Source organism: Muscardinus avellanarius, assembly GCF_963383645.1.
Source record: "Muscardinus avellanarius genome assembly, chromosome: 20".
NCBI classification, from domain to species: domain Eukaryota; kingdom Metazoa; phylum Chordata; class Mammalia; order Rodentia; family Gliridae; genus Muscardinus; species Muscardinus avellanarius.
The window spans coordinates 20,172,155-20,235,084 of NC_137806.1; the positions used below are offsets into that span (position 1 = coordinate 20,172,155).

General features: G+C 42.3%; 1 protein-coding gene across 3 annotated transcripts; it reads right to left on the bottom strand.

Moving 5' to 3' along the window:
* Positions 1-5,300: 5,300 nt before the first annotated feature.
* On the bottom strand, positions 5,301-60,560 carry CDC123 (cell division cycle 123; the record flags this gene model as incomplete). Of its 3 annotated transcripts, XM_080716996.1 has the most annotated exons (13): positions 5,301-5,327; positions 6,339-6,476; positions 8,512-8,640; positions 13,768-13,796; positions 16,054-16,176; positions 18,633-18,708; positions 22,999-23,047; positions 36,687-36,793; positions 41,459-41,554; positions 46,610-46,642; positions 46,894-46,951; positions 52,283-52,354; positions 60,487-60,560. In XM_080716996.1, the coding sequence occupies 13 exons, from the start codon at positions 60,558-60,560 to the stop codon at positions 5,301-5,303; spliced, it is 1,011 nt and encodes a 336-aa protein (XP_080573122.1). The 3 variants fall into 3 exon arrangements, with proteins under 3 accessions (XP_080573122.1, XP_080573123.1, XP_080573124.1); XM_080716997.1 differs by lacking the exon at positions 46,610-46,642; XM_080716998.1 differs by lacking the exon at positions 16,054-16,176.
* Between the last annotated feature and the right edge of the window lie 2,370 nt (positions 60,561-62,930).

Sequence of the window (62,930 nt, forward strand, 5' to 3'; positions counted from 1 at the left end):
ATGAAACATGAAGCCCTCACCAGATGTATAGAGCACACCTGGCGCTGAGCTCCCCGGGCCTCAGGGCCACGGGCCCAGGTTAACGCCTTTTCTTAGATATACTGCTCTCAGGTATTAACGCAACAGAAAACAGACTAAGACACATAGTGCAAAGGAAGAGGAGGAGTTGGGAGGAGCGTCGAGCTCTGGTTTGAACTCTTTGGTGGGTGTCAACCTTCTTATGAATGGGAAGGACATGAGGGACCAGTGAGGAGAGGGAGTCACGGCTGGTCTTGGACATGAAGCACTCGGGGTGTCGGTGACTGATGCAAAGATGTCAAGAGACTAGAGTTTTTTGTTGTTGTTTATGAGGTACTACTGGGTATCGAGCTCAGGGGCATCCTTCCTCCAAGTTACACCCTCAGCCCTATGTTGTTGTTTTTTTTTAATTCTTTATTTTGAAACAAGTTCTCACTAAATTGTGGAGGGCCTCACAAGTTGCTGAGGCTGGCCACAAATCTGGGATCCTCCTGTCTTAGCCTCCCAAGTACTGGGGTTACAAGCATGTGCCACCACGCCTGGCTCTGACAATAGTTTTAAAAGGTAATTTGGGCTGGAAATAAAAATTGAGAGAGAAATTGTATGTTAGTATTTAAAGTCACTGGACTGGATGGCATTACCTAGCAAAAAAAGAGCTTTTCCAATAATTAAAAGTTGGGTAGAGGCGGGCGTGGTGGCGCACGCTTGTAATCCCAGTGCTTGGGAGGCAGAGACAGGAGGATTGCACAGGTTCGAAGCCAGCCGCGCTGGCTTAAGAAACCCTGTTTCCAAATAAGAAGCATAAAAATAGGTCTGGGAGTATAGCTCAGAGGTAGAAGGGTTTCCAGGAACCCCAGTACCACACACACACACACACACACACAAATGGGTAGAATAGTACTAGGTTTAAAAGGTATAGCAGATTGGGACAGGAAACCAGAAGATGGCTTTATATTCAACAAAAATGTTCTACTGGCCAGGCGTGATGACACACATTTGGAATCCTAGGACTTGGGAGGCTGAGACAGGAGGATCGCAGATTTGCAGACAGCCTTAGCAATTTAGTGAGGCTCTCAGCAACCTAGTGAGACCCCGCTGCCAAATAAATAAAATTAGTCTGGGGCATAGTTCAAAGGTGGAATGCCTCTGAGTTCAATTTCCAGTAACACTCACACACACACACACACACACGCAGTTTGAGTGAGTTGCTGGGCAGATGTCCTTACAGCAGTATTCTCTGTGTACAGTTGCATGGTCTTTGATTCTAGCCGTCTTTGTTATTCTCTGTGTACAGTTGCATGGTCTGTGTGATTCTAGCCGTCTTTGTTATTCTCTGTGTACATGGTCTGTGTGATTCTAGCCGTCTTTGTTATTCTCTGTACAGTTGCATGGTCTGTGATTCTAGCCGTCTTTGTGACTGCAGTCCCTCCTTCAAACTCCCAGCTTTTTGTTGTTGTTGTAGTTAAGATTAACACAAGTGACTCCATTTTATTTACTTACTTAGGTAGTGGTGCTGGGGATTAAACCCAGGAGCATTCTACCTCTGAATTACACCTCCAGCCTATTTTATTTTTATTTTGAAACAGTCTCGCTAGATTGGTGAGTGTCTGTCCTTGAACCTGCAATTCTCCCAAGTACTAGATTACAGGCATGCACCACCATGCCCAGCAAATGACTCCATTTTGGTCCTGATAACCTTCCCATAATCAAGCAATCTCTCTCTCTCTCTCTCTCTCTCTCTCTCTCTCTCTCTCTCTCTCGTAATAGAAGTTGAACCCAGAAGCATTCTACCTCTAAGCTACACACCCAGCACTATTTTATTTTTTATTTGGAAACAGACGATGTCTCTAAGTGGCTAAGGGCCTAAGTTGCTGAGCCTGCCCGAAACTGGAAATCCTTCTGTCTCAGCCTTCCAAGTACTGGGATCCAGGTGTGTGCTATCATGCCTAGCCCATGATCCCTTATTTATTTATTTATTTATTTATTTATTGTACTGAGGGTGGAACCCAGGGGCTTTTATTTTCTACCTCCGGACTATACTCCCAGACCCATTTAATATTTTATGTGGAAACAGGGTCTCACTAAGTTGCTGAGAGCCTCACTAAGGAGCTGAGGCTGGCTTCGAACCTGTGCGATCCTCCTGTCTCAGTCTCCCAAGTGCAGGATTACAAGTGTGCACCACCACGCCCAACTTTTTATTCTTTACAGAGGGCCTCACTAAGGAGCTGAGGCTGGCTTTGAACCTGCAATCCTAATGTCTCAACCTCCCAAGTACCAGGATTACAATGGTGCGTCACCATGCCAAGCTCAAAATAAAAAAACTTAAAAAGACGTTGTGGGTGGAACTCAGAGATAGAATGCCCTGGGTTCAGTCCCCAGAATTCAAAATAGATATTTATAAAAGTATACATATAGAGCCCAGCGTGGTAGCACACGCTTATAATCCCAGCATTTGGGAGGCTGAGACAGGAGGATTGCAGTTCGCAGACAGACTCAGCCACTTAGGGCCCTTTGCAACTTAGTGAGACCCTGTTTCAAAATAAAGAAAAAAAAATAGGTCTGGGGGTGTATCTCAGAAGTAGAATGCCCCTGGGTTCCATCCCCAGCACTGCAAAAAAAAAAAAAAAAAAAAAAAAAAAAAAAAAAAAAAATTAGTCTAGAAACCCTTTAGAGACAAGCATTAGACCAGAAATTCTCTTCTGACTCCTGATTATGCTACAGTCAAGCTTTGAACAAGTCTTAACAACTCTGGGTAGCAGTTTTCTTATTTGTTAAGAAAAAAAAAAAAAAAGAAGCAAAGGAGGAAGAAAAAGAGGGATGGGAGGAGGAAGGAAAGAGATAGCTGAATGTTCTCTGAGGTCCCTTGGCCCTCAAAACTTTCTTAATTCTACTAAAAAGAACCTGTCCTTAGAGGTCTATGAAGCAGAACAATAAAGCTATCATTTGATGGGTGCTTACTATTGTGATGAATTCTTTCAAAAGCTTTACATGAGCCATCCCATTTAACAAAAGTACCACCTTCTGATGCTGTAATCCCAGCATTTGGGAGGCTGAGGCAGGAGGATCATGGTTCAAGGACAGCCTCAGCTACTTAGTGAGTCCCTTTGCAACTCAGTGAGACACTGTTTCAAAATAAAGAATAAAAAATAGGGCTGAGGGTGTATCTCGGAGGTAGACTGCCCCGGGTTCCATCCCCAGACCCACAAAAAGAAAAAGAAAAAAAAAAGATTTAAAGGTATTGTTTTCCCTTGAGAAGGCAGAATTTCTGGAATTGTATGTACATGTACTCATTTTTTATAGTCCAGCACAAACCTGACACTTCAAAGAGAGGACAGACAAAGCCACAGAATAATAGAATAATTCAAAACTAATCTTTAAGCAGGCAGAAACAATATCAGAATTTAGGAAAATATTTCCTGCACATTATCTTATATTTAATAGTAACATAAGGATAATGAACTAAAATTAAATATGAGGAAATAATGTACTAAAACCACATTTTTTATTTACTTATTTATTTTTCAGGAATGGGGATTGAATTTAGGGGCATTCTAACTCTGTGCACTATGCCCGTAGCCCTATTTTATTTTGAAATAGGGTTTTACTAAGTTGCTGCTGAGGACCTCACTAAGTTCTCACTGGTATCAATTATGCTTACATGCTTTTTGTGTGTGTGTGTGTGGGTCTGGGGATGGAACCCAGGGGCATTCTACCTCCAAGCTACACCCCAGCCCTATTTTTTTAATCTTTATTTTGAAACAGGATCCTCCAGCTCTGTTTTTTATTCTTTATTTTGAAACAGGGTCTCACTAAGTTGCAAAGGACCTAAGTAGCTGAGGCTGTCCGCGAACCGTGATCCTCCGGTCTCAGCCTCCCAAATGCTGGGATTACAAGCGTGCGCCACCACGCCTGGCTGCTTACGTACTTTTCATATCTTGACAAAGCCACCTTCTAGAACTAAATTTATTTCCTTCTATTCATTCTTTAATTTTTAATTGGTGCATTGTAGTCATACATCTTAATGAGTACAAGATGGTGGACAGAATTAAATTTAAATCAACTAATGATACTAATTCCTCCTATAAGGGGTTAATAGATGTCCATGAGCAGTTAAAAAGAAAAAATTTTTCAGGCACTTATATCTCAAAATTGATTTCTGAAAGTATCCAATCTGCTGAGACAAAGATCAAAAGTTAAGAGCAAAAACAATAAGGTAAACAAAAAAGATTTTGTATCTTACAGCATTACGTATAATTTATCTTAAAAGCACAGGGAAACTTGCCCCACACTCCTCTTTCTAAGGCAGCACTCATGTCGCTTTCACTTGTTTGTTTTTCCGTTTTTCCAGTTTGGCACACGTCAGGCGAGTGGTCCGCATCCTGAGCCCATGTGTGTTAAGAAACACACCTATGTCCCTTGACATACATACAGAGGCACCCTGGGTAACTGCCATGTCTACAGCCTCCAAACCGCCCTGGCAGAGGGTAAGTTGTCATTAAATAAAAGATCACTGAGAGCATCGTTTAGGGCCCCGGAGAACAACTCCTAAAAAGCCAAATTATAATTATGTCTGTGATCATTTTACTGGTGTATATTAAGGCGGCTGTAACATAATAAAAATTTCATGGTTATCTGATAGTCTGAGAAGCCTCTATTCTTCTAGGCATACGCAAACTGAGTCTATAATCACAGGAAAATTGTATGAAAATCTTCAAGGTAGAAAAATATTATTTTTAATATAAGGTTCTATTTTTTAAAAGGAAAAATAATGCTTAATAAAGAATCCATTTCTGTATAATAAACATGGATATGCCCATCTTCCTGCCATGTATAAACAGTAGCTCAAGCCGGGGTACATTTCTGTAACCCCAGCTACCTGGGAGGCTTAAGCAGGAGGCTCCTGACTCCGAGGCTAGCCCAGGCTTACGCAGGAGGATCCTGAGTCTGAGGCTAGCCCAGGCAACAAAGCAAGACCCCATCTCCAAAAGAGAGGGCATAAGGTATATAGATAAATCTAAGTAGACTGAGGACTGTACCAGAAGAGCAAAATATTTCATAGAAAGTTACTTTATTATCAGAGCAGTATGGTTTCCTACATTCAAGATCTATTTATTATATTATTTTTACAAGTAGCAAAGTCCCTCCATTTTTTTTCCAAGCGAATATACATGAATATAAAAGAGCTGCTGCCTCCACACTGCCCGCCCAGGGTCACTAGGACGCTGCGGCCTCTGCGCAGCCTCGGCAGCGTGGCTCCTGTTGAGCTCGGTCTTGAACCAGCTTCAGTCGTCTTCTTGTTGGTTTCTTTTCTGTCAGAGGAAACCAAAGTACATTGAAACGGCATATTCCCATCGGGATATTTCCTCAGCCAAGGTTGGCGTTTCTGTTGTCAAGTGTAATTTTCTAGAGGCCCTGACAAAAGATGTACAATGATCGCCGGGCGTGGTGGCGCGCACTTGTAATCCCCGCGCTTGGGAGGCGGAGACAGGAGGATCGGGCAGGTTCGAAGCCAGCCGCGCTGGCTTAGGAGACCCTGTTTCCAAATACAAAGCATAAAAATAGGCCTGGGAGTGTAGCCCGGAGGTAGAAGGGCTTCCAGGAACCCCAGTACCACCAAAAAAAAGAAAAAAAAGAAAAAAGTAAAATTATCATGGAAAAACATACCTTAACGAATTCAGTAAGTTAGTTTCTCATCTGGCTCCTGAGTATGTTGCCCTCTTCTTTTTCTTCCATATTCCACACCCCCCACACACAGAAACACACATGAAATACAAATGTCCACATTCCCCCTTGAGTAACCACAGCCGAGACTTCTCAAGTGACAATCAGAGGTACTGTAAAGATTTTTCAAAAAGCATGTATACTGCAGGGTGTGAGGGCACATGCCAGTAATCCCAGTACTTGGGAGGCTGAGGCAGGAGGATCACAGGTTCAAGGCCAGCCTCAGCAACCTAGCAAGGCTCTCCGCAACCTAGCAAGACCCTTTTTCAAAACAAAAATTAAAAAGGGCTTGGGGTATAGCTCAGAGGTAGAATGCTTCTGGTGTTCAATCCCCAACATGACAAAAAAAAAAAAAAAAAAAAAAGGAATATATACCATAAAAACATTTTCTATCATTCTAACCAATACAGTGTTCCTTCAGCTCACATTTCATGTTTCACTATAAAAATGATCTAATTTAGTAATTCTGATCCTTCAATTTAATTCATAATCATCAAATAAAAGACTAGGTAGTGTAGGACTAAAGTGAAATATTACAAACCCCATTTGAAAATCAATGTAAAAAGATGCCCAGCATACTAAATAAAGATATGCCTTACCAGCTTCAGGAAATCTATCAGTTTATGAGCATCTTCCCCAGTAGAGAGGTCCACGAAGTCCTTGGGCAGCCGGTAGCTCAGATAGGGGCTGGGCTGTACGGTAACCTCACTGTTAGTGCAACGGAAGGCTGGAGAATCCTTCACAGAGGGGACGTGGGGGAGAAAAGTCAATGAGTAAGTTTTTTAAGTGTATTCCCCAAACTAAAAAAAGATTATAGCATATTTCAATCCCATGTTCTCTTCTAAACAAGGAAAAAAAAAAAAGATTCTAAAGTAGAAGGCACCAGTACTTTGAATTCTATATATTCACTACAAAATAAATGTACGGTATTCTCAGGACCCTACATGGGTCCGCTGTGGACCCATGGTCTCTTCCTACGCGCTACCGTTGTGTGCCGCAAGGAGGGTGAGGATCTCTGCAGCACCTGGGTGGGCTGGGCCTAAAGCCAGTCGCCTCTGGCCTCAAGCAATCTCACAGAAGCCATAACTTTCTAAATATTTTCTTGTGGGTACAGTGGTGCATGCCTATAATCCCAGGGAGGCTGAAATGGGAGGATAGCAAGTTCAAGGCCAACCTGGGCAACTTAGTGAGACTCTGTCTCAAAATAAAAAATTAAAGGGCTGGGGGCAAAGCTCAGAGGTAGATTGCCCCTGGATTCAATTCCCAATGCCAAAAAAAAAAAAAAAAAGATGGATGGATGGATGGATGGATGGATAGAGAAAGGGAGGAAAAAAGAAAGTTTGGCTATGAAAATGAGAGGAGAAAGCTGTTACTTTTTAAAAATGGGACATTTCTGAACATGGCTAGATCGTGATGGATAGGAGTCACTAGAAAGAAAGAGGAAAAACTGCACAAGGTATCTGGCAACTGGGGAGGCTAGGCTAAGCAGACAGAGATGCGCCGTGGCAGGGGCAGATGCGTTTGTAGGTTTCATTACAATTCAACCAAGGGGTTCTCACCGGCACATCTCCTCTCCTAGAAGGACGTGGCACGATCTGCTGGGCGGAAGGGAAGGAGTGCGGGCTGGAGGAGCCCGAGAGCCCTCTGTGGACCCAGGAGGAGGAGGAGGCTGGGAGGAAGGGAAGGAGCGCGGGCTGGAGGAGCCCGAGAGCCCTCTGTGGACCCAGGAGGAGGCGGCCGCCAGCCGGGGTGACTGTGGGAGGCGCTGCCCGTGCTCGTGGCCGTCCTGCTCATCCGCGGCCAGCAGCGGGGCTGGCCTGAGAACGAACAAAGGCGAAGCTTTTCTCATGTCTGCTCATTTATTTTTTCGTTTGGAATCTTTTAGGTTCAGCTGAAGCTTTTTAGAGATTCGTTTTGAGAGCTGAGACACAATACCCATACTGTAGGGACTGGAGACACCTTCACTTAACAGCTTCCTTTGTAGTGCGATTTCCCTTTGGGTGTATTTTGCTAAATGAAACTTGTTAAATTTTTTGTTAACTTCATTAAATTTTTGTTAAATTTAAAAATTTTGTTAAGCCGGGTGTGACGGTGCACGCTTGTAATCCCCGCGCTTGAGAGGCTGAGACAGGAGGATCACAGAAGTTTGAAGCCAGCCTCAGCAATTTAGTGAGACTCTGTTTCCAAATAAAATATAAAAAAAGAATGGGTCTGGGAGTATAGCCTGGAGGTAGAAAGCCCCTGGGTTCTACCCCTAGTACCACCAAAAAATAATGAATGAATGAATAAATAAATAAATAAATAAAAATTAAAAAAATTTTGTTAAATTCTTTAACTTTCATAATTTTTTGCTAAATTTTTTTCTTACAATATAGACTTTTTTACACACACACACACACAAAGAATGAACAAATGTGTTAAGTGATCCAGGTGAAGTCTCTCCCAGGGGAGTGTGACAACAGGCGCTAAGGAAAAGAAAAAGGCCTAGGAGACCTGTCAGGTGGTCCTTCCTTCCTCGAAGTTAAATGCTTAGGGGCTAAGGCCTCAGCAGAGCGCTTGCCTGGCATGCTGCTCCGTTCAAGCCCCAGGACTGCAAAAACAACAAAACAAAACAAAACAGAACGAAGCGGGCACACGAATGAATCCCGATGGACTCCCGTGGGCAGGCCCTTCCCAAGTCACTGGCGCACCCACGCGTCTACAGAACAAGACAGGGATTATTCAGTGGATCACAAAGGTCTCCCTCGTATCCTCTTTCCCCTTCAGTCTTACCTGCTCTTGAGAATCTCCTTCATTAAAATCGCCTGTTAAGTTTCTCCCAGATATCAGTTCTTCCCAGGTAAACAGCAGAGAGTCTGTGACCTCACCAAATGGATTAAAGTCAATCAGCCACACCTTCCCCTGAAATAAAGACAGAGAAATAACAGGTATAAAGTAAGACAGGCTCTACTCTATCTTGTTAGAAAGATATTCTTTTTATTTCCTCAAAGACAATCTTATAAACTTTATACCTTATCTGCTATACTTCCCCCAGGTCCCACTTGCGAAAGGGCTCCCTGTAAATCAAGGAGACGCAGATCTAAAGGGAAGTCACCTGTGAGCACAGGGAAGGCCAGGAAGGGCCCACAAGGCATCTCCCAACGCCTGCCTCAAAGCACATTAAGAATTTTAAGTAAAAAAGTAGGCCAGAGAAAGGAAGACCTCGCAGAAAGAGCCACTCGCCCATGGTGTGCACCAAACACTTGCCAGGGCGTCATAAAGCTACTCTGGGGACCAGCAGAGCAGGGCAGCTGGCGGCTGTCGGAGAGCACCTTCCGGCAGACTTAAAAGAACAAACTAAAGTTAAAGAGGTATGGAAATGCTGCTTTCCCTCAGTGATAACATGGCATTTGTTTTGTATGTAAGATAGAGCTTGATAACACAAGAAGCGGAGATGAAAAACACACGTCAACCTTTAAAGAAACGTCTTCTCTGAGAACGCAGGCTGCCATCTGGTGCCCAGTGCTCCCGGCTGTGGGTGCCGAGCCCAGCAGGTGCAGTGTGGTCGCCACTGGCCAGCAGGGGCAGGCGAGCTGGGGACCGCGCAGCCCTGCAGGAGAGCCGGCTCCCAGGGTCGGAGACACGCGGGGTGCGGCATTGACAGGTGTTTCCCTTGATCCTCCTGACTTTCCTACTGATAGTTTTATTATTAATTTTTTTCCTATAAAAGTGAAGCTGTCATGTCTTGATCAGATGTATTTGTGTAAAATTAGACCCGCCTAAGTAGCCGGATTGCTGAGCCAGCATTACTAACACCTAGCACTACTTCTCATCTGAGTTAAGGCAAATCGTACAGAATCTACAGAAATGAAAAAATATATATATCTGGTAAAACTGAAAACTAACTGGATAGAACAAACATCAGATTAGACAAAGCTGAAAGGAAACTGACAAAAGAAGGTATACCTGAGAAAAAATAAAACACAGGAGAGAGGAAGTAGAAAACAGAACCTTACGGGACAAAGTGAGGAGGAGCTCTAACGCCCCCAGGGACAGAAGAGGGGGAGAGGGCAACAGGGAAGAAAGAACTGCGCACGAGCCAGGAGGAGGAGGGGGGAGGGGGAGGGGGAGGAGGAGGAGGGAGGAGGAGGGGGAAGGAGGGGGAGGAGGAGGAGGGGGGAGGGGAGGAGGGGGAGGAGGAGGAGGGAGGGGAGGAGGAGGACGATGACGACGACGATGCACGACAACGAACCACCAAGGCGACCAACAGGTAGAAAGACAGGCAGATGGGAGGGAGGACGGAGGAAGGAAAAGGAGGAGCAAAGGATGGAAAAGGACCAAAACCCATGTAGTAATATTAATATAAGGCAAGATATACTTTAACACCAAACACATAAAAGCATTACTGGGGACAGGGCCCTGCCTAATGATAAAAATTCACTGGGAAGATGGAACCATCTAAACGAGCATTTGTCAAAGAACCGAACCTTAAAGTATATTACGTCAAAATTGATGAAATCAGAAAGCAGATTTTAGCATACCTGCTCAGTAAATAATAAATCAAGTAGACAAAAAATTTGAAAAGATATAGTTTTTCCATAATTTTTAAGTTGTCAGGTTTTTTTTGTTGTTGTTTTTGAGTTTTTTGTTGTTTGTTTGTTTTGGTGGTACTGGGGTTCCTGGAAACCCTTCTACCTCCGGGCTACACTCCCAGACCTATTTTATACTTTTTTATTTGGAAACAGGGTCTCCTAAAGCCAGTGTGGCTGGCTTTGAACCTGCGCGATCTTCTTGTCTCTGCCTCCCAAGCGCGGGGATTACAAGCGTGCGCCACCATGCCCAGCTAAAAACAATATTTCAAATGTGAAAAAGTTTTGGCTGAGAATGTAGCTCAGTGGTAGACCATGCGTGCGGCCCTAGGTTTATTGCCTAGCACACCCTCAAATAAAAGGTATGGAAAAATTTAGACATATATGAAAATAGTACAAAGCATCCCACTTCCTCCCACTGGTTTTCAACGTATCACTTCAGGGCTGATCTTGTTTTATCTATATTCCCAGTCACTTGCCCAGAATGTGCATTATTTTAAAAGAATCTTCAAATATCATTTCATCTGTAAGACACAGAAGATTTTCTTTAACCTTTTTTTTTTTTTTTTGTGGTACTGAGGGTGGAACCCAGGGGCATTCTACCTCTGAACTATTTTTTTTTTCTTTATTTTGAAACAGGGCCTCACTGAGTCGCAGAGGGCCTCACTAAGCTGAAGCTGTCCACGAATCTGTGATTCTCCTGTCTCAGTCTCCCGAATAGTAGGATTATAAGTGTGCACCACCACGCGCGGAAGATACTGAAGATTTTAACATTTACAAGCTTAACTTAAAGCCACTACAGAATGTTCCACAAATTAGCTGTACTTTTTTAAAAAAAATCATACATGGAACATTAACAAAAGAGTGACCAAGGTTTAAAGCCAATTTTGATAATACCAAGACTCAAGATTAGATACGTTCAGTCCATAAAGCAATGAAATTAAAAATTGGAGCTGGGCGTGGTGGCACAGGCTTGTAATCCTAGTACTTGGGAGGCTGAGACGGGGGAGTCACAGGTTTGCGGCCAGCGTCACTAAGCCTACTTAGTGAGGTCCTCTACAACTTAGTGAGACCCTTTTCAAAATAAAGGATAAAAAAATAGAGTGTAGCTCAGAGGTAGAATGCCCCTGAGTACTGCCAAAAAAAAAAAAAAAAAATGGTAACAATAGTCATAAGCCAGAAGAACGCACAGGAATCGAAGATAGTTACTCGAACGTCTAGCTGTGTATTACCGTCACTTAAATAGCTTTTTAAAATACATGCTCCAGTGTTTCATCCGAGACTCACTGAACAGGTGGGCCGCCAATGTGACCTCCACAGGATGGTTGGAAGCTATCAAAACACAGTCAACTCGCCCGACTCCAGTAAGTGCAGACACATCACTGTGCTGCCGAGTCCAAACACACCTCACTCACGCATGAAAGAGGCCACTTTTATAAAAGGGTTGGCTTTCTACAAGAATAGTCACAAAATAATATATTCAAGAAAGTGTCTAACAAACTCTGATCCAAGTGGCACTGAGTAAATGCAAATGAGTTTTACAATATGGTTTAAATCTCTTAGCAGAAGCTGTCAGGATGTTGATACTGGCGTGTTTCTCACTCTTAAAAATGTAACTAGTTTCAGTTCTGCGAGATCATGACAGTAATTACTTAAGTAGTGTCCAACTTCACTTTAAGATATTCCGTAATGCTTAAGGAGTCGAACATCTGCAGCGACCTGTTAGACCTGAACGACAGGAGACCAGGACACTTACCAGGGATACACTGAGACGCCTCGGCAAATTCCAACATTTTCAACTGCCAGTGTGTAAAATAACATTGCCTCGGTCTTAGTAGCTGCATGGTGTGGGCGGATAGTGCATCCTTACAGGATTACACAGACTAAGTGAGATACTGAATTAAATGAGAATCAAGCCCTTCTAGACAGGAGCTTCTTCAAGAAGGTGGGCTGGGCCTAGTCTTCCTCAGCCGTGATAGTGCTTGCTGGCAGGAATCTCCCTGGAGCCTCTACACGCCCTACCCCTCAATGGAGACAAGCTCCTCCCAGGCCAGAGGTTATCCTGTCTGCAGCGTCTGGGTAGAGGTTAGAAGCAGGGCACTGAGCCCATCACAGGCTCTGGTAAGTGCGGCTACGTCAGTGACGCAGACTGCCGGCGCCTGCAGTCAGGAGGGGTGGCTGTGGCCTTCTTTCTACCCAGCCCACCACCCCAGCTTCCCAGCCCCGGAAACTGCCAAGTAAATGCCTCTTTTTTTGTCTTTGCAAAAGACAGTGATGTCTTTTGATTGAATAGAGTTAAACAGCAGTTATTTTAGGACATGACCACGTGGGCTATACCCTCTTGTTCAAAAAGTGATTCAGCTGGTGTGGCGATGCATCCTGGTAACACCAATACTTGGAAGGCTGAGTCAGGCAGATTGCACGTTCGAGGCCAGCCTCAGCAACCTAGTGAGACCTTGTTTCAAAATAAAAAGGGCTGTGGAGTCAGCTCAAAGGTAGAATGCCCCTGGGCTTGCTTCCCAGCACCTCCCCCCAAAAAAGTGATTCGGAGGTATCACATGTATCACCGTCCTAAGGCTAATTGAACAGGGAAAGGGAGCAAAAGCGCCTGCCGGTGCGGCACAGCATGAAAACACACCTGCTGCCTTCTTGGCAGTGAGCCAACGTGAGTCACCTCAGGACAGCCCTCGTGACCCGACCCTCTCTGGAAGACGACAGGACGGCACGTCTTGGCAACACAATCACTGCTCTGGGAGTTTTTTCTTATTATGTCGGGCTTTTGTTTGCTTTTTCATCATAGAAGTTTAAACCACTTTTAAATTTAGATAATGTTGGACATTTTTCAAAAGAGGACATACAAGTACTGGGAATGCAAGCGTGTGCCACCACACCTGGCTTCAATTTCTGGCCTTATAAGTGAGCAAAATGAACTATTTTATTTTATTTATTATTTATTATTATTATTATTATTATTATTATTATTATTATTATTTGGCTGTACTGGGGTTCCTGGAAGCCCTTCTATCTCCGGGCTACACTCCCAGACCTATTTTATATTTTTTATTCTTAAGCCAGCGAGGCTGGCTCCGAACCAGCACAATCCTCCTGTCTCCGCCTCCCAAGTGCGGGGATTACAAGCGTGCCCACCGTGCCTGGCAAAATGAACTATTTTAAGTAGGCCCACTACTCTGATGAAACTGTCAAATAGGAGTGGGATGTAAGTGCGAAGTGGCCATTCACCCGCCTGTTCAAATCTAATCCCTAAATCTGCAGCCTATAATCTCTGTAGCCTATAATTAAGACACTGTATATACGCACAAGAGGTGTATTTTAAGGGGAGATTCTTCACCACAGTAAGTTTCACAAAGCTCATCTAGTTTGAGAACATACTGGCTGTGTGCTGTGTTTGCTTATAAGACCAGTCCTGATTCAAGGCATATTAAGAATAGTTTTTACTTACCCTACTGTCTCTGTATATATCAAATACAACTGTAAGGGAGAAAAAAACCTCAGTTATTGGTGAATTATTTTTGAAAATTAAAGTCACTTTATTATTAAGCACAGTGGACTATAATTGACCCTGAGTACTTAATGCTTTTAAACCTCAAAACTTCAAACAAAAAAAGGTACACTGCCCTGTTTTATTTATATAACTTTGCTTTCTTTCCTTCATTTCCAATTCTACCAATCGCTATATTTCAAAATTCAAACCAAACACCAATTATTACGTCCACCAGTTCACTACTATACACTGGTGATATAGAAAAGAAGGAAGCTGTCACTGAGGAAAGGCCTTATGGGAGGAGCACCTATCACTGAGGAAAGGCCTTATGGGAGGAGCACCTATCACTGAGGAAAGGCCTTATGGGAGGAGCACCTATCACTGAGGAAAGGCCTTATGGGAGGAGCACCTATCCCTGAGGAAAGGCCTTATGGGAGGAGCACCTATCACTGAGGAAAGGCCTTATGGGAGGAGCACCTATCACTGAGGAAAGGCCTTATGGGAGGAACACCTATCACTATTTGAGGAATGAAATGAGTAAAATCTATTGTAAGGAAGTATAACATCATGGGATATGGAGGCGACATCAAGTGATTTGTGCATGTGTGAATGTATCACTTTGGATCTCACTATGATGTGTAATCACCATGCACCAACAAATAATAAAAACCAGAAAGCAGCAGGTGCAGTGGTGCACACTTGTAATCCCAGACCCGGGTGGCTGAGACCAGAAGGATCTCAGCAGCTTATGGACGTTCTCAACAATTTACTGCGACCCTCAGCAACACAGTGAGAACTAGTTTCCAAATAAAATAGGATTGGAGGTATAACTCAGAACCAGAACACCCTCTAGGTTTAATTCCCAGTACAACAAAAAACAAGAAAGAAAGAAAGCATAACATCTAATTATGCTGTTGGCATGATTCAATTTTTAAAAATCAATTCTACTAGAGAACCCAGTCTTCACAAGTAGAAAAAAAGTAAAATGTGGCCAGGCATGGTGGCGCACGCTTGTAATTCCAGTGCATGGGAGGCTGAGACAGGAGGATCGCACAGGTTTGAAGCCAGCCTCAGCTACTTCGTGAGGCTCTCAGCAACTTAGTGAGACCCCGTTTCCAAATAAAGTATAAAATAAAATAGGGCTGGTAGTACAGCCAGGAGGTAGAAAAGCCCCTAGATTCCACCCCCTGCACCACACAAAAAAAAGTAAAAAGTAGCAGATATTATTTTTAAATGTATGAAAATTCTCTTATATATGATATACTTTCAATTCCAAAAACAACCCACAAATATTGACTTTGCAACTGTCTTTGATCATTTACTTTGGTACTGTCTTTGACTATTCAGACACAGAAGCCAAAAAGTGAGAAGTATTTCATCTTCTATATAGAAAGACCTATGACATATACAAACACTTAAAACGACAGGAAAGAACTACCTTGGTATTAAAAATGAAGGTGAAATTAACATGTAAACCATCAGAAATGACAATTGGTAACATAATAAAATTCTTAAACTATATTACTGAAAATCTAGGGTTTTTTTTGTTGTGGCAGGGTGTTTGGGGGTTTTCCTATTTACTTCTTTCGCAGTACTGGGGATCGAACCCACTGCTTCGAGCATGTAGAGCAAGCACTCTACCACTGAGCTACACTCCAGCCCTTAAATCCAGTTTTTTCTTTTCTTTTTTTCTTTCTTTTTTTTTTTTTTTGCAGTACTGGGGATGGAATCCAGGGGCATTTGACCTCCGAGGAACACCCCCAGCCCCATTTTTTATACTTTGTTTTGAAACAGGGTCTCACTGAGTTAAAAAGGGCCTCACTAAGGATCTGAGGCTGGCCCAGTACCTATGATCCTCCTGTCTCAGCCTCCCAAATGCTGGGATTACAAGCATGCGCCACCACGCCCAGCTTATATTCAGTTTTTAAAAGAGGCACATTTGAGCTGGGCGAGGTGGCGCAGACTTGTAATCGTAGCGCTTGGGAGGCTGAGACAGGGGGATCACAGAAGTTCGAAGCCAGCCTCAGCTATATAGTGAGGCTCTCAGCAACTTAGTGAGACCCTGTTTCCAAATAAAATAGAAAATAGGTCTGAGAGTACAGCCAGGAGGTAGAACAGCCCCTGGGTTCTACCCCCAGTACCACACACAAAAAAAATAATAAATTAAAAATAGGCACGTTGGTAAAAGAAGGCTCAGTAATATTATTATGTACTCATTTCATTGAATCAATAAAAAATACTCACAGTCTTCATCTAGGAATTTATATTGTATGTGTTTCTTGAAAAAGTCTTGTATGCATCTGCAAATTTCTTCCTTTTGTTTAGAAATGTGATCATAGTATTGTGTGTAGTCCCTCTGAGAAACACCTGACAAGAAAATATTTTACATTTTTATTACATAGTATTCTTTTTAAAGCACAACATGGGACTTAAACTTATTTTTTAGAAACCCTGAAGTGGGTCAGAAGACCAATGAGATGGACGCTACAGTACACATTATTCAACCCCAAAGATTACAGTGTAAGTGAATTCTAAAGTTCCCCAGGCATGCATACTTCCTTCTGGAAATAGCTACTTTTATTTAGCACAACGGAAACAATTCAGTCATAAAAAGGCTTGTTATGTAAAAAGCAAAAGTGGCAATTTTAAGCCTGCTCACACATAGTCAATTGCTGGTGTTGATTTTTCCAAGAAAGTCTCTACAAATTGGAATTCTCTTCCACTTTTGGGTGGGAAATTTTAAATATTCATCACCATATGTATGCCATATTCATATATTTTATTTCACAGATGCAGTCTATTTTTCTTGTTTATACATGCTACTCTGCCTTCACAAGCCTGTCTTTTCAGCCATGGAAGAGTAAATATTCCCTTTTTCAAAGTGACTTGCTGATATTATTCTAAATACACTTAAGGGACAACTGTATAGAATCTGCCGATACGCTCAAGCTCTACGTTTGAAAGGTCTTTGGTAGCCGGGCGTGCTGGTGCACACTTGTAATCCCCGTGCTTGGGAGGTAGAGACAGGAGGATCGCGCAGGTTCACAGTCAGCCTTGCTGGCTTAAGAGACCCTGTTTCCAAATAAATAAAAAATATATGTAAAATAGGTCTGGGAGTAGCCCGGAGGTAGAAGGGCTTCCAGGAACCCCAGTACCACCAAAAAAAAAAAAAAAAAAAAAAAAAAAAGAAAAAAAAAAAGGTCTCTGCTCTGAAGTGAGGGTTCTGGTTCCTCAATCACATCCCAGTGTGACTCTTTCTCTAACAGACCTACACTGTAGTTTTCCTAGTAATATGTAACAATATTATAAACTCAAGTGCCCAAGGTTTGATGTTAATAAACATTAATTTCATATTCAATGAGTCCTGTTTACTTAATTATAGCGCTCTTGGTTCACCTTAAGTTTTGCTTCATGGGAAAAATGCACAGACAAAATTTTTAAAAGAAAAATTATCTTCAATATTTAGCTTGAATAATTCATAGCACACAAAATGGTATAAAAAGAGGAAAGAAAATAGGTGACTTTTGGAGTGGTTTACTTGTTTTCCGCATATTTTCTTTTGCTGGAATAACAAATAGTGCCTTGGTAATAAAAATGAAGGTTCAAAAACTTGCCTTCTTATGATGCCTACAATAAGCCATTTATCGCTATGTTTCAACTAAGAAAGAAGGTAACAGTATACATATGCCAAATTGGGAATCTGAATTTCACCTACTTCCTTCTCTAGAATTCAGCCTTTAATTTCTGCAGAAACTGATTATGAGCTCAGGATCCTTCCCAGCCTAGCATACCAAAGAGTCAGTATCAATGAGGTAGAGGTGGCATCTGAGATTAAAACTGATAATCTTGTCTTAATTACTAGAAACTTACTTTCTTCAAAAATCTTGTCTTCTTTGGTTCTATTTTATTTTTAATTGAAGCAATTATAAGTATCTGTGGAGTACAATGTGATGCTTTGAAACATGTATACATAGTCTAGATCAGATTAGTATATTTACACAATGGAAACCTATTCGGCCATAATAAGAAATGAATCCTGACAGCTTATGGCAACATGGTTGTCATCTTTTAAAGATTACTTTCAGCTGGGGGTGGTGGCACATGCTTTTAATCTCAGTATGGGAAGGCTGAGACAGAAGGATTGTAGGTTCACGGCCAGCCTCAATAACTTAGAGGCCCTCTGGGACTTAGTGAGACCCTGTTTCAAAAAATAAAAACAGCTAGGCATGGTGGCGCACGCTTGTAATCCCAGCATTTGGGAGGCTGAGACGGAGGATCACGGTTCCCAGACAGTCTCAGCTACTTAGGCCCTCCGCAACTCAGTGAGACCCTGTTTCAAAATAAAGAATAAAAAATTGGGCAGAGTGGTGTAACTTGGAGGTCAAGTGCTTTTGAGTTCCATCCTCAGACCCCCCCACCACAAAATAATAAATAAATAAAATTAAATAACAAAGCCAGGCGTGGTAGCACACGCCTGTAATCCCAATATTTGGGAGGACTGCACAGGTTCGAAGCCAGCCTCAGCTACTTAGTGAGGCTCTCAGCAACTTAGTGAGACCCTGTTTCCAAATAAAATAGAAAATAGGTCTAGGAGTGTAGCCCAAAGGTAGAAAACCTCTGGGTTCCACCCCCAGGAACACAAAAATCAAAACAAAAAATAAAATAAAATAAAATAACATAGGGAGGGGTGTAGCTCGGAGGTGAGACACCCGAGTTCAATCCTCAGTACTGCACGCATGCACGCACACATGCGTACAATAATAATAATAATAATAATAATAATAATAATAATAATAATACTTTCAAGAGTAAAAATAACTCACCAATAAGCTTGTTTTCCTTGACAAAACATCGGAACTCAGCCCCTGGAATTAGTTCACACCATTTTCGAAGAACAAGCTGTAGGCACAAGAAAAAATGTTACACAACTAAACAAGAAGGTCTAGTAGACAATTTCATGCCAAGACTATCTCTCAACAACTGCCATTTAAAATTAGTTAAAAGAAACAATGCATCATAAAATAGGCTTAACATAAGGTTTGGGGAACAGAGCTGTGATCTGTTATTGTAGAAAGAAAGGGAAATTGTGCTAGGACAAAATGCATATTTATCAGTGAGAGATCTGACCGACGCCACACCAGGTGTGACTAAGCAGAGCTCACCTACTCGAACCTCAGGACTGAGAAGCGAAAGCAGGAGTGGCTTGCCGAACATGGGTGAGGACTGGGTCCAACACACAGAATGGGGGAAATAATGCCATCCCCCAAAGCAATATTTGGTAATCCTCACCAAATTATTATGAAAGATTACCACAATGACTCATAAATTTTTATTTATTTATTTATTTATTTATTTATTTATTTATTTGTACTAGGATAAAACCCAGGGGCATTCTACCTCCGAGCTACACCCCCCAGCCCTATTTTTTATTCTTTATTTTGAAAGAGCATCTGAGTTGCAAGGCCCTCACTAAGTAGCTGAGGCTGTCTGCGACCATGATCCTCCCGTCTCAGCCTCCCAAATTCTGGGATTACAAGTGTGTGCCACCACGCTCAACTTATATTTTATTCTTTATTTTGAGGGTCTCACTCAGTAGCTAAGGCTGGCCGCAAACCTGGGATCCTCCTGTCTCAGCCTCCCAAGAACTGAGATTACAAGTGTGTGCCACCATGCCCAGCTCGTTATTTTAAATTCTACCAGGGCTCAAATCATAAATGAGTCTTCTTCCCATAGTTAATAACTATTTAATAATATAAATTTTCATATACTATTGAATTGCAACAACCTCAGAAATAGTACAGTTGACAAATGGGTGTTTTTACTTCCGTCTCTGGAAACAAACAGCATTTACTGATAATAGTGGCTGGCTCTCCCTTTATCCTAGACACAGCTCCTTCCCACTGGACACCTGTGAGGTGGAAGCTGAATTCCAGCAGGGCTCAGTACCGCCCAGCGTTGCTCGTGCAGAGCCTATTCTACTGTAAGCTTTATCATGTTGCACTGGTTCAGTCTGATATACAGCCCTCTTCTCCATTAACTTCTAAGCTCTTTAAAGGCGGGGGCTGGGCTCTATTCATCTTTTTTTAATTATTATTTTTTATTTTTTTCGAAACAGGGTCTCACTGAGTTGCAAAAGGCCTCACTAAGTAGCTGAGGCTGTCTGCGAACTGCAGTCTCAGGTCTCAGCCTCCTGAATGCTGGGATTACAAGTGTGTGCCACCACGCCCAGCTTTCTTATTTAGTTTTTTGTTTTTGTAAATTTTTTATTCACCCATCATATTGGGGTAAAAAAACTTGTGTGGACATACATGCACATCACCTATTTAACCCCTACCCAGTTCCCGCCCCCTTCCCTCCCCATCCCTCTCTCCCTTGCTTGGCTCAGTGGTTGACTTCGATGTGTTTAGTACATTGCGTGTTTTACAGACTTTCCTTCGTCCCCCTCCCATCCCCTCATGGGTCGTCCTGTCTGCTCCTCTCTAGGGTTTCCTTTTTCATCTAGTCTATTCATCTTTCCATTACCAGCCCAAGTATGTAATACACAGCAGGTGCTTAAAAATGTTTGATAGTAAAACAATAACTATTTAAGATAAGTAGCCACTAAAAATTATTATAAAAAATCAATAACCTATGAAAATATTCACACTATTAAGTTAAAACAAACTTTAAAATATTATGCAAAGTATTTACAAAATGAGTGTATATTCTCTCTCTCTCTCTCTCTCTCTCTCTCTCTCTCAAGGAAGTTAAAGATCAAAATTTATTACTGAAGATCTACCTGATGATAGGTTCCTGACTTTTTTGTATTTTAAAATTTTTGAAGCTGGGCGTGGGGGCCCACCCTTTTAATCCTAGTACTTGGAAGGCTGATCACAGTGGAGCCAGCCTCAGCTACTTAGTGAGAGTAAGTAGTCTTAACACAACTTGGTAAGACTCTGTTTCAAAATAAAGAATAAAATAGGGCTGGGGTGTAGCTTGGAGGTAAAATGCCTCTGGGTTCAATCCCCAGTTCCACAAAAGAAAAAAAAATTTTGGTAATAGTTTCTCTTTTTAAAGAAAACTTTTTAGAATATGCCTTAGAAATTTACAATGTACTGATTTTATTTTTTATTATGGTGAGCTCTTGGCCAAGCTTTGCATAAGTCATATTTCTTAAAAGAATCTAATAAATGAAGAATCTCAAATTAAATACTACACAGCTCTTATCCATTAGAAACTGATACTGAAGTGTTAGTGTGGGTATATATAAGATAACTACAATAATTTTAGTTTAACAAAAAATTAACAAGCAATTGTGAAATTTGCATAATATTTACCAAAATAATGTTTTTACAGGTTAATACACACATGTAATTGTCTCATAAAAAACACAAAAGGGGAAGGTGGTCTGTTCTCCACCCAGTCGTTCTGCCTTTCACCTATGAATACCTGAGAATCTCTCCTGGGTATACTTAAGAAGTTCATAGACCACAGGTACACAGGATCCTGTTTGTGACTTTATTTTCATTTTAATAAATGGAGGACTATCACTCTCCTGGCTTTTAAAGCTAGGTTTCCAGTTCTATACAGTACCGTAATGATGGTGTTGTCTCAAAAAAGCACTAAAAGGACGAATCACTGGTAAATAAGTTGTGGGGATAAATGATGACTTCTCAACAAGACGATGCCCGGGAAAGGCTAAGGAGACAAGCTTTTCAATAGTGTATGTTCCTGGCACAAAGTAAAAAAAATAGCAGGTGCTTCACAGATTTTTGTTTAGTAAAACAACAGATTCAAATACATTATATACATATAAATAATGTTATAAAAGACTGTATTGACCTGGAAAAAATGCTCACAGTATGGTATTAAGTGAAAAAAACCTCACAAATAACAGAGAAAGGTCTCGATTACAAATGCTCTCAGATCTAGTAATTGTTTAGAAGCCTGGTAAATAGTAAATTAATGATTATATACACTTAACACACTAAAATTACTCAATACAGTGCATCAGTAGTAGACAAGTTTTTTTGTTTTGCTCTGTTTGTGGAGATGGGAATGGAGCCAAGGGCCTCTTACAAGCTAGGCAAGTGCTCTACCACTGAGCTGCATCTGTGTTCCAGGAGTCAGATTTGGAAAGCATATATATATGTAAGAAAGTGTCTACAAACAATGAAGAATTTTTAAAAAATCACTGTACTAATTCTAACTGGCACTTTTTTAAAGCCAAAGATTAAAATATTTTGCAATGACAAAGCAAAGGTGGCCATCCTACCTTCAGCAAGTTTTTAATTTAAGTATTTTGACAGGGAAAGTGCAAGAAAACCAGGAATGATGTAACTGAAATCTGGAAGCAGCACTTAAAAGTAACATAAGCTCCAGATTTACCTGTGATGGTTGAAGAGCGGTTAGCTGCATCCAAGAATAAAGCCCATTTCAAGGCGTTTGTGTGTGTGCATATACTGTTGTTTTATTTATCTATTTATTTTGTACTGGGGGTGGAACCCAGAGGCTTCCTACCTCTGGGCTACACTCCCAGACCTATTTTATTTGGAAACAGGGTCTAAGTTGCTGAGAGCCTCACTAAGTAGCTGAGGCTGGCTTCGAACCTGTCTCAGCCTCGTGCGTATACTGTTAGAGCCAGGAAAGGATGGAGTTAAAGTCTGGTGCCTGCTACGTCTGAAATCATTAAAGGGGGAAGCTCACCAGGCACTGTGTGCACGTTTGTCCATAACACTCAAACTACATAATGATGTGAGATTACGGTGTACCAATGAAAGTATTAAAATAATAATAATAAAACAAAATCATTAACATTTCTAATAAAGTCTTTTCATAATATCCTTTCATTCTTCTATGAACTGTAAGATGAATGATCGATATTCTAAAAGTGGTAACATGATAAAATTACTATTTTTTGGTATATCCAGTTGAAAACTTAATCAGGTTCATCTGGATGGAAAACATCAAGTGTTTAAGAATATGTACATTCCATAAGTATGGGTGTACTGTATATATTCACCATATCTGTTCTATAAATAATAGTCATATATATATATATTAAATTTCATGAATTTGACAATTCATTGCTTCTCAGTTCCCCAAAAAATTAATCCCAAAATGTTTTGTTTCTCTTAAGAATAAATAAAACTTCCCAGCACATCTTCATCTAGGGTAATCAATGCCATCAAGGGGGAAAATGCTTCTCACCTCATATTCCACACTAGGATCTGGAGAATCATCAGTGCAGTGAATAAATCTTTAGGAGAGAAAAGGCAATTAAAAAGTTTGTTTTTACCAGTGTCAGTTTATACATAAACTTACTAACATTTAATAGTCAGGTTTTACTAGGAGCATCCAGAAACAGGACACTAATTTGGACACAATGAACATTTATTAAGCATTATTCAATGCTGTGAATTTTCCTAAGCACCCTGAGATGCTATCTCATTTTAGCCTCAAAACAATCTTAGGAGCTCTAACAACCATAGTTATACCATAATCTCCATTTTTCTGTCAAAGGCAAAGAAACTAAGACCCCAGAAAGTCCAAATTTAGTGACTGAGCCAGGACTCCAACTCAAGCTGCTTAATTCTATCTCATTACAGGCAGATGGCTCTGCCACTTCACACAATCTGACTGTGTATCTTTTGGCGAGCCAGCAGGCAGTCTACTTCTCCATTAACTTTACCTCTAGCCGGGCGTGGTGGCACTCCCTTGTAATCCCCGCGCTTGGGAGGCGGAGACAGGAGGATCGGGCTGGTTTGAAGCCAGCCTCCCTGGCTTAAGAGACCCTGTTTCCAAATTAAGAAAAATATATAAAAATAGGTCTGGGAGTGTAACCCGGAGGTAGAAGGGTTTCCAGGAACCCCAGTACCACCAAAACAAAAACAAAAAACAAAACAAAAACAAAACACATTATCTCTAGCCAGGCACGGTGGCACATACCTGTAATCCTAGTACCTGGGAGACTGAGACAGGAGGATCACAAGTTTGAGGCCAGCCTCAGCAACTCAGCAAGACCTTATTTCAAAATAAAAAATAATAAGGGCTATGCGTGTAGCTCAGAGATAAAATGTCTCTGGGTCTAGTTCCCAGTACCAAAAACAGAACAAAATAACCCATTACTTCTGCCATGTGGAGTCACAAAAGGTGATCTGTTCTCCCACGTGCCATTTTAAAAAATACTGGACAGAACTACTCAGTCTTCTGTTTAGCACCCCCCACACACGAATCCTGGCTCTGTATTAAATGTCTACTGTGCTGATACTGAGCCAGGGCCCAGGAAGGCTAAGATGATTAGGGTACCCTTGTCCTTCAGAAGGTTAGTCTGCTGAACAAAGCTAGCAAGCAAAGAATTTCAAACACTGAGGAAAATAAAATGACATCCTCTGGCAGCAGAAAAAAACCCCAACTAACTGGCTGCGTGCTGTGTGACGGATGGCGAAGGAAGCTGGTCCGCATCTAAGGCAAAGAGAAACGTGCTAGGGCAGGAAGGGAAGTGAGGAGCGTGGAATCCAAAGAAAGTGGACAGCTGCCAGGGATAGGGCTGAAGAGGGATTCTGGACAGGACTGCCACGATTGTCCAATCACAAAGGGTCTTATGTGTAAATGTGACAATCTCCGTACTTTTTAGGAACTTTTATGGCTCCCCCTTGTTGCTTTGGTGCAAAGATACTGGATGGCTCCGGGAAAGTATGGCAGCGGGGCAGAAAGACCCCAGAGAAGACTCGTTGAGGGTGAGGGGCGAGGGCCGATGGAGGCAGTGCTGGAGTGTGGGGGGCAGGGAGGGGAACTATACAAGGATAGACGGAGGCCGCGTCAGTGTAAGTCAGACTGCCTGAGGGGGAGAGGCCGGGTGACGCTGGGTCGACTGTAAGCTCACGGCGATGCCGCCCATTAACAGAAAGAAAGCTGATGATGTGGGGCAGAAAAAAGGGGGACAGGACTCTATTGGGGTGTGCAGAATTGGAGACATCTGTGGGAAACCACACAGAGATGCTTAGGAAGCAGCTGGAAACAGGACAACTGAAAAGAGAATAACCACGCCCTGTAAAAACTAGATGAGGAAGGAGAAGCCATGGTACGTGACGGAATCCTGGGGAATACCAACAACTAAAGAAAAGAAGCCAAAGAAGGCTAAAATGAGGAAACGAGAAAAATGGCACACTCAAATTCAAAAGAAGAGGGCTTCAATCAGAAAGAGAACTCACTCCATTGCCACTGAACACCTAGACGCCCCGTGAGCTGGTGACTTCTACCATAGCCACGTCCGAGGACACTAAAAGGCTGGACACTAAACTGGGGAGAACCAAGGAATGAATGGGCGATGAAGAAACACGTCCTCTGGAGCAGCTTGGCTCGGAAAGGTCGACAGAAACAGGACATAGAGAGGGAAGGGCAGGTAATGCTGAGTGGTTGTCTTCAGTCTTTATGAATGAGCTGAATCAACACAGAGGGTGTGAAGAATGAGGGGAAAAAAGAAAGTGAGATGCGTATATGTATGTACACATATAGTACAGGGCTTGTAATATATAACACACATATCACTTGGCAATCAAGACATCTGTTAAAAAAAAATACACAAAGCCGGGCGTGGTGGCACACGTTTATGATCCCAGTAGTTGGGAGATTGAGAAAGAGGATCGCAGTTTTGCGGCCAGCCTCAGCTACTTAGTGAGGCACTGCGCAACCTAGTGAGACCCTGTTTCAAAATAAAGAATAAGCCGGGCGTGGTGGCGCACGCTTGTAATCCCCGCGCTTGGGAGGCAGAGACAGGAGGATCGGGCAGGATCAAAGCCAACCTTGCTGGCTTAAGAGACCCTGTTTCCAAATAAAAAAAATATGTAAATAGGTCTGGAAGTGTAGCCCGGAGGTAGAAGGATTTCCAGGAACCCCAGTATCACAAAAAAGAAAGAAGGAAAGAAAGAAAGAAAGAGAGAAAGAGAAAGGAAGAAAGAAAGGGAGAGAGGGAGGGAGGAGGGAGGGAGGAAGGGAAGGAAGGAAGGAAGGAAGGAAGGAAGGAAGGAAGGAAGGTAGGTCAGTCAATCCGGCTGGGGTGTAGCTGGGAAATAGAATGCCCCTAGGGTCAATCCCCGGTAACACACACACACACACACACACACACACACACACACACACATACACACACACTACACAAAGCAGAAAAAAATATATATATATAGTTTTAAAGATGCCTTAGTAATAGCTGGGTAAGATGACAAATTCCTGTAATCCCAGTAGCTGAGGCTGAGACAGGAGGATCACAGATTCAAAGCCAGGCTCAGCAACCTACTGAGAATCTCCTCAGCACCTCAGCGGCTTGATTTAAAAAACAAAATTTTTATAAAAAGGGCTGTGGGCATAGCACAGAGGTTGAATGCCCTAGATTCCATCCCTAGGACCAAAACATAATAATAAAAAGATGATGCATTAGTATTAAAGGGGAGAGAGAGGAACTGACTTACAAATAAAACCGGGTTTGAGGCAGGAACTGGGTAAGGGCTAATTGCGTGACGTGCGCACGTAAGCCTCTAGCACCTTGTACCCCACTAAGATGCAGGACTACAATACACCAAAAAAAAGTTTAAAAACCTGAGTTTCAAAACTTTTTAATTCCCTTGAATACATGTTTTAATTCTCTGTAATCATTTATGGTTTAGTTAGACTGGCTAAAATCTTGAGAACACAGAACACAAAACTTCTACTGTCACTGATAATTGGGTACTGATACAGTCTGCATTGCAAAGACAGGTAGACGCAGTGCGGTTTGTTAAAAAGGTTACTGATACAGGTTTTCCCTAGATGAGTGGGCTTTGAAAACTGAACACGTATTATGTGCCAGGCACCAAATGATGCCATTTCACGTGCCTTCTCAGTTAATCCTGGCAATATTCCATGATAAAGCATCGTTAATCCTGGCAATATTCTATGAGGAAGCATCGTTATGATTATCTACATTTATCACGTGATTATTTGTCATCATACAAGGATACCAAGGCTCTAGAAGGTGAAATACAAGTAGGGTAGAAGGTACTAAGCCACAGCCTGCATTGTTTTTCTCAAGGACAAAGGCTCCACAGCTGATATGAAAATTTTTAGATTAGCTGAGTATGGTGGCACATACATGTAATCCCAGTACTTGGGAGGCCAAGACAGGAGGATCACAGGTTCGAGGCCAGTCTCAGCAAGTAGTGAGATTCTCTGTTTCAAAATAAGAAAAAATTGTGAGGCCGAGACAGGAGGATTGTGCAGGTTTGAAGCCAGCCTCAGCTACTTAGTGAGGCTCTCAGCAACATGGTGATACCCTTTCAAAATAAAATATAGCCGGGCGTGGTAGCACACGCTTGTAATCCCTGCACTTGGGAGGTGGAGACAGGAGGATCGCGCTGGTTCGAAGCCAGCCGCGCTGGCTTAAGAGACCCTGTTTCCACATAAAAAAAAAATATAAAAATAGGTCTGGGAGTGTAGCCCGGAGGTAGAAGGGCTTCCAGGAACCCCAGTACCACCACCACAAAAAAAAAAAAAAAAAAAAAAAAAAAAAAAATATATATATATATATATATATAGGTTTGGGAGTGTAGCCTGGTGGTAGAAAGCCCCTGGTTTCCATCCCAGTACCATAAATAAATAAATAAAATAAGAATAAGAAATAAAAATCGGGTTGGAGAGGTAGTGTTACTTTTGGGTTCAATCTCCAGTACTAAAAATAAAAATAAAAATAAAATTCTTAGACTAAGTTTGAAAACAAAACAAAAACACAAATATCGAAGGGCTTGTTTTATACACTTAAGCACCTACTGGTGGTATTTAAGATCTTATTTTTCTCTGGAAAGTAAAAATTTCTTGCTTCAAATCAAACTAATTAAAAGGTATGATACTCAGAGGAATTATAATCTAAAACTAGAAAAGTAGTTTTCAATGCATTAAAATTTTTTAAATAAAAATTAATCTCACAGGTTGTTTTATGTTAATCAAAATTAAGGTCATAAGCTGTCAGGTTAATAAAAGTTAACACAATTACCTATTCTTTAAAAAATGACCCTTCCCTTCTTCCCCCTAGGATCAGTAGAGCGATTAGCATTAAGAATGTTTCTGGAAGGGAAAAGAGGGGTGGGGTGGGGCACCAAGTATAGTTTAAATGTATACCATTTATGTTCAATAAAAAATTTTAAAAAAGAATGTTTCTGGAGCTCTAGACTATAAAATTTCTATCATTTAAAAAAAATTAGGTTTGATACATAGGTACCAAGAAGACAAGTCAAATTTTCTGCATTAGATAATCTACATAATGGAGAAAAGGAGCTGGGTGTGGGGGGGCACACTTGTAATCCCAGCACTTGGGAGCCCAAGACAGGAGGATCGCGGGTTTATAGCCTCAGCTACAACTTAGTGAGATCAAAGAATAAAAAATAGGGTTGGGAGTGTAGCAAAGATGTAGAATGGCCTGGGCTTCAATCCTCACTACTACCAAAAAAAAAAAAAAAAAAAAAAAGAAAGAAAGAAGGAAAGAAAAGAAAGAAAGAAAGAAAAGAAAAATTAAAAATTAAAGGAGAAAAGAAAAAATGTTCCAATGAATGTAAGGAACAAATGGACCAGAAATTCAAAAATTCAAAATCAGGATACTGGGCTTGTGCTAGCATTGTACAGGTTGAACATCCTTGATCTGAAAATCTGAAATCTGAAGTGCTCCCAAATCCAAAGCTCCCTGGGAGGCACCGTGACACCACAGTGGCAGGTTGCACAGCGGGCCTCGGTGTCAGGCCAAAGCGCAGATGGACTAAAGACACCACCTGCAACCTGTATGCATAAGGTGCACAGGAAACACAATGGGTTTGTTTCTGATTGTGGTACTGGAGATTGAACCCAGGGGCGTTCTACCTCTGAGCTACACACCCAGCCCGATTTATTCTTTTATTTGGAAACAGGGTTACAGAGGGCCTCACAAGTTGCTGAGGCTGGCCACAAACCTGCCATCCTCCTGTCTCAGCCTCCCAAGTACTAGGATTAAAAGTGTGTCCCACTCTATTCAACAACAAAAATGACCTGCATATTCAGACTTGGGTTTCATCCCCAAGATGTCTGTTATATATCTGTAAATATTAAAAAATCTGAAAAAATTAAAATTCAAAACTGTACTAGACACAAGTATTTTAGAAAAGACCAACCTGTATAATCTTAGGACAGTCAACTAACTTCTCTGGACAGCTCTTTGTTGCCTCAACAGTAAATGGTAGATGGAATTAGGTGATTTCTAAAGTTCTTTATGCAGTGGAACTTGTAGACATAGCAGCCTCCTCCTCTTCCTCTATTCAGTGAGCAGCTTGCTATCCACTGATTCTCAGTGCTGCATGGGTCAGCCTCTGAACACAGGCTTCCACATGGGAATGGAGGGCTTGGACAATGTGGCTTGGTTTTTCAAAACACACCCCCAGAGAGTCCAATGCAATGTATCCAGCATGATGCCCAGGCATGATTTTGGAAATCATGAGATGTCCCAGTTCTGAACCCATAAGATGGTCCTTGCAACAGGAGATGCCTGTTACTAAGCTGTCAGTCTCTGCAGTTTCTTGGGACAAGAAAGCAGGGAAAGGGGAAGAGGCAGCACACTGGCACGGCTGGGACCCAGCATGGCCTTGGTGCAATGACTTCAGCTAGTAAGGCCATCAGCTCACACAAAGCCCAGGAAGGCCACCCGGGATTCAGCACATTTCCAAATGCAAGACTATGGTTGTTCTGCATCAATGCCTGTGTGTGTGGTTAAATAGATGCATCGAGCCGGGCGTGGTGGCGCACGCTTGTCATCACAGCATTCGGGAGGCTGAGACTGGAGGATCGCGGTTCGCAGATAGCCTCAGCTACTTAGTGAGGCCCTCTGCAACTCAGTGAGACCCAGTTTCAAAATAAGGAATAAAAAATAGGGCAGGGGGTGTAGCTCGGAGGTCAAGTGCCCCTGGGTTCTATCCCCAGACCCGCAAAAAAAAAAAAAAATAATAATAATAATAAAAAATAAAAAATAAAATAAATAAGATGCATCCACACCAGGCGTGGTGGCGCATGCTTGTCATCCCCGCGCTTGGGAGGCTGAGACAGGAGGATCGCACAGGCTCAAAGCCAGCCTCAGCTCCTTAGTGAGGATCTCAGCAACTTATAGAGACCCTGTTTCCAAATAAAATATAAAATGGGTCTGGGAGTGTAGCCCGGAGGTAGAAAACCCCTGGGTTCCACCCCCAGTACCACAAAAATAAATAAATAAATAAATAAATAAATAAATAAATACATAAATAAGATGCATCCAAAAAACCACATATGTCTTTGGTCATCTAATATTTCTACATAGTAAAAGTTTCTCCATTTCTAAAGATTTCCTAACTATTTTCACAAACCTAGTTTAACAATCTAAATGTATCTGTGCATTGTGTGTGTGTGTGTGTGTGTGTGTGTGTGTGTGTTAGCAACTGGGGATTGAACTCAGAGGAAGTCTTCCTCTGAGCTACATCCCAGCTCTATATTTTAATCTTTCTCTCTCTCTCTCTCTCTCTTTTTGCAGTCGTGGGAATTGAACCCAGGGGCATGGCATTTTATCTCTGAGCTATACCCCCAGCCCTATTTTTCATTCTTCATTTTGTTTTTTGTTTTGTTTTGTTCATGGGTCTGGGAATGGAACCCAGGGGTATTTGACCCATGAGCTACATGCCCTGCCCTATTTTTTATTCTTTATTTTGAAACAGGGTCTCACTAAGTAGCAGAGGGCCTCACTAAGTAGTTGAGGCAGTCTCAGCCTCCCAAATTCTGGGACTACAAGCCTGTGCCACCATGCCCAGCTTCATTCTCCTCCTCCTCCTCCTCCTCCTCCTCCTCCTTCTTCTTCTTCTTCTTCTTTTTTTTTTTTTTTTTTTTTTTTGAGGCTCTGGGATGGAACCCAGAGGCATTTGACTTCCAAGCTACAACCCCTGCCCAATTTTTAATTATTTATTTTGAAACAGGGTCTCACTGAGTTGCGAAGGGCCTAAGTAGCTGAAGCTGTCCACAAACCACGATCCTCCGGTCTCAGCCTCCCAAATGCTGGGATTACAAGCGTGCGCCACCACACCCGGCTTCATTCTTCATTTTGAAACAGGGTCTCGCTAAGTTTCGAGGGCCTCAATAAGTAGCTGAGGCTGGCTGTAAACCTATGATTCTCCTGTCTCTGCCTCCCAAATACTGGGATTACAAGTGTGCGCCACAGGGACCGGCCTAATCTTTTAGTTTTGAAACAGAGTCTCACTAAGTTACTGTGGACTGCTCAAAGCTGTGATCTTCTGGTCTCAGTCTCCCATATACTGGGATTACAGGCATGTGTCACTGTACAGGCTTAAACGTTTTAATTAGTGAGAAGTATTCACTACTACAGAAATTCTATTATCCTTAAAACATTTTCCCTCAACTCTTTGATAAATTCTAAGTAAAAAATAAGGGTTATAAATTCATATGAGTTTATGATGGACAAAAATTGTATGTTAAATTATTCATGAGAACAAAGGTTTGATAGAGTCTTTCCTTCCTTCCTTCCTCTCTCTCTGTCAGAGACATACCCAGGGCTTGTCCATGTGATTACACAACCTCTACCAACCAACCAATAGTCATTACCGTGATAAACTACACTAACCGCCTATCTAAAAGATACAAGAGACAGAGAGAAATGACAGGAATTAAATCAAACAACATTATCTTAATAGTTAATGTACTAATAGACTTCCTACCATTTTAACTTTTTTTTTTTTTTTGATGGTACTGGGGTGGAACTCAGGGGCTTTTCTGCCTTCAGGCTATACTCCCAGACCTATTTAATACTTTATTTGGAACCAGGGTCTCACTAAGTTGCTGAGAGCTTCACTTAGTAGCGAGGCTGGCTTCGAACTTACAGATCCTCCCGTCTCAGCTTCCCAAGCGTGGGGATTACAAGCGTGCACCACTACGCCCGGCTCTTCATTAATTTTTAAAAATGCTTTTATGTTACTACAAATATTGATTCCATCCTTAGTTTATCTTCACAATACTGCTTAAAAGAAAAATATATTTTGGGGCTGGAGATGTAGCCTAGAGAGAGAGCACTTGCCTGGCAAAGGCCCTGGGTCCAATCCCCAGATGAAGGGGGGGGAGGGGAGGAAGGAAGGAAGGATTGACTGTAATATACATCTACATTCTACCATCTCATAAGATTATTTTTAAATGTTGACTGGTTTAACATTTATATTACTTTAAAAATGACTACTTTCAGAAGGTAGAAGAATGTGTTGGAGGAGATTACTGTACTAGGCATATTCTTATTAAGATGATTAACCAGATGGCCAAGTATCTTTCCCCAAAAGAGAGGAAAGTCTGAGCCATTTAGTTAAGACTGAACAGGAAGGTCAGCGATAACATTTTCAGGAGCTCAGCAAAAATACTACAAGCAATGCTGTGGGAATATTTGGATTTCAATTACATTCTTGGGGAGGTGGGTTTGCTTTAAAAAAATTCAGTTCTGAAACTTTTTCCGGGTTAATATTTCATACTAATTTATATTTCTTTAATTGAAAATTACAAGAAAGTATCAGCAGAAAGCAGTATTAAAACAGTCACTAATTTATAGTGTAGGTTGAAAGGAGGATCCTATGTTGAATTCTAAACTCCTAATTCCTAGCCGGGCATGGAGGCACACACTTGTAGTCCCAGTGCTTAGGAGGCTGAGACAGGAGGATCCTGTAGGTTCGAAGCCAGCCTCAGCTACTTAGACAGGCTCTCAGCAACTAAGTGAGACGCTGTTTCCAAATAAAATATAAAATAGGTCTGGGAGTGTAGCCCGGAGGTAGAAAGCCCCTGGGTTCCATCCCCAGTACCACAAACAAACAAACAAACAAAAACATATAAACTCCTAATTCTTGACAGAATAATTGTAGTTCCTCTAGCAAATCATAAAAACCCTAAAATAAAACAAATGTTATTAAATAATAAATGTTACATAATCTGCAATGTAACAAACAAAAAAAACTCTTGGATATAACACTAAAGACCTTATTTTGAAAAAAACAAAAGCAAAATCTCAAAGGTCTACTTTGATAAGCACTATGAGATTATGCCAGCATGTTATTAGCATACTTTAAAGGGAATTTGAGAACAATGTTCTACACATCCACATTTTTCTAAAAAGAAAGAAAAAAAAATTATTTCAGCCCAGAACTAACAGACATACTCTTAGCTAGTACTGGTGACTAAGAGGAGTGTCATATTTTCCTTTGATTTCTATCTGACCTCCTTCCCAATTCATTACTTCGACTTACACAAGGTTGAGTTTCCTGGCAGCCAAATGTTCTTACTATTAAAAGAGCATATTTATTATGCCCTACACGTCTTGAAACTAGTATGCTTTTTTCTGTGAACTTCCTTACTGTGCAACATAAGTTTCCATCATGCTTCCCACAGTGGACAAGGACACACGTGGAACAGTCGGGGGTGAAGAGGCATGCCTGGACCACGGGCTCTGGGCACGTGGGTCATGAGCAGGACAGGAATGCAGAACAGAACGATAAGGCGGAGCCTGCCCTCTGACTGGCATTTCCACTGTTCACTAGAACATCAGTTAAATTAAGACAAAAGGGAGAAGTGGGCTAATGGAGGCAACAGACCTCTAAATTGCAAAGGTCACTTAAAAAAACCATCAGCTTTTGCTTGGGGAAAGAAACAGCAAACAGTGTGGGGTGTGTATGTAAACGTAATGCTATGAATCTCAGCAGCATATATGCGGAGGGAGGCGTGGGGGAGAGGGGGAGGCGGGGAGGAAAAGACACCTCATGGTGAGCGCAGATACGAACGTGTCACTTTGGAGCTAACTATGATGTATAATTAGACTACACTGAAAAAGCTGGGCATGGTGGCACACGCTTGTAATCCCAGCATTCGGGAGGCTGAAACCGGAGGATCGCGGTTCGCGGACAGCCTCAGCTACTTAGTGAGGCCCTCTGCAACTCAGTGAGACCCTGTTTCAAAATAAAGAGTAAAAATAGGGCAGGGGATGTGGCTTGGAGGTCAAATGTCCCTGGGTTCCATCCCCAGACCTGCAAAAAAAAAAGAATACACCAAAAAAAGTTAGCCTCAGAATTAAATAATTTGTAATTATCTTTAGAAAGGCAAGTATGTCCTCACTCTCTCACTATAACTCGTACTAAAGGTAGCAAAAAGTCCACATCAGAAGAATTAACTTTACAGAATAGTGTTTTGTTTTGTGATGCTGGGGATGGAACTCAGGGAGGTTCTATCTCTAAGACACACCGCCAGCCTTATTTTTGGTTTTAATTTTATTTTTATGTTATGTGGTACTGGAGATTAACTCATAGGCATTTTACCCCTGAGATATACTCCCAGCCCTTTTTATTTTTAAACAGGGTCTCACTAAGCTATTATGTTCTGGCCTTGAACCTATAACCCTCCTTTCTCAACCTTCCACGTACCAAAATAAGGGCTACTGACCTAGTAACACCTGTGCCAATGCAGCCATAAAAGGCTGACAACGAAATGTCAGAACAACACACGCTTTTTTCTGTAAAGCCAAAAATGTCAGAACAAGTAACCCCCCCCACACACACACACACAAACACACACCCTCCAGTGCTGGGGATTGAACCCTGGGCCTCGCACATGCTAAGCACGTGCTTATCACTGAGCTATAGCCCAGCCCTAAAATCTTTCTTTATTAAATGTGCGACACCCACGCCCATTAAGTTACATAACTGTCTTCTTTGATAAATACAGTAGTGGAACCATGTGATCAAGCGACAGAACTCAGCTCCAAGAGTCATTTATGTGCAGCTCTCTCGAAGTGAGCGTATTTACTCACGCTAGGTCCCCCTTCCAGAAAGGCCCGAGGGGTGAAGTGGCGAGGCCAGCTCCACTGGAGGGTGGCGCTCTGGCTACAGAACATCCCCGATGAGCTCAGGCAGTAAGGTTCAAGGTGATGTAAGTCAGCCAGAAAGGCTGTAATCTCACCAGTGGGTACATCCCCCGTGCTGCGCTCACTAGTCGGTGACCTAGGCAGGGGGTGTTGATAGAGGGGGTCCCTGGGGCGTGGCCGTGGGGAGGGCACTTCTGCCTTTGAGCCCCTTTGCTTGCTTGCTCTACTTTGCAAGTACTTGCAGCTCCACACTGAGAGCAGAGCCTGCTTTCTTCCTCTCTGCCTCCTACTACCATGCCCTGAGAGCCTCAGACCCAGCCTCACATGGACTCAATCCAAAATCTCAAAAAACACAACTACGAGCAAATCAACCTTCCCTGCTCTAAGTCGTGTGGTCAGGCTCACTGGGCCCAGCAGTGCGAATGCTACCGAGACAGGCAAAGGAAGCCACACACACATACAACAGCTGGGCCCGTGTTCTCGGGCTGGCTCCCAGATGGGAAGACATGCTGTGCCTGGATGGTCAGAGAAGGATGAGGTTAAGTGAGGTAACTGGTTTGTTTAAGGATAGGAAGAGAAGCCTAGAAGGAAGAGAAACTTTGTTCTGATGCCAGAACAAAGTGGCATGAAGGAGCATGCGCAGCCCGGCTGCGTGGGTGTCCTGCGGGCATCCTGCCCACCTCTGACACAGACGGCACAAGGTCAGTTCTTGAGCTACAGAGTGACCATGAAGGAAGGAGATGCGACAGATTCACCTCCAGAAATTTATCCTAAGGAAAAAATTGGGAAAGCACACAAAGATGTAGCTTACAAATACTACAGGGCTCCATAGAAGAGAAGCTTAGTCAAGCACAGGTTACTGCCACTCGGGCACACCACTAAGGTAATGAAGACAATGAAGCATTTAGTACTGAAACACACGCAGAAAGGTCATGACGTGCTGGCAAGAGCGAAGGTAGCCTCCTCAGCACACGCACTAGATGAACTCTGGGGTCCCATTTTAAAGGTCTACATAGATAGAAGCAAGAATATTTACATGATACACAGGACACTGGAAGTCTCTGGAGCCAACTGTCAGGATGCACGGGTGCCTTTATATTTCCTTTATTGTTTACATTTAGTTCCTAAACTATTGCTTTTCTGTTTCTTTTCATCTTCTTTTTTTTTTTTTTTTTTTGCAGTTCTGGGGATGGAGCCCAGGGGCATTCTACCTCTGAGCTATACCCCTCAGTCCTATTTTTAGTCTTTTTATTTAAAAGAGGGTCTTTTTTTTTTTTTTTCTTTTTGGACTGGGGATCGAACCCAGGGCGGTGCACTTGCCAGGCAAATGCTTTGCCACTGAGCTACATCCCAGCCCTAGTCTTTTTATTTATTTTATTTATTTATTTTTGGGGGTACTGGGGATGAAACCCTTCTACCTCCGGGCTATACTCCTAGACTTATTTTATTTTTTTACTTAGAAATAGGGTCTCTTAAGCCAGCAAAGCTGGCTTCGAACCTGTGCAATCCTCCTGTCTCCGCCTCCCAAGCGCGGGGATTACAAGCGTGCGCCACCACGCCCGGCAGTCTTTTTATTTTTGAAACAGGATCTCACTGAGCTACAAAGGGCCTCACTAAGTAGCTGAGGCTGTCTGCGAACTGCGATTCTCTGGTCTTTTCTCTCAAATGCTAGGATTACGAGTGTGCGCCACCACGCCCGGCACTAAACTATTGCTTTTCTATGAGAAACATATATCAGTTTTTTAATAGAAAAATGATAAAATATTTACTGTGAAAATATACAGAAAGCCCTCAATAGTTAGCAATATCCATTGTACAACCTTTATTGTTAAGGGAAAAGAAAGGTTTGCTTTAATAGGACATTTTGGGAACATGAAATACCTTTACAATATGGAACAGTGTTTATGTACTAGAACTAATAAAATTCTGCCAATAGAAAAATTTGTCAAGTACTGAAACCACTGACATTGAGGGAAGAAGAGACACTTACGGCTGAGTGAAGTCGCGGGTGATGAAATCAGAACTCTTGAACAGGAGAAAGATGTCGCTGAGGGTCTTACACTTGAGAGAGCTATTCATTGCTATCCAGTACGCATCCTAAGTAATAGAGCATATTCTATTTAGTACGCATTCCATGTTATTGGCTATGAATGAACCTCAGGCCTATAAATGAAATCAACAATGCATATCACTTTAAAAGTTTAAAGAAAAAAGTCAAGCAAATTTTAGTAATGCTGTCAAATGTCAAAATCATACTTCTTCACAACAAAGAGCACAGCTGCTGTGGACAGACTCTCAGTTACAATGACAGGGTACAGTCCTCACATTTCTAACCAGGGCTGAGCACCTCCCAATGGTTTGCTTGCTGTTGATGGAAAAAGGGGGAAATGAAGTATCAGAAACACACTTCAGCTAAAGACTAACGTGGTAAAGAAATAGACTGGCATGTAGTGGAACATATCTGTATTCTAGTACTTGGGGGGCTGATACAGAAGGGTCACAAGTTCGAGGACAGCCTCAAAGAATTGGAGGTCAGCTTGGAGGAAGAAAATCCCTGAGTTCATCTCCAGTACTACAAAGAAAAGAACAGAAATAGCCCGGTTTTTTTTTTGTTGTTGTTGGTTTTTGTTTTGTTTTGTTTTTTTGTGGTACTGGAGATTGAACCCAGGGGCATTCTACCACTAAGCTACATCCCCTCCCCAGCCCTAGTTTTATTCTTTATTTTGAAACAGGGTCTCACTAAGTTGCAGAGGGCCTAAGTAGCTGAGGCTGGCCGTGAACCTGTGATCTTCCTGTCTCAGCCACCCAACTAATGGGATTACAAGTGTGCACCACCACACCCATCCTGACCAGTTATTCTTCAAGAACAAAACAGATCATTCCTCTTCTTTCTGTATCCAGGAAGTGATGACCAAAAAGCTGAAATTGGATGGTTGGGACACTTAAGACCCATCCATCAAATCTGGGAAAGGAGGAGGCGAGATATTCTGAGCCATCACAACTTAAAATGGTGAATGTTTCAAAGACGTCAACAAAAAAAACAGAAGAATAGTAGGCACGCAGCTTAGAGGGACATGCCTAAAAATGACAGAATAATTAAGTCACTTAAGAAATAAGTGACTTTAGTTTGATCAGAAAGAGGATAGTAATATACTTTGAGAAAAAGTAATGATTATAAAAAAAAATCCAGTTATCACAGTACATGAAAGAAAACAATAGTACAGATGGGCAGAGTGGCACACACCCATCATCGCAGTACTTGGGAGTGAGACAGGAGGATTGCAGGTTGAGGCTAGCCTGAGCAACTTAGCAAGACTGTGTTTCAAAAAAAAATGGGGGATATAGCTTGGAGGGAGAATGCCTCTGAGTTCATTCCCTAGTACAAGGAAGGAATGGAGGGAGAGAGGAAGGGAGGCAGGGAAGGAGGGAACACTGGAATACAGAAGGTCCTCAGTAAATAACAAATGAACAAGTGAATGACTTACAACCACAAATAACCTGCCCATCTTATGGGGAAAGCCCCAATCGACTTCAGTAGAAGGATGATTAAAAATATCGCTCATGCAGATGAAAAGTTGACTAAGGAACTTTAAAAAGTCCCATAAAACTTCTTTATAATAAACTGTTTAAAATCAATTATTTCCATAACTTCTTTAAAATTTCTCCCAGTGAATGTGACGGCTGACTTCTGGTTAAAGATAGTATACTGAACACACATCTGACTGCACTAAAACAACAGATGTATACAGCATACCAAGCAGCTGAAAAAACAAGACAGTTATTAACTCTAGGGGAGACAAAATGTCGAATACAAAAATGTTGGTCATCCCAGTTCAGTATGTACCAAATGTGTCCACGGTAGCCACATAACCATGGTAACTGGAGATACTGAACGCCAACCTCATCGAAACTGGACACAGCTAGAGTGGGATGCAAAGGAAAGGGAATGGGAGATGAAGAAGCTATGTCTTCAGAGGGAAAACCCAGTAATAAGTAACTAAAACAAAACATACAGAAAGAGAGGTAAAAGAAATGAAAATATACTATGGTTGCTCTGGGGAGAAATGGTAAAATAAAAGAGGTATAGGGAACTGCTGATTTTTTTTTTTTTTTTGCAGAACTGGGTATGAAACCCAGAGGTATCCCCAAGCTACCCTAAAACAGGAAATATAAGAGCACCCATGCATCACCACCAGCTCTATTATTTATTCTTTATTTTGATACCGGGTCTCAGTAAGTTGCAAAGGGACTCACTAAGTAGCTGAGAATGGTTGTGAACCTGCAATACTCCTGTATGTGTTATTTTTTTTTTAGTAAACTTCCATATCTATCTGAAAATTTAAAACTTTTAAAGTATGTGTGCATATAACTAATTATAAAAATTAAAAATAAAAATTATATTAAGTATAAATTATTCATTTTAGAATAAAAAAGAAACATGAGATAATTTTTGAAAAAGCAAATTAACACCAGGCATGGTGGCGCACGCTTGTAATCCCCGTGCTTGGAAGGCGGAGACAGGAGGATTGTGCAGGTTCGAAGCCAGCCGTGCTGGCTTAAGAGACTCTGTTTCCAAATAAAATATAAAATAGGTCTGGGAGTGTAGCCCAGAGGTAGAAGGGCTTCCAGGAACCCCAGTACTGCAAAAAAAAAAAAAAACAAAAAAACAAAAAAAAAGCAAATCTTTAATTTCTCTCTTTTTTTCTTTGCGGTACTGGGGATGAAACCCAGAGGCAGTCTACCATGAGCTACACGTACCCAGCCCTATTTTTTTTTCTTAATTCTTTATTTTGCAACAGGGTCTCACTGAGTTGCAAAGGGTCTCACTAAGTAGCTGAGCCTGTCCGTGAACCATGATCCTCCTGTCTTAGCCTCCCAAATACTAGGATTACAAACATGTGCCACCATACCCAGCTAAGTCTAATTTCTTTTTTTTTTTCTTTCTTTCTTTCTTTCTTTCTTTCTTTCTTTCTTTCTTTCTTTCTTTCTTTCTTTTTTTTTTTTTTTGGTGGTACTGGGGTTCCTGGAAGCCCTTCTATCTCCGGACTACACTCCCAGACCTATTTTTACATTTTTATTTGGAAACAGGGTCTCCTAAGCCAGCACGCACGCGGCTGGCTTCAAACCTGCTTGATCCTCCTGTCTCTGCCTCCCAAGCGCAGGGATTACAAGCGTGAGCCACCACGCCCGGCGAAGTCTAATTTCTTAAATGAGCTTTGCTGCATGAAAAAATTTTCTATTGGATTCAAAAAAAGAATTTTTCAAGCCGGGCGTAGTGGTACATGCTTGTAATCCCTGTGCTTGGAAGGCTGAGACCGGAGGATCACAAAGGTTCAAAGCCAGCCTCAGCTACTTAGTGAGGCTCTCAGCAACTTAGTGAGACCCTGTTTTCAAATAAAGTATAAAATACGTCTGGGGATATGACCCAGAGGTAGAAAAGTCCCTAGGTTCCACCCCCAGTATCACACACACACACACACACACACACACACACAAAAAAAAAAAACCTTCCATATGTTGACAGGTCCCAAATTTAGCTGGGCGTGGTGGCGCACGCTTGTAATGCCAGCATTTGGGAGGCTGAGACCAGAGGATTGCAGTTCACGGACAGCCTCAGCTACTTAGTGAGGCCCTCCGCAACTTAGTGAGACTCTATTTCAAAATAAAAGAATAAAAAAAAAACAAACAAACAGGGCAGGGGTGTAGCTCGGAGGTCAAATAACCCTGGGATCCATCCCCAGACCCGAAAAAAAAAAAAAAAAAAGAATTTTTCCATAGGTCTTAACTGCTATAAAAACCTTAAAAATGGAGTGTTAAAATAAGAAAACACACGCCAGGTGGGGTGGTGCATGCTTGTAATCCCAGCATTTGGGAGGCTGGGACCGCAGGATGATATTTCACAGACAGCCTCAGCTACTTAGGCCCTTTGCAACTCAGCGAGACCGTTTTAAAATAAAGAATAAAAATAGGATTGGAGGTGTAACTCAGAGGTAGAATGCCCCTGGGTTCCATCTCTAGTACCACATAAATAAATAAATAAATAAACTAAAAAATATGGCTGGGGGTACAGCTTGGAGGTACAATGCCCCTGGGTTCAATCCTCACTACTGCAAAAAAAAAAAAAAAAGAAAAGAAAAGAAAAAAAGAAAACACAATCTAGCTGGGTGTGGTGGTGCACACTTGTAATCCTAGAATTTGGGAGGCTGCGACAGGAGGATGGCGGTTTGCAGAGAGCATCAGCTACCTAGTGAGGCCCTTCTCAATTAAGTGAGACCTTGTTTCAAAATAAAGAATAAAAAATCAGGTTGGGGGTGTAGCTCAGAGGTAGAATGCCCCTGGATTTAATACCCAGAACCACTAAATAAATGAATAAAGAAAGAAAGGAAGGAAGGAAGGAAGGAAGGAAGGAAGGAAGGAAAGAGAGAAAGAAAAAAAGAAATTTCAGTGGATTTCTCAAACTGCTCTAATTCTACATCTTAAAGCATTTTGAAGCTGACGTTTTGAAAAGGGTAGAGAAAGAACTTCTTCAGAATTCTAGAGCAATCAGCAAAATAAAAGGCTGAAATTGTTTTTTTGGCAGAACATATAGTATTTCAGACCCAGAAGAGTATATTATGAAATCAGAAAAAAGAGAAAAATTATGAATAAATTCCAATCTATTTTTCCTAGAATTGGAAACATTCTTAGATCCTCTGTGGAGATATGAAAACGAAGTGGGTAGCAAGTATTACTCGAGCAAGAGAGACTCTTCTGTGTTCCTACCCTTGGGGCGCTCCAGTTCAGCTTGGGAAAGACGCTGCCACCCAGGGAATTGATGGCCTCCTGGACGGTTGTGCTGAACTCGGGAAATTCTGGTGCCTAGAGGTAAAGACGGAGTCATTGCAGCGAGTGAATATCACCAGGGTAAACACAGGAAACGACCCAAATCTCAAGGCTAAAGTTAGGATATGAACAAGAGAATTTAGAAGACAGATGCATATCTGAGTTTCAGAACTCAATTAAATAAAATCAGTCATCACTGATAATATTTGACAGAAAGGAAATAAAATAACTAACTGGCCAAATGGCACAAAACAACCCAAACCACAAATCTAGAACAACAAATGAGCCGGGCGTGGTGGCGCACGCTTATAATCCCAGCATTTGGGAGGCTGAGACAGGAGGATCCGGGTTCAAGGCCAGCCTCAGCTACTTAGTGAGGCCCTCTGCAACTCAGTGAGACCCTGTTTCAAAAAAAAGAACAAAAATTAGGGCTGAGGATGTTGCTCAAGAGGTAAAACGCACCTGGGTTCCATCCCTAGTACCTAAATAAATAAATAAAACAGACATCACCAGATACCTGGATGTAAGGGAGGAACGGTTCTCTCTGCACTCTAGTGTGAAATTGGCATTTACTGAGTGAAAAGAGACAGAAATGTCAGCCGTATACTAATCCACTTCTCAGAAATACCACTTACTTTTCCATTAGCAGGAAAAGTCTTGGACATATCCCCAAAGGTTTTATGAGAATAAAAAATAAATTATATGTTTTACTGTTTAAACATTGCTATTTCCAGTCAAGTTTTTTTTTTTTTTCTTTTTCTTTCTTTATTTTTTTTTTTTTTTTGGTGGTACTGTACTGGGGTTCCTGGAAGCCCTTCTAACCCTGGGCTACACTCCCAGACCTATTTTATATTTTTATCAAGGAGCTCATGGACTCAAACCTGAGCAAAGCAGGTAAGAGAGGTGAAGTGGAGTTTTCGGGGAACAGATCACACAAAAAAATTAACACAAATCCTCCATACGCTTTTATTTAATTGCCTTTATTCTCCACATGGGGGATTTCTGCCACCTACTGGACAAGTGCAAGTTCTGAAAAAATCCAGTAAATAACGTTCACGGGAAAAATGTGAGACTATGCCTGGAATTAACAACACGTTCCAAAACTGCCGAGAGTTATGTGGGCCCCCAAGACCTACCCCAATTGTGAGGAAGAAAAGAAAACTGACAAGACTCTGGAAGCAGATAAAAGACATAAGTGCTTTAAAATACTAATGTTTCTCACATGGGAAACCTATTTGTGTGTGTGTGTGGTGCTGGACACAGAACCAGGGCCTCGCACATGCTGGGCAAGCATTCTGCTGTTGAGCTACACCCACAGCTGGAAAAACAGTTTTAAGCAAAAGGTCAATGAGAAAAGAAAAGAGAGCTTAAGGCCTACCTGGGCTGCCTTTCTTCCTGCTGCAGACAAGTCTGACTTCTAGACTGATTAATAGTATCTTTTAATTAGTTGATAGGCTGCCACTGTATCTATCTTCCTTTAGACTATGTCTTCCGCTTATACACAAAAAATCAGAGCAATCTACAGAGACTTTAAAAATTAATAACTGAATTCAGAGTCCTTTATTTTCCATTCACCTCTCATACTAATGGAATTAAGATCCCTGTCAAGCCAATAAATTCCTTATAATCATGTGAAACTGCCAGTCTGGATCCTCTAGAGCTCTGCCAATAAAGCCATTTATTTAATATCTGTATTAACAATATTTCCTATAAAAGGCACAGTTACAAAAATTTTACAATATGAAGGAATTCAACCTTCAAAGGCTAAATAATTTTTAATCTCATAAAACTTGACATCTAAGGATTGCTTTATATTAATGTATTACATTTTGAAAGATGTGATCAGTTCCCTCAAATCCTCAAAAGTACTCAACTTTAGGAAATCCTGCCAAAAGGATCCTAAAATAAATTTAAATTATAAAAAGTAAAGCCGGAGGTGGTGGCACACCCTTGTAATCCCAGCGCTTGGAAGACTGAGACAGGCGGATCATGCAGGTTCAAAGCCAGCCTCAGCTACTGAGTGAGGCTCTCAGCAACTTAGTGAGACCCTGTTTCCAAATAAAGTATAAAACAGGTCTGGGTGTATAGCCTGGAGGTAGAAAGCCCCTGGGTTCCACCCCCAGTACCACCAAAAAAAAAAAAAAAAAAAAAAAAAAAAAATATATATATATATATATATATATATATATATATGGTATGCATATAGCTCACCTTCTGGGTTATCTGGTATGTCTGTGAACTATTTCTTCACAACATGGTAAATTATTAATAGTTGACAATGATGTTAACTAATCCCTTTTTTTTGCGGGTCTAGGGATGGAACCCAGGGGCACTCTACCTCTGAGCTACACCCCCTGCCCTATTTTTTTTTTTTTTTCCAGGTCTGGGGATGGAACCCAGGGGCATTTGACCTCCGAGCTACACCCCCTGCCCTATTTTTTATTCTTTATTTTGAAACCGGGTCTTATTGAGTTGCAGAGGGCCTCACTAAGTAGCTGAGGCTGTCTGCGAACCGCGATCCTCCAGGTCTCAGCCTCCCGAATGCTGGGATTACAAGTGTGCGCCACCATGCCCGGCTCCCTGACCTATTTTTTATTCTTTATTTTGAAACAGGGTCCCACTAAGTTTCAGAGGGCCTCACTAAGTAGCTGAGGCTGGCTTTGAACCTGCAATTCTAATGTCTCAACCTCCCAATGGCCGCGAGCCATGATCCTCTGGTCTCAGCCTCCCGAATACTGGGATTCCAAGCATGTGCCACCATGCCCAGCTGATGTTAACTAATTCTTAAAGGACAATTCTTATTCTGTCTGGAAGGGATTCAGTTGCCTTTTTTCACATCCCAGAGGGGGACAAAACCATGCTATATCGCTTACATACTCATTTCAATATCTCTGATCTATAAATACGTCTTTTCTTTGGATTCTCTTTTTAAATGATTCTAACATCTGTCTGGTTCCCTCAAGTTAGACAAAATCTTTAAAACATGTTAAAGAGTGTTGAAATTGTGATTTTAGTTTTCCGAAAATCATCTGTAAACAGATTTGTGTGTGTGTGTGTGTGTGTGTGTGTGTGTGTGTGTGTGTGTTTACCAGGGTGGAACCCAGGGACTTTCTACCTTCAGGCTATACCCCCAGACCTATTTTATGATTTGTTTGGAAACAAGGTCTCACTAAGTTGCTGAGAGCCTCACCCAGTAGCTGAGGCTGGCTTCGAACCTGTGATCCTCCTGTCTCAGTGCTGGGATTACAAGCCTCTTCTGTCCTGTGAGGATGTAGCAACAAAGTACCACGTTGGAGCAGAGGGCAAGGCCTCGCCACACAGTACACCTGCTGGTGACCTGGCCTGGGATGGCCAGTCTTCTGGACTACAAGAAGTAAATTTCTACTACTTCTAAATTACCTGTCTAGTATATTTTCTTAGAACAGCAGGAATAGACTAAGTCACAAAATATACCTCTCTATTATTAATTTATGTGTCTATATCCAACTCTAATATTTAAAATGAGTTGATACCAACCATTTTTAGCCCTTTTAAGGCAGGTCAAACACTGCTTCTCCATTTAAAAGCATTAGCAAAGCCGGGCGTGGTGGCCCACGCTTGCAATCCCAGCATTTGGGAGGCTGAGACCAGAGGATCGTGGTTCGAGGCCCTTTGCAACTCAGTGAGACCCTATTTCAAAATATAGAATAAAAAAAATAGGGCTGGGGACGTAGCTTGGAGGTAGAATGCCCCTTGATTCTACCCCCAGTACTGCAAAAAATAAGAAAAATAAAATAAAAAATAAAATCACTAGCAGATACCTTCAGCCACCACTGCTCCCTGACAGCCCCGCCATCTGCCTTCTCTCGTACAGCATCTTCCTCCACTGGTTTACAAACCCCTAATGGCAGGAACGAAGTCATATTCGCTACTGCTCATGTAAACAGTCCAGTTTAGTGGCCGAACATAGTGGGCGGACAGCCCTTACTTTAGTATGCTTAGTGTGTGTGTGTGTGTGTGTGTGTGTGTGTGTGTGTGTGTGTGTGTGCTGAAGAGTGGACCCAGAGTGCTCTACCTCCAAGCTATACCCCTAGCCCTATTTTATTTTTTTATCTTGCAACAGGGTCTCACTAAGTTGTTGAGGCTGTCCTCGAATCTTTGATCTTCCTGTGTCAGCCTCCCAAGTACTAGGATTACAGGTATGCACCACCGTGCCCAACAAGCTTATTTAACTTTTTATACCTAAGGAAATACGCTAATTTCAGGGATCTCCACTTTTTTCATTGTATTCTGGAAACTTTATCCCTTTCATTAAAATAAACAGAAGTACCTTTTTGTTTAGAGTTGTATTACAATAGACTCTCCCCTAAAACTAGTTTTCTTTCTTTCTGCCTCTATATTTATTTGTAAGAAATTATATAAAAAGACTTTCTTTTAACCTCAGGCATAAGGAACTTCATTGATCTATGTTTAGAAATATATTTTGGGGAGCTAAGGGTGTGTAGGTCAGTAGTAGAGCTCCTATTTTTTTTTTTTTTTTTTTTAATTTTGGTGCTACTGGGGTTTCTGGAAGCCCTTCTACCTCCGGGCTACACTTCCAGACCTATTTTATATTTTTATTTGGAAACAGGGTCTCTTAAGCCAGCGAGGCAGACTTCGAACCTGCGCAACCTCCTGTCTCCGCCTCCCGAGCGCGGGGATGACAAGCGTGCCCACCGCGCCGGCCAGAGCTCCTACTTGACATGTTTGAGGCCCTAGTTCAAACTCTAGCATCAAAAAATACATATATATATTTTTTGGTGGTGGTGGTACTGGGGTTCCGGGAAGCCCTTCTACCTCCGGCTACACTCCCACAGGCTACACTCCCAGACCTATTTTTATACTTTTTTATGTGGAAACAGGGTCTCTTAAGCCAGCGCGACTGGCTTCAAACCTGCGTGATCCTCCTGTCTCCGCCTCCCAAGCGCGGGGATTACAAGCATGCGCCACCAAGCCCGGCCATATACATATTTTTTATTTAATCTTTAAAAAATATTTGCATTAAAAATATCTTGAGTTGAAGATATATGTGTGTGTGTGTGTACGCGCACGCTGGTGTTGCTTTGGTCTTACCGTAAGTGTGGCTGTGTTCTCATCATCAGACCACTGCATGGAAGAGGACAGAAAAAATTAAATTTAAATATGGCACTGGGACTCCACAGGCAGTGCTCCATCTAACAATGATACATAAATAGGAGACTTCTTTCCCTGAGCACAAGTGCATATAAAAATGTACTCCAGAGCACGATTATCACGTGATTCATCCATCTATCAGATGAGATCTCAATGTCAAAACGACATCAGAGATCATTTCAATTAGGAGAGTCTACAAAGAGGCTGTCTTATTTTCCACCCACCTGTATTTCCTCTGCTTCGTCCTCGCTGTCGGGCTGACAGCGAGTTGGTGGATCTTCCCTAAAAACAGCAAAAAGCAAACGACTTTGGTTCCAGGTGGTCACAGTCCCGAGTACACTGAATTTATTCACAACAACAAAAACCAATAACAGACAGACAGCCTTAGAACTGGAGAGCGGTGTAAGGGAAAGTTCACCTTCTGGAGGTGGGAGCTAATAAAAAGGTGATATGGAATTAATGAGAGTATACTACCTGTAAGAGACGGCAGAATAAAAACTTCCTACCTTCTCAGGATCCTACCTAAAACAAAGAAAAACTCAGGCTCCATTGCTAATAATACTATAAGATCATCTAGGACTCCAAACCCAATATATGAGAAAGCGCTGCCCAAACAGAGGAAATCTCCGGGAGACACAGGAGACTGAGGGAACCGTGTGGAGCTGCCCGCAGGGCGCGGAGGTTCTGGGGGCGGGGCCAAGATCTTCCTTTGTACAGTGGAAAGTGAGCAGGTGGCGTGGCCTGGAGTCAGCAGTTACTTGGATGAAGGCTGGATCACAGAATAGGGATGGAAAGAGAAATACTGAGATACATTATCTTTGAAGAAGTCAGTAAGCACAGTGGGATGTGGGGAAGGGATACCCAGCAACCACTTTCATTGTCTAAGGGGGGGAAGCAGAGGCTGAAGAAATTCAGAAGGAATACTTGGAACACTGCCCTGGCCACTCTTCTACATCGCACAATAACCAGCCCAGAACTCACATTAGTGAAGGGGGGTAGGAATCAAAAGAACCAGAACAGGAGCTATGCAAGACCATTGGAGAAAAAAGGGAAGGGAAGCTTTTGGTTAAATAGATGTGTTTACCCCCAGGTTCATCTTGAAACTCTACTAAAGCGACAGGAAAGATCCAAAGACAAAGAGCCGAAGAGGAGACAAGTGTGCAAGGAAAATGGCCAGAAAAGTCTGCAAACAGAAGGCCTTGGGAGGGATAAATCACAGGTTAAAACAGAGCTATCGCCGGGCGTTAGGGTGCACCCTTGTAATCCCAGCACTTGGGAGGCTGAGACAGGAGGATGACAGGCACATGGCCAGCCTCAGCTACTTGTGAGGCCCTCTGCAACTTAGTAAGACCCTGTTTCAAATAAAAAAATAAAAAATGGGGCCGGGAGTGTAGCTCAGAGGTAAAATGCCCCTGAGTTCAACCCTCAGTACAGAGAGAGAGAGAGAGAGGAGAGAGAGAGAGAGAGAGAGAGAGAGAGAGAGAGAGAGAGAGAGATATCATGGAAAATGGAACTGAAATTCTGGGCTTAAAGTCATTTGTAGCCAGGTGCAATGGCACATGCTTGTACCAAGACAGGAGGATCATAAGTTCAAGGCTAATCTTGGCAACTTAGCAAGTCCCTGTTGAAATTTAAAAAGGTCAGGAATGTAGCTCAGTGGTAGAGCACCCCTGGATTATATCCCAGTACTACTAACAATAACAAAGTGATTTGTGCAGAAGCCATCTAGTAAAACACCCCCAACTTCTCTTACCTAGAACACCTGCGACTAGCCCTCTTTAGCCTCTCTGGAAAGCAAGTAAGCATTTTTCCTCTGAGGGGGAAAAATGCACTAGAGCCAGGCATGGTAGTGCATGCTTGTAATCCCAGTACTTGGGAGGCTAAGACAGGATCACAGGTTCGCAGCCAGCCTCAGCAATTTAGTGAAGCCCTTGGCAACTCAGTGAGACTCTGTTTCAAAATATAAGAATAAAATAGGGCTAGAGATATAGCTCAGAGGTAGAATAGACCTGGGTTCTATCCCTAATACAACAAAAATTAAATAAATTAAATTGAAAAAGGTAAGAGTTCAGGCACATAATGGCCCAGGAAGCTATGGGGAAGGGGGTGAGTGCTAGACTGTGAAAGAAGTTATATGGAAGTCCTAATAAATAATGAAACCCTGGTTACCCTTCCTCTCACCTCTCTCAAAACACAAATTAAAAGGTTATTCCCTGTAGGAGCAAAATAACCTCACAGGAAGGACCTACAGATACTGTCATCTGGGAATTTCCCACCCACACTGCTGACTACCTGGGTACAGGAAGTTTGCAAATGTCTCTGCAAATGTGCATCCATTGCTAAAATGTGAATAAATGCCTAGAAAATTTAGAAAACTGAAGAGAAGCTCTAAGACAAAAAAAACACTTCTAAAAACAGGAGAGGAAAGAGGCACATAAATGGCAGAGAAAAAGATAATGAAGGAACAGATAAAATTATTTTATAAAGTTATTGTTATTGAAAATATGTGAAAGAACAGGAGACGATTAAAAAAATGAACAGAGGAAAAGACTAAACTTGTAGAAACTGAATACATGACATATGAAATTTTAAAATTTCATAGACTGAGTGGGAAAACTCAAGAAGATTACCTGGAAGGAGAAGAAATATGACAAAGAGATGGAAAATACAAAGAAAATGACAAAAATCAAAGATGTAATTAAACAGATCTCACATCTACATAATTGGAGTTCCAGAAAGAAGAGCAAGAAACATAGCATCCCCAAACTGGAAAATGTATCTCTAGAATGAAAGTGCCCGCTAGGTGCAACCGCAGTGAACAAGGGAGAAACACCTGATGTCCAGAGACAGCGACAGGCATCCCTCCACCCCTCACAGCTGCCCTCTGCAGGGCGACTTCGCCGCTCTGCCCATTGACGAGTGGCGTTCATTTTCCCATCCCTTTACTTTAGACTAGCTTCAACCCTTCACCAACGCCAGGGACACCATGGGATCCCGAACCCACAGCTCTCTCCCTCCTCCCTCTGGAATGCTGCCACAGCTCTCTAAAGAAGCTAAGGCCAGCCTTTCTGAGGATGAGGGCCGAAACGGACAGACGCGACGCCTGACAGCATCAACTGCCTGTCGCCAAAGGAAAGCCCATCTAAGACTGCTCGGCTCAGTCTAGACGCCAAATGATGGCTGCCTTGTGAAGACCTGCCAAGTGTCAAGAACTGCAGAGGGTGAGATTCTACCTATGGATAAGCTAACAAGGTTGGTAGCCTTTCACCATCTCACAGCTCCTGGCTGAAGACAAGGGCTCGATTATCACCGCACAGCATGAAGCATTAGCTTCTTCTCTGCAGGGCCTTCCTGACCCTCAAGTTCCACAGGGCCAACAAAGGGTGGCCCAGGCTCGCCTCCCGAGGGACACTGAACTTAAGACATCCTGTGTGTGTGTGTGTGTGTGTGTGTGTGTGTGTGTGTGTGTGTGTGTGTGTGTACTAAGGATTGAATCCAGGGACATTCTACCTCTGAGCTATACCCCCTCCTTCCATACTTATTTAAAAAAAAACCACACAGGGTCTTACTAAGTTGATGAGAGTCTCACTATTTGCTGAGGTCGTCCTCAAACCTGCAATCCTCTTGTCTCGGCCTCTCGAGTACTAGGATTACAGGTGTGTGCCTCCACTCCCAGCTCCATCTTTTTAACTGGATGCAAGTAAGCCTGCTCAATCACTGAGCCTAGGTAGAGACGTTATCTCTATTTATATTGGACAGTAAGCAAACTTGCTATCTCTGCCTTCTGAGGCTGTGTGCTTCTAAACAGGCTCGAGAAGATACTCAAGAACAAAGGCTGGCAGTGCCTGGGCGTGCAAGATGTGTGACTGATAACGTGTAGATCAAGGGAACGTAGCCACCAACTGAGAAATCACTGACAAGAAAAATGGTAATGTTTTAAGCCACAATATGGAAGTGACTCCGATGATTATCAGGAAACATAAAATATGAAAGTGGAAATCTCAAGAACACTGATAAGGAAAAGTCACAGAGAGGCTATGTAAATCTCAACAGTCTGGGGCTTCGGAACACACGGAAGAGAGTGGGCAATGCTTTCAAGTTCAGAGGATAATTTTCTGTAAAATCCCATATTAAGCCAAAACCCCTCAGCATCACCATCAAGAATAAAAATGTAACAAAATTTTTTCAGACATGCAAAGATTCGAAAGCCTTTTCTTCTATACATTCCAGAGCGTGTGTTTCAATAAAATGAGTAAACTCAGAGAAACAAAATTATGATATCAAAAAACTCCAGACAAACTAACACTCAAGAAAAACACCAAGCTGACCTGCAGAACTGTCAGCTCAACCTGGAGCAGGAAGATGGGGCAGCTCAGAAGTAGAATGCCCCTGCGCTCAACCCTCAGCACCCCAAAAATAAATAAATCAAATTGAGAACCAGCCAGAGCAGAAGGAGGGGTGGTGTGTTAGGAAGGGCTGCCGCTGGGCCACTGGAGAACAGAGGATGGGAGACAGACACCTGGATGGCACACTTCCAACAGAAACTTGAATGAAAACGTAAGAACTTGGAGAAATTCTGAGACTCTTAAACTTTCTTAAGGTTGCACTAAAAAGACTAAAATACAATTTCATGCCTTTCCCTAAAATTAGGGGAACCATCTGAATAGTTCCTAGAAGGCAGAGGAGGGGCCATGATAGACCGACTGTGGCAAACAAAATATTGGGGAATTCAATGACAAACCTAGTAAAGCTTTCTGTCTGCAATGAATAACAGATGTTTACCTTAAAAGAGGAAGGATCTCAAGGGTTATTAGGTGCCCTATCCCTCACCATGCTATCTTCAGAAGGAAGACGTATCATCATACCTTCTCTAAAGCAGAGTTGAGAGGAAATGTTCAATTTCGTACCTGGTTGTTAGAGGGAGAAGTATTCAATTTTTAAAATATCAATTCAAGCCAGTTCAGGCTTTAATCCCAGCATTCAGGAGGCGGAGACCTGAAGTTTGTGGTTCGTGGACAGCCTTAGCTACTTAGTGAGATCCTTAGCAACTCAGTGAGACCTTTTTTAAAAAATAAAAAGACCAAAAAACTTGGGCTTAGGGGTGGAGCTCAGAGGTACAATGCCCCTGGGGTTCCATCTCTGGTCCCGCAAAAAAAAAAAAAAAAAAAGAAAGAAAGAAAGAAAAGAGAAAGAAGGTGGTGCACACTTGTAATCCCGTGCTTGGGAGGCTGAGACAGGAGGATTGCACAAATTCGAAGCCAGCCTCAGCTACTGAGTGAGGCTCTCAGCAACTTAGTGAGACCCTGTTTCCAAATACAGTATAAAAACTAGGTCTGGGAGTATAGCCCAGAGGTAGAAAAGCCCCTGGGTTCTACCCCCAGTACCACCAAAAAAAAAAAAAAAAAAAAAAAGAAGAAAGAAAATCTCAATTCAGCACTCGCAAGGAATATGGAACAAAGGTCAGCATGTAATTTTAGCTCAGAAAAAAGATGAGCTAAAGGGAAAAAATGATGCCAAGCTAACTCAATCATTTTATACGGTAAATGTTGAGAAATAATCATTATATTTCTTTAAAATAAAGTTTAAAGAATTCTTTTTTCTAATATACTTTACCTTCCTGAAACCACCAGTGTTCCATCATCAAGTAAATAATCCTTCACATTCTGAGGAAGTGGAAGAATGACACTGGAAAAAAAGAATACACACACCAAAAAGGCGGCATCATCATCACCGTCCATCATCATCATCATCATCACCATCATTATCATCATCATTGTCGTTATCATCATCACCATCATCATCACCATCATCGTCACCATCATTATCATCATTGTTACCATCATGTAGTCGTCATCATCATCATCATCACCATCATCATCACCATCATCGTCACCATCATTATCATCACTGTTACCATCATGTAGTCGTCATCATCATCATCATCATCATCATCATCATCATCATCATCATCATCATCATGTGTGGTGCTGTGCTGGGGACTAGGGACATGCTACCTCAGAGCAACACATCCAGCCCTTTTTATCTTTTTGTTTTCAAACAGGGTCTCACTAGGTTGCTGAGAGTCTTGCTAAATTTCTGAGACTGTATCTGAACCTGCTTCCTCTGTCTCAGCCTCCCAAGTACTACAATTACAGGTACGTGTCACCACAGCCAGCCAAATGGGCATTATTTTAAAAGACCAACCACAACAAAGAGGGAAAAAAATCCACAACTGATCTTTCTTTCTTTCTTTCTTTTCTTCTTGCAGTACTGGGGATTGAATCCAGGGCTCCACACACGTAGGCATACCCTATCACTGAGCTACACTCCTAGACCTTAAATTTTTTTTTAAACTTTGAGACAGAGACTTATTAAGTTACCCAGGCTGGCCTTGAACTTGCCATCTTTCTGACTCAACCTTCCTAGTATCCAGGATTACAGGCAAGTGTCACCACACCCAACAAACTTGATTTTTTAATTATCTATTCCCTTTAATATTAAGTAGAAGCCAGGCGTGGTGGCACATGCTTGTAATCCCAGCATTTGGGAGGCTGAGACAGGATGGCATAGGTTCAAAGCCAGCCTCAACTACTTAGTGAGGTTCTCAGCAACTTAGTGAGACCCTGTTTCAAAATAAAATATAAAACAGGTTGGGAGTATAGCCTAGAGGTAGAGGCCCCTGGGTTCCACACCCAGGACCACACACACATACAAAAATATTAAGTAGAAAATGCTAATGGTGGACATTTGGTAAAACCAGTAATTAGTATAATATGAATAAATATTGCAGTTCACATAATTACCTCATCTTTATGGCAGGAAAAGAAACAAACAAACAAAAAAACCATCAAAATCCAGAGATGCAGGTAGAAATCACAGTAAGACAGCAAAAAGCCCAAAAGAATTCAGAGTGAGTACAAGGGTTCTGTGCTTTCAAAAAATTGGTGATCAGTAGATATTTGTAACAAGGCAGGAAATGCAGGAAAACAAACCAGATAATTAACAGCATTGGTCACCTCCTAACAAGGCAGAATAGAGGCAAGACAGGGCGACCCTCCTCTGGTCCACAATGAGTACAGTGAGGCTCAAGGCACGTGATCTACTTGGATGCATTCTGACAGCTCTCTATTCATTTGATGGTCAGAGAGAGGACGTTGCTCAACTGAGTATATTTTAGATTATTTTGTTTCAGATAATCGTAATTATGGATGGCAAGTCATACTTGAAGTCATTTAACAACTTATGGGATAATTTGTTTTTTATACTACAATAAGAAATAATCAAAAACTTCTCCTAGAAGCCGGGCATGGTGGTGCATGCTTGTAATCCCAGCATTCAGGAGGACCGGAGGTTTGCGGTTCGTGGACAGCCTCAGCTACTTAGTGAGGCCCTCCACAACTTGGTGAGACCTTGTTTCAAAATAAAGAATAAAAATAGGGCAGAAGATGTGGCTCTGAGATCAAATGGCCCTAGGTTCCATCCCCAGATCCGAAAAAAAAATAAAAAAATAAAAAAACTTCTCCTAGAGATGCCTAAAAGTAATGTTATTACTGGATTTTAATTTTCTAAGAACTGAGAAAGATTATAGCTTGCTTTTAGAGAATCAAAAGAACATCACAGACTTACAACATGCCTCATGTGTTTATTGAACAAGTTTCTGGGAATATTATAAATTTTTTTTTACACAGAAAACATCACATGGCCATTTTGGTTTTAATTGTGAATATTTAGCCAGGCATGGTGGTGTACACTTGTAATCCCTATACTTGGGTGACTGAGACGGGAGGATAGCAGTTTTGAGGACAGCCTCAGCAATGAAATAGGGTTCTCAGCAATCAAGTAATATACAGTTTCAAAACAAAAAATAAAAAGTGGGGGGGGGTGCAGCTCCAAGGTAGATTGTCCCTGGGTTCAATTCCCAATATCACACACACAAAATTATTGTTATTATTATTTTGCAATACTAGGGATAGATCCCAGGGGCATTCTACCTCTGAGCTAACCCCCAGCCCTATATTTTATTCTTTATTTTGAAACAGGGTCTCACTGAGTTGCAAAGAGCCACCACACCTGGCTCAAAAATTAATATTCGATTTATTGAAGTTACAAGTGCATATTCAAAATCCTAGTTCTTTCAAAGGATTTTTAAGTTCAACTAATAAATCTTATTACTTTGTAAATCTGTTAAATTTTAATCAAATTCATGTGTGGCTTTACAACTCAAAAGTCTCTTTAAGGATTTAAATCCCATTTTAAATTTAGACAATTGTGGTGGTGCACGCTTATAATCCCAGCATTCAGGAGGCTGAGACTGGAGGATCACGATTTGCTGACAGCCTCAGCTACTTAGGCCCTCTGCAACTTAGTGAGACTGTTTCAAAATAAAGAATAAAAAAATAGGGCTGGAGGTGTAGCTTGGAGGTCGAATGCCCCTGGGTTCCATCCCTAGACCCGAAAAAAGAAATTTTAAATAAATAAATAAAATAATTTAAAAAAATCTATTTAATTTTCTTTTTAAATATGTCTACTGTTTGATTATACATAAGCCATCCCAAATATTTAACTATAAACTAACAAATGAAACTAAGTATAGTGAATCTAAAGTTCTTAAAAACATTCTAATATTATAAGAACTACTTATACACTTCACCTTAGCACAATTATAAACCAATTACACAATTTCAACTAGAATCACAAGGCTAATCTGTTATATATACGCTAGCTATCTTCAAAATGGCAAGGTGTTAAAGATACAAAATAAATTTAACAGAAATGAAGCCAGGTGTGGTGGTGCATGCCTGTGATCCCTGTACTTGAGAGGCTGAGACAGGTTTGAGGACAGCCTCAGTAAGTAGTGAAACACGCATCAATCTAGTAAGACCTTATTAAAAAAAAAAAAGCCCAGGGGTATTGGTCAGTAGCAGAATGCCCCTGGGTTCAATCTGTAATACAACACAGAAAAACAAAGAGAGGGAGAGGGAGGGAGGGAGGGAGGAAAGGAGGGAGAGGGAGAGGGAGGGGGGAGAGTGAGAGCAAGAGCGAGAGCAAGAGCGAGCGAGAGAGAGAGAGAGAGAGAGAGAGAGAGAGAGAGGAGAGAGAGAGAGGGAGAGAGAGAGAGAGAGAGGGAGAGAGAGAGAGAGAGAGAGAGAGAGAGAGAGAGAGGGAGAGAGAGAGAGAGAGGGAGAGAGAGAGAGAGAGAGAGAGAGAGAGAGAGAGAGAGAGAGAGAGAGAAGAGAGAGAGAGAGAGAGAGAGAGAGGGAGAGAGAGAGAAAGAGAGAGAGAGAGAGAGAGAGAGAAAGAGAGAGGAGAGAGAGAGAGAGAGGGGGGGGGAGAGAGAGGGAGAGAGAGAGAGAGAGAGAGAGAGAGAGAGAGAGAGAGAGAGAGAGAGAGAGAGAAAGAGAGAGAGAGGGGGGGGGAGAGAGAGAGAGAGAGAGAGAGAGAGAGAGGAGAGAGAGAGAGAGAGAGGGAGGGAGAGAGAGAGAGAAACCCCAATAAAACTCTTAAATGTAAAATATGTCACCAGCTCTGTGTTTAATTCTGGTTCTTCCTGGGGTTAAAGATATCCTCTAAGCAAATATCATCCAAGAGAATTAGAGGTGACCTTTCCATGAAAACCTGAAGTTTACCTTTCAGGGCCCTGCAACTGAGACATGTTGGCAGGATATGAGGTCCCAGATGTCTAAGGTGAACTTCCTCAGGATGGGAGCAGATAGAGCCCTCTTTGATGCCACTAATATCTTTAAGCCCCCAACATGGTTATTCCAGAATCCACCTTCTGTGTTTTGGGGTTATACTAACTTCAAGTCAAAGTAAATCTGAACTCTTCTTCCGGGTTTCATCCTTCACTGATTGGATTCAAAATATCTGCTTACTGTTTGAGTCCATTCTGAATTCTTTGTGCATTCTTCCTATCTGTCAGGTTTCCAAGGCTTATGGATAGGAACTGGCCAGAAGTTAGATTCTACATCTCTCATGAGTTACCCAGTTCTACAGTCACATTTGGAGGTCATCCTGATGGCATTATACTGCACCTGCATTATGTATATGTAAGTCAAAAAGGACACCAAAACGATTCCATCAAGACTGCAAAGGGTGTGGGGAGGGAGGACCCTTTGGCTAGAGGAGCAAAGTTCACTTAACTAATTATTGTTAAGTCTGAGTCAAATCCTAGAACTTGTCAAAAAATGAACTTACATAATCCACTCTGAATCATCATTCATAAACACCAAATAAAAATATTAAGTTAGCTGGGCATGGTGGCGCACGCTTTTAATCCCAGCATTCGGGAGGCTGAGACCTGGAGGATCACAGTTCGCGGCCAGCCTCAGCTACTTAGTGAGGCCCTCTGCAACTCAGTGAGACCTGGTTTCAAAATAAAGAATAAAAAATAGGGCAGGGGGTTTAGCTCGGAGGTCGAATGCCCCTGGGTTCTATCCCCAGACCCGCAAAATTAAAAAAAAAAAAAAATTAAGTTAAAGCCAGGGATGGTGGCCCAAGTATGATCCAGTACTTGGGAGGCTGAGATAGCAGGACCGCAGGTTCAAGGCCAGCCTCAGCAATTTAGTGAGACAGTTTCAAAATAAAAAATGGGGATGGGGACGCTAAGGGTGTGACTCAGAGGTAGTATGCTGGATTCAACCTCCAGGAGAAAAAAAAAAGTCAACAGCCAGAATGAGGTTTTTCAGTATTAAAGCTGACAATGGCCACATACAACACCAGGTGATTGGCCTGGTTGTTGGGGGGTATCCTGCCATAACCTAAGTTCCAGTGATATCACCACAGAACTAAAATGACTGAAGAAATGGTTTAAAGGTAAAGGACAGTTTTAGGCAACACAACTTAGTTGTGGACTGTTTATTAACACCAGAAAATCCTACCTGTTAAATTTACTTCTCTTTCCCTCACAGCTTCATATCAATGCTAAACATTTTAGGTGAACTAAAACTAGTGTGCATCAAGGGGGCTTTTATTAAATCAAAAGTGTGGCAAGCAACATTTTGGGTTTTAACCATGTACCAGAAAGAGTGGCAAGCATTTAAAATGTTTCATCTCAGTTAATACCCAGGACAATCCTATTATTTTCTCAATTTTCCAAAGGAGGTTTAGGAAGATTAAGTAATTTGCTGAAGATGCTGATGAAAACAGAATGCAAAGCCAGGCAGATGGCTTTGGCTTCAGGGTCTGTTTCTTAATCATAGTATGCTTACGCTGTTTAAAACAAACAGAAACTACACTGGAGGCCACAAAAGGTAGCTGCACAGAAACCAAATGTCAATTTTTTAAATTTTATTTACTTATTTATTTTATTTATTTATTTTGCGGGTCTGGAGATGGAACCCAGGGGCATTCGACCTACGAGCTACACCCCCTGCCCTATTTTTATTCTTTATTTTGAAACCGGGTCTCACTGAGTTGCAGAGAGCTTCACTAAGTAGCTGAGGCTGTCCACGAACCGCGATCCTCCGGTCTCAGCCTCCCGAATGCTGGGATTACAAGCGTGCGCCACCACGCCCGGCTCCAAATGTCAATTTTAAGACTATCTGGAGAGCCAGGCATGGTGAGGTACGCTTGAAATCCCAGTACTTAGGAGGCTGAGACCAAAAGACATCAAGTTTACAGCCAGCTGTAGCTACTCAGTGAGGCCCTCTGCAACTTAGCGAGACCCTGTTTCAAAATAAAGAATAAAATACGCCGGGCATGGTGGCGCACGTTTGTAATCCCCGCGCTTGGGAGGCGGAGACAGGAGGATCGCGCAGGTTTGAAGCCAGCCGCGCTGACTTTAAGAGACCCTGTTTCCAAATAAAAATATAAAATAGGTCTGGGAGTGTAGCCCTAAGGTAGAAGGGCTTCCAGGAACCCCAGTACCCCCCCCACACACACACAAAGAATAAAATAGGGCTGGGATGTAGCTTGGAGGTAGAATGTCTCTGGGTTCAATCCCCAGTACTGCCAAAGGAAAAATTAAAGAATATTTGGGAGCTGAGAGTATAGCTCTGGGGTAGAGCTAGCACATGGATTCAATCCATAGCACTGTAAAAACATTACATTATATATATATATATATATATATATATATATATATATATATATATTTACTTTGAAACATGGCCTCACTAAATTGCAGAGGGCCTCACTAAGTAGCTGAGGCTGGCCTCGAACCTCCATCCTTCTGTCTCAGCCTCCCAAGCACTGGGATTACAAGTGTGTACCACCAAGCCCAACCTTGCAAAAACCATAATTTAAAAATAAATAAAAACATTCAGTGTGAAAAGATCTGACAAGTTTACAAATACACCTCCGTTCCACCAACACACACACACACACACACACACACACACACACACACACACACACACAATCCCAAACCCAAAAGCCTTTTTTTTTTTTTTTTTTTTTGGCAGTACTGGGGATGGAGCCCAGGAGCATTCTACCTCTGAGCTACACCCCCAGCCCTATTTTTTCTTCTTTATTTTGAAACAGGGTCTCACTGAGTTGCAAAGAGCCTAAGTAGCTAAGGCTGGCTTCGAACCTGCACAATCCTGTCTCTGCCTCCCAAGCGCTGGGATTACAAGTGTGCGCCACCACGCCCGGCTGGCCTACTTTCAATTATACAAATTAATGAAGGACTGGCTATTAGATAGAAAGATGGGAGCTGAGGCAAGAAGATCACCAGTTTGAGGCCAACCTGCACAACTTGGTGAGATCCTGTCTCAAAATAAAAAGAGATATAGCTCTGTGGTAGAGTGCCCCTGGATTCCAGCCCCAGCACTTTAAAAAACAGATACGAAGCTAATTTGTCATTGAAAGTAGCATCTGCTGCTGCAGTTGCGGGAGCTCTTCCATTTGTTCTGGTGTGATTCCAACCCTCCTCAAGTGCAAGAATTATCTTCCTTTTTGCGACTCTAAGCCCCATTACACCATGGAGAACTAGAAGCCGATTCAACTGAATGAATAAGAGGATGGAAAATGACTGCTTTTGAATGGTCTCTGGGTGCTCTTCCAGCTCCTCGGGATTCCAAAAACAGAAAGAAAAGAAAGTGATGATTGATGTCCAACACACGACAACCCATACCTAAGGAGAACTGGGCCTAATACAGAAAATCCTCCCCACGGACACCCAGGCCTTCGACCTATCCCCATTAGTGAGTGAAAGCCTTCCGTTTCATCATGTTTCAGATGCTAGGGTTGCTTCTGAACGGCTGAACATAGCCTTCTGCGGGCCTCGCCTACATTACCTTGAATGATGGGTCACGGTATAAAACAGCTAATCCTCTGCTGTCCTGCAAACTGGGGCGAGGGAATTATAAAACAAACATGGTTCCACTCGTGTTGTAGATAGGCTTCTTCCTCTCACAGCACGTGATCATCCCTAACTAGCTAGTGCTTTCTACCTCATACATTTCTACATCTGTATCACTGCTTTCAGTTTATGGTGGTGGAAAACAGCTGGCGACGGGCGGGCTAGAGAGAGGCGAAGCCCAGACTGCCAAGTTCTCCAGATCGCCCTGCGCTTCTGGCAGTCCCAAAAGTAGTGCGGGTAAACTCCCACGCCTAAACAAGGTTTATCCAATACTCCCCCGCCCCCGACCCTCTTCTACCTCCCTGAGCACACCCCTTGGCATGTTATAAAACGCACGGCAAGTATTCATTTTCATTATAATCTCCCTATTTCAAATCCCACCAGCAATTCGATACCCGGACACTGTGGTTCCTACCCAGGCGTTATAAGGCCTGCATTCTTTTTGACGTCGATAGGATTTGCCCAACCACCGCGGTTGCCTCTGGCCAGTCGCCCCGCCTAAGCTCTCCCATCTTACCTCTTGATGGTGAGGCTTCGGAAGAGCGGGTACCAAGCGGAGAACTGACAGTGCAACACATGCTCCTTCTTCATCCTCCTGCAGCCGCGTCCCTGCTTTGCCTCCACCGCCAGCACGCGCCCGGAACCCCGCGCCACACACCCGGAAGTGCCGGCCGGGCTATTTTGGTTCAAGGACTCTTCCGGTCCAGAAAGCTCGCAGTAGAGAAAAGAAAGCGGACGTGAATCGTGGGGGCACTTTTGGCGCGCGCACATACATATACACACACACATACGCACGCACGCGCAAAGAAAGAGACTCTGGGTCCCGAAAGAACTGCAAAAGTGTAGGGGAAAAAAAGAAAAAGAAAAAAAAAGGAAATTTAGGAAGTTGACGACTCCGCCGTCACCCTAGACACCCTCGACCCGGAAGGTAATGATCTAACCCTAGGTGAGCGCCGGGGTCTGTACGGGTGCCGGGAGGAGACGCGCAGCCGCTCAGCTCCGCGGGAGGCGCCGGTACCTGCAGCCCTGGCTCCGGCATCTCCCGAAGCTGCTGCTGCAGGTTCTTGTTGGTTTGGTTTAGTTTTGTCTTCCGTTCCCCTTCTCTTCATCGCCCCACACCTTGGAGTAGGTAAGTGGTCTCGGCTCAACCACGGGACGAGGTCCCTTTGGGAGGAGGAGGAGGAGAGGATGGTGCAGATGCGGCAGCCGCGCGCGTGGCTCCCTCCCAGTCTGAGTTCAGGGTCTGGGCGCGAGAGCAAAACCTGGGATTGGGGTCGAAGAGCCTGCAGTACCGGGGAAAGCAGGTGACGCCACAGTTAAATGTTTGAGTATATTGATTCAGGCAGCTGCTAAGGGGAGAATGGCCCCTGCTCGCTCTTGTGTGTGGATTTTGGGAGAAGAGAGGAAGGTCCCGCAAGGACGATCCTGGAGCGGAGAGGGGGGTGACGTTTGGTTTTAGAGGTAAAAGAGGGCAAGTTACTTTGAAAAAGTGGAACGTTTTCGTCTTTTAGCGTAAAGTTTATGTAGTAACGCCCCGCAAAAGTTACCAGCCTGGAGGAAAAACAGCCACATTTTTATCAGTGTCCCTGCAATGATGGAATCCTAAGACATGAAGAATTCTGGTTGAACGTATTTTTCTTCCTACTGCCTTTTCCACCTATTACTCTGTTCTGTTTTGCGTGTTTCTTTAAAAGAATGAGACATCACTAGCTGCCGAGAAACGTCTTTAACACCTAGTGGTGCTTTCCCTAATTGCAAGCACTGGGCTTGTCCCAAATACCGTGTGAAGGTACACGTTACCACCTTAAAACGCACTCATTTACTGGCCCGCCCAAACAGGTTGAAATGAGAAAACCCGGACGTGGTAGTACACACCCGTAATAAACCCAGTACTTGGGAGGCTGAGACAGGAGGATCGCAGGTTCCAGAACAGCTTCAGCACTGTAGCAGGACTCTCAGCAACCTAGTGAGACCCTGTTTCAAAACAAAAATATAAAATAAAATAAAAAAGGCTGAAGGGGGTGACTCAGAGGTAGAATGCCCCTGAGTTCAATCCCTAGTACTAAAATAAATAAGAAAAAGGTAACCCAACCAACTGCAGTTCTCTTTCGGGGAGAAGTCACTAGGAATAATAAATAGGATCCACTGTATATTTGAAGTTAAAAACTCTTCTTCCCCAAGAATACAATTTGTTTTTCTCAAAAATGTCACTGGTGAGCTGGGCATGATGGCCCATGCTTATAATCCCAGCATTTGGGAAGCTGAGACCGGAGGATTGTGGTTCCGGGACAGCCTCAGCTACTACTTAGTGAGGCCCTCTGCAACTTAGTGAGACCCTGTTTCAAAATGAAGAATAAAAAATAGGGCAGAGGGTGTAGCTCTGAGATCAAATGCCCCTGGGTTCCATCCCCAAACCCGCAAAAAAAAAAAAAAAAAAAAAGAAAAAAGAAAAAAATGTTACTGCTGAAGTGCTTAATTGGGCACTGCTTTAAACGATACATTTCTGAAGCAGAGATTATAATGTTGCAGTGTATATTGATAGAGTATGGCCTTTAGTGTTTTGTTTTTTCTCATACTGGGGATGGAACACAGGGGCATTTACCTTCCAGCAACACCCTCAGCCCTATTTTTTATTTTTTATTTTATTTTGGAACAGGGTCTCACTGAGTTGCAAAAGGCCTCACTAAGCTGAGGCTGGCTGAAACCATGACCCTCCTGTCTTAGCCTCCCAAATGCTGAGGTTACAAGCGTGTGCCTCCATGCCTGGCTTTGTAAGTACTTCTGAAATCCACCTTAAATCTTTTATTTTTATTTATTTATTTATTTATTTTTGAGGGAAAGAAGCTATATTCCATGTGCCCATATCTTAATACCGGAGAATGGTGCCAGACTAAGACAGCTAAGAGTGAGAGGTCACTCAAACTTCTTCTGTTTTTAATCTTTTTGCCTAGAAATAAAGTT